This window comes from Homalodisca vitripennis, chromosome 2 (assembly GCF_021130785.1).
Source record: "Homalodisca vitripennis isolate AUS2020 chromosome 2, UT_GWSS_2.1, whole genome shotgun sequence".
Lineage (NCBI taxonomy): Eukaryota > Metazoa > Arthropoda > Insecta > Hemiptera > Cicadellidae > Homalodisca > Homalodisca vitripennis.
The window spans coordinates 26728276-26800364 of NC_060208.1; the positions used below are offsets into that span (position 1 = coordinate 26728276).

Sequence of the window (72089 nt, forward strand, 5' to 3'; positions counted from 1 at the left end):
GGCTTTTCTCGTCAGCATAAAAGGGAGAAAAATCCTTACAATCTCTAATACAAATCATGTGGAGTATTAACTAGTTTGAAATAAAATGGATTATCCAAATTAATCAATAACAACTCGTAACATAAGCTATGGTGAAAAGTCGATTCATTTTGTTTTCTCTAGTAACAAACAGATACTTATTTTAAATACCTAGATATATGAATTTTAAGAGGATTAAAATTTAGCTGGCTGTTTATAACAAGTGTGACTGAGGCAGACACGCAGTAGCTACTGGTTTGGACATGGTAAAATATGGTTCCTGTGATCCACCAGCATAGAATTCAGGCCTAAGTTAAAGAGTTAAACTAATGTTATAATTTAACACTAGCACGCACCATCCGAGGCGCCCCCACACATAATTTAAACGAGCATTGACTAGACCGACTTACTAAATTATTCCGACTGTCCCTAAAATTTGGTACCTGACTCAATTGCGGCAGGAAGTGTTGAAATCTAAGTATTGAAGATTAATTTAAAATGTAGCAAAATTGCAATATCTTATAAAAGGTTCATATACTAATTCAAAATATCAATCAATAAAAAAATTTAAAAACATAATGTCAAGGTGAATCCCCGTAGATGTGGATCACCTCATAATCAGTGGCAATTTTTATGTTATCAACCATGGCGCACACTGAAAGGGAAAAGTGTGGGGATGAACGGGAACCAGTTCCCCCCAAACAGAACCTTTTAATTTCAAAAAATCTATTGGGATAATAGTAAGTTTTCAGCTAAACAGAACAATTATGGTTAGAAAACTTTGAAAATCAGTCATAATAACAATTATACAAATCTCAAACTTTTATAGATATGTTTTAATTGTCTACAGCATATACATCTCTACACATATTGTTAATTCCAAATTATATTGTTCCAACCATTAAAAAATTTAGAATTTTATCATCACGACGCAAAACTAACTACGAAATTGAGGTAACACTTTTACTATTATCCTTGTGGTTTCTACCTGTACCTGGTATGCTTCAGTAAACGAAACACAAAATGTACTAGTAATGATTTCGAATCTATACGTAACAACGAAGTAGCATAATTCTAAAATGGTGTAGGTTACACATTCAAATTACGTGTTTACTGCTAAACCCAGGAACGACGTAAACCAAGCAATTTACTCGTACTTGTTTAGAATTCATATTGTAAAAGAGAACTCATAAAATTTTCCACCAGCTACTATTAAATGTTTAAACGACTCTGATTACCAGGAACGACAGTAAACATGTAAAGTATGCTGTAAATCATAAAAGTATTAGGCTGTTGATCTTGAATTTGATGAATTTAAATTTAGAATAATTTTCTGTACAATAAACCATATTAATGTTAATAATTAAATTTTCGTGGGTCTTTTTACGTTTTAAGTGGAGCAGCACTAGTACGAAACATACTATACCCTCAGCCTGACGAGTGCATTTAATAGGTTTTTTTTTGTTTTTTGTGTTATTAGTTCGTAGGGCAAATGTCACAGGTACTACTTCTAGTATAAAACACGTCTTATCTCACATCATTGATAAACGCGCCGGCCGCTTTATCTTTAGCCATATAAGGACACCAGCCGGTTTTAGTTTCTGTCTGAGTTTTGTGTTTTTGCAATAAAGCTTGGTAAGTTAGATCCTGGGGCTTGGACTTTGCAAGCTCGAGTTAATTTTTTTTTTCTAAAAGAGCAAAAACAGCGCAAAGGCGCCTGGCGTAGCGGGCAAGCATCTGCAGCTGAGTGAATTATGAATATGCAAGCTAGGGTCATTTGAGCCTGGTCCCTTCAACTAAAAAGACTCAATTTCTGTTTTAGTATAAATATACTTCATACAATAAACTAGTATTTGTTGTCTCAGAATATTTTAATTTATCCCTATGATAAATTATCCATGGTGAATTGGTCGTATAGAGTGGTTTTAAACAGTAAAACTATACACTCGGACTTGATCTCTTGTCCTCCTTTTATTAGTTCAGAAGTACTACAAAATAAAGACTTCTAGAACCTATATCTCACAAATTTTCATGACGGGGAAGATGGCCTATTGTATATCATGGGTTTTCTATGGCTCCCCAACTCCCCCCCCGTGTCCGGAGTACCAGGCAAAACTCTATAAATCCCACCCACACAGAAACCACCGCACCCCCCCCCTCAGACTCCCATCCTCCCACCCCTGCCCTAACCACACCAACGCACCCGCCTCACCCCACCCCACCCCGCCCCCTTCCCCACTCCGACCACCCCCCCCCCTAACCCCCCTCGCCCGCCCCACCCATCCCCCCCCCCCCGCCCCGCCCCACCACCCCCCCCCCACCCACATCTCGGCCCCCCCCCCCCCACCTAGCCATACGCGCGTCCTACCGCCCACCCCGCACCAATCGCCCCGCCACAAAACCCACCAAAAATGCCAACACTCACCCCCAAAGACAAACCTATATGTATCCCTACGAACACGAGAAACCCGGACCCCACCACACACCACCTAACTAGACAGCAGCAGACCGACCAAAAACACAACGAGCAACAAAAAACAACATCAAACCAAGACACAACAACAAAAATACAAACCCTTTCACCAACCACACAACGGTCTGGAAACAGCAACAAAATGAAACACTCCCCCCCAACGCCCACGAGAAGATGTTACGGTTGCTCTCACATGAATTTTTACACTAGAGCTGTGCGACAAATTTCATTGGGCGAGGCGAACGACCTAAGTTTAGAAATACGTGCTTAGGAGTGATTTATTTGACCATTATACGCGCGTCTTAGGGAATTTAATTAGGCCGATAAATTTTGTCAAATAAGCATATTCAAGAGCTCTCTGTTTTAGGGCCTATATGTATTCAGAATCGTTTTTGAAATTTTTAAGAAAGCGCCTTCAAAATTAGAACTGCAATGATTACGCACACAATATTAAATATTACCTAATAACTTCACGAGTCTGGACGACAAAGTGACGCTAATGCAGCGGTGGGATTCACATGAAATAGTAAAATCTGCGATAACCAATGCAAGTTGAAACGGTTCTAAGTAATGTGCTTAAGTATACTGTTATAACAGTATTTGTTGCGATAATAACACCGAGATATTTATTTGACAAACTCTCCTGTTCTGCGTTTGCAGAATGTCCAATAGGTATAATGATCTAATAAATATTACAAATTATGTTACTATACAATGACAAATGTGTTTAATGTTGCATAGCTTGATAACTCGAAAACCAAGAACTGTAAAGAAGTATCAATGACAAAACCACCAGAATTAATTTTGACATTCTGTATGTTTGAACTGGAGGTGTCAATGTGAAAGGGTATAATGACGCTATAATAAACAAATTATTTATAAACAAGACAAACTTTGTTAATATCGATATAAAATACAAACAGTCGTATCTAAAAAACTAGCAAAAACTGAAAAGAACATCTAACTGAAAAACCACCAGACTTTAGTTGGGACAGCTGTTTATTTTGCTACTAATCACTGCATTATAACACAAACTGGCGTTCCTTAGATGTGGTACAAGCAAACCTAACGTCCATAACCAGAAGGAGAATACAATAATTAAGGTCTTGGCCCTTGGTCCCCCAAATAGAAATGTACTATTTCGCCAAGTTTCCTCTTGTAGCGCTAAAGCATTGGTTGGTTAACGAGTACTACTATGGCCCCCAGGAAAAATATTTTTAAGTTTTTTTAGTTTTATATTACATATGTTCCGACCCCACAAGGTAGCATCGCCTATGTTTTATTGTCACATTGTTAGTGAAACTATATTATAATTTTTGAAATATAATAATGCCTGCATTATAGTAAAATCAAACTATACCAAGGTCATATTAGCTATAATAGTTAAGTTTTGTAACTGATTTCGTATATGTTTGAGTTAAATAAGGAGTTTTAATGACAAAGACATTTTGTAGTACTTCCGACATTAAATTATCACTCTACGCTAATACTCCTATGGTGGGAGAGCGTACAAAGCTGTGCATGAAGCGTACACATCGAAGCTATAATACGAGGACAGTATCAATGCAAGACCTGGGTTGTTGGTGCGTTTGTTTGCCGCGTAAAGGGAGAATAGACTAGTGATGGGAAAATCGGAATCTAGAATCCAAAAAATCGAACGATCGTTACTGCTTATCTTTACTTCTCAACCTATCTTCCAATGAACCTTTACCTACACGGTTTTAATTACATTTAACACGTGCTTACACAACGACAAGAATGTCAGCGAAAAATAAATAAAGAAAAAAATTGCCAACAAACATGAATTGTTAAATAAATATAAATAATAATCCAAACACCGAATAAAACAACCAGAATTTAAACAATCGGATCGAAGCGCAAGACACTCGTCGCGTCATGCTGAGAATTGAGAAACAGCTGATATGGCAAATGTTGGCCAAGGGGGGGGGAAAGTGGGTGCCACAACACAGCCCATCGAGAAGGCCCAGACTTGTAATGATGTGTGCCTTACTAAAGTTCAGATTTGTTCTAACAGGCACCCCTACCGATATACGCCAAGCATGTAGGGAAGTTTACTCAATAGCACGGAGTTATTATTAATAGCCTTCCTGCTTAGTTATGGCTACAGATGCTTTTGACTTATCAGCTTGTTTGATGTTTATCGCGCTTATAAAGCTACGGGAAAACGGTGGTGCTCTATTTTTGGTACTCGTGTCCCCACCATGTAATTTTTGATATTTATGTTAAGCAATTTTTGTCAAGTCCTGTGATTTATAACAATTTTTTTGTTAGGTCAGCGGTGTTGGTATAATGGATAGATGATTGTATTAAAATTCAAATCTATATATAATAACAAGTGATTAAACCTCTGTCCCATTACGACGACAGCTATGCACATATTATTTTTGACCTATTTTTTCTTTCAATTCCCTCCAACACTACTTTATCTTGCAGATTCTGAAGCAGTGGATTAACACACCTTAAAAATTGTGTTTGTTGTTCAATTAACAGCTGATTTAAAACAGACTGCTTAGTGGTGATTTAAAGGTCCACATTTGAATAATTAATGTAAAAGATTTACCATATTCACAAAACAAAAGCAAATCAATAAAATTTATCTGAAACATCTCAACTTCTCGATAAAGAAATTGACTTTAAAAGACAATATATTACTTCTCTTAGTTTACATAACAAATTTTGAACAATAACGTTTTTTATATTTAATTTAATTGGTCACACATCCGTTCATCAGGTAGTTAAAATTTTTTATTGTATTAAAAAAAATTTCCAAAGATGTACAGCCTACTATACACTAAGAAAAACATATTTTTTACTTCTAATATACAGAGGAAGCAGAAATTCAATAATTTTGGACCAATGTAAAAAGACAATTTTTTGAGTAATAGGGATAGTCCTGAAGTTTTAATTAGTTACACATGTATTTTCTTGTGTCCTTGTATTGCATTGTAAAAGTGATCTAAAACAGCAAAAATTACTTCTGTTTAAAAAAACGTATTTAAACACATTTAATGAGTAATATTTTGGAAGCATATTGGAAATCCAGTCCCTACCAAAAATGGACTGAAAAATAAGGATTATTTAGTTATATACATGTAGCTATATTAACAATGGGAATGATTTTTCATAAATGTAAAAATGAAGTTTACTACGTGGGAACATTGGTACCTTTATGGGATATTTTTGACTTATTATATTTCCACATACCAATCACTTTCGTGAACAGGAAATATACGTGAATTCCATATTTTAAAATAAAAAACCGTCACTGTAAACTCATTTTCATCCCTATTATAAAGTACAATAACTCAATGTCTATACATGATATTTTTTCTGTATAACCTTTCTTAAAATTGTATAACCAATTTTCAAAATTAATGTGTATTTAACAACCCTAGCAAAAAAATTATTATATACCTCTATTCCATGCAGCAAATAAAACTTTGTAAAAAATTTTTTAACAGGTTATACCCATTAGGATCGGTTTTTCAAAGACAACTAATAAATAATATATATTGCATTAGTTGTGATCAGTATTGAGTTAATAATGTAAAGAACATAACTGGATTGTTAAAACAGTTGCGTCGCAAAAATAAATAATGTCGGGAGCGGTAAGCAACTATTCAACTTGAACGTTCAACAATTTGACAAATTTTGTCCTGAATCTCCAAAAAAGGAGAACTGGACACCTTATCAAAAGAAGACAGCTCACAATATAAAATGGTGAACAATGGTGTGCAGACAAAATAGAACAAGAAAGAAAGTACATAAAAAACTGTTTTAGAAGTTCCCAAAACAAGACGAATAGAATGCCATAATTTTATGTAAAAAGATATTAAATACCGATTTCAATAGCTAATTTGGAGTGCCATTAAGAGGCCCAGTGTCCTCCCCTCCTTAATAGCCCTGGCCACTTTAGTTAAGCGGAATGATTACTACTTTGGTTGGGTAATTATAGTTCGAAGACAAACCAGTGCACCACACCAAATAATAACTCACTCCTTACCGTTTTGTTTTACTCCGATTTCCTTTATAACTCACACTTTGTAGCTAATGCCACAGCCAACGTATCTAATGACGTAAAAAAAATTCTGTAGACCATAATAGAAGAATTGTTTCAATACAATAAAGAAGTCCATAAAAAAGTACATCGGGCGAAAGTAGGCTAATTACTACTGACCAAAAATGTACTAAAACGGTGAAATTTACTCTGTATTTGTATTTTTTAAGATAATCACTTTTTATACAGATTCGTACAAAAAAGTTATACCTGATGTGCCCAACAGCTCGCTTCCTCCAACCTAATAACATCACATTACGTCTCTTTTGTGCCATTTTAAAGTAGTAATGCCCCAATTTCCCCCAATACTGAAAATTTATTCTCTTCAAATGGGATGAACCACCACCTCAAAAAACACTATCTTCAATGTGAGCAAAACCTACCAAAGCAACAAAGAAAACAAAAATTATGATCACAACTGTTCAACAATAGATAACATTTTTTCAACAATGAAAAAATTCAAACTTACAAACGCGTTTGTAAGATTTAAATCAACTAAGGTGACCTATACATTTGTTACCATTATCATCTTTTATTAAGAGACCTTAAAAATGAAACACGATAGGGGTAAAAATGTTGTTATAAATCTTTTACTCCACTCTTACAAACGCCTAATTGTAAGAAAGTTGTTACTCATTACCCAATTCCCAAATTTTGCTGTTGTTATTTGTGTTCAGTGACAGTTTTAAGTTAACCTCTCTGAAGTATTTCTTGTAAGGGAATAAGGTGATATTTGTGATCTTTGGAATAACATTTCTTTCAAATTGAGTGATTTGTTATAATATTAGCCTAACCTTACACGCTTTACACTGCACTACAGAACTTCAAATATTTGGCAGCTACCTGTAAATAACAGAGAGCCTTTGAACACAGCGCCACTCCGCTTATTGTCATAAACAAAGCTTCCTCGAAGACTAATCCAGAAAACATCACAACCGTTTTGTAAGGATCATTGACGAGTTAGTGAGTTTAGTGACGATTGAGATTTATCCTTTCTCTTCCCAAGCGAAGGATGACCATTATCATAACGAGTTCCAAAGTGGGACCATATTAAATATCACGGTTTCTCTGCGGGAAGGTTGACCAGACAAAAACCCACATTTTGGCAGCAGATTTACCAGAACGGCCAAAGAAGGTGGTGGAAAACGTATAATAAGAATGAAGCTCAAAACTGAACTGTTTACATGGTTTCGAACATCTGAGACACCCTAGACTACAGAAATATTGTGGTGTTCTAGGTGAAGAGGGTATTCTCACTTGTCTCATAAATCATATGCATAATTGAGTGCACTACAACTGGTTTTGACACGAGTCTCTAAGCACGTGCTTAGAAGTGATCTCTAAACAAATTCTTTTTGTTTTGTTTGTTATTTTAGGCAATCAATGGGACACTGTTTAATAGTGTCAAAACTGACACAACTATAAAACTCCAACTATGTGTAGGAATCGAACAATTAATTAAAGATTAAGATTTGATTAAACTTTAGTTACTCGCTACTTTTCACACAGCACATGGTATATTTTGAGGAATCAATCAAATGCAAAAAAAAAAATTCAGGAGTATAACACATTATGTACATTGTTTGCAGATGAAACATAACACAATATCACGGAGGCTCAAGTCACGCAAATTCTACTGTCAACGCCACAACAAGTCACAGTCGAAGAGTACGTTTCCCTACGTGGAGGAGGCTAGAAGACGTACATGTTATTCCTGTCCGTCTTCGCACAACTTATTTTCATACTGGGTTTTATCGGGAAACGGAACCCCTGATCCATCATCCCTTCTTACGACACCGGAAATATGGAGGAATGTGCCCAATACCTACTATCTTCTCCTCTGGCTCTTGGAGATCTTCTTGTTGATCGTCAGTTGTGTTCCCCTTCATCTCGATCATGCTACACCTTCGGAGTCGTGGCCTTGGGGCGATTACATCAGCAAGGATGTCCGGAGACGACGAGAAGGACATTTCCCATGCGAGTCTCCGTGTTCACCCTAACAGCCCTGAGCGTGAGAACGGAATTTTGCGATCGTCCCCATCCCGATGTCCCAGGCACATGTCCAACTAAACCCTTTAGCCAATCGTGGGACGGCCACTGCCATTTGGGGTGGTTTTCCATTCCGCATTCGCGATTCCCGTCGCAAACCGTATGCTCCCACTGTGCGGTAGAGTTCCTCAAAGAAAAGAATGAATCAACTTTTTGTCTGCACGACCCTTTTCCCCACCAAGGGAGCACGGGAGGTTCATGGTTACTTTTCAGTTCAGGATTTACTACTTCATACCGATCACATAATCGGCAATCTTCTACTCTTTGAGGGCCAGGCACCTGGATTGTTTGTCCACCCGTTTGCCTCCATCCCCGGCGAACACGGGCAGGGTCAGTCGACCCAGATTCAAGCCCGGAAAAAAGTCGCAGTTATGGTCCTGGCTTTCGTGATCATCTTCATCATATGTTTCTTCCCCTTGCGGATCTTCATGCTGTGGGTCTATTACAACGAAGATTGGCAAAACGATTACAACTACTTCTGGCATTACTTCCGCATCATTGGTTTCTGCCTGGCTTTCTTCAACTCTTGCGTGAACCCCATAGCTTTCTACTTTATCAGCAAGGCTTTCCGGAAGTATTTCAACTACTATCTGGTCTGCTGCCCTTATGAGACCTTAGAAGAGTCCACGATCGCAGCCACGAATAGTTCTATCAGCAGGAGACAGAACTCCGTCATGATGACGAGCCTCAAGGACAGTCACGAGAAAACCTAACTGGTCAGCACTGCTGATGTATCTGTTGACTTATTAAGTTACAATGCTAACAATTTTAAGTGGACCTTGATTGCTCTGCTACCACCGTATCAATGGTGAACTTATAATATTCAATACGCTTTTCCTCCTTTTGTAATTTTAGTTCACTTTTCTGCCTTCACTGTAAAGTCAGTTCACAACTTTGTGCCATACACACATTTAATCAAAGATCACCTGGTTTTTAGTGAGTTGGTCTGTTTGTGCTTGATCATTGAATCGATTCAAACGGAGTGCTCTCAATTAGAGAATGATAATGTTCAGCCATATATTTTTTATTGTGAAACAAGAACGTAGCCAGGAGGAAATTAGGAGGGATCCAGACAACTGATATTTTCCTGTAATGGAGAGAGAGTAAGACCCCATTTTGTTCCTTAAAAAGTTCTTGGACGGTTTCTTTGTTGAGAACGATCTTTCAGCAGTACATGTCATTAATGCTGAATTATTTAAATAATAATACTCGTTTACTAAAAAAATTAATAGAAAAATTAAAAATTTGGGGGTATCCGGACCCCTTAACCCCCTCGCTGGGTACGTCTTTGTCGTGAAGTAGATATATTGAGAGGGATTGAAGATACCAGACAGAGTAAACCAAGTGAACACAAAATAAAGAGCATTGCATCATTTTGTATTCGTCTCTTTGATATTTTTTAATTATATAAGTAAATTCACTACCATTAGTTTTAAGGTCTGGAATTCCGTTAATTCACTACCAATGATGTTTGTACTTAAATTAGATTAAATTTTGGTTTTCTTTAGCCAATTGTGTTAGTTAATAATAGTAAATACCTGGAATGAAGTGATTTAACGGAAAAGAACCAACTCGTCTTATCTTATCAGTGATAAACGCGCGCCGCTTATCTTTTGCCTGTAATGAAACCTGCGTTAGTTCTGTCTGAGTTTTGTGAGTTGATCTGGGCTTGGACTTTGCAAGCTCGAGTTAATTTTTTTTTTTAAAGAGCAAGCAGCGCAAAGCGCTGCGCAGCGGGCAAGAATCGCGTGGTAGTGAATTAACGGAAAAGAACCTAAATTTAAAATGTTTCCATTAATTTTTAAAACGTTAACACTAATTATAGCTAATTATTATTCTTAGCTTACAATACACACACATAAATTTTGTAACGGTTTAATACTAACAAAATATGTGATTGCTGTTTTCTAAACTTTGAGAACAACATACACAATATTGTCTTTGTTTCTCTTTTTTTTAAGTTGGAAAAGCTAACTTTATTGAATGGGCCCCTCGAACTACGTTGTACGTCGAAGTACACAAAGCAACGTCGTAAACACATTCTGCATTAATTTGTTGTAAAATACCATGTTCACATGGATGAAGATTTGAACGTTTGTAACAGTTGTAACGTTGCTACCGAAGATAAGAAAAGAATCTGGATAATGCAAGGGATGCAGGGAACCTATCGAAAATAAACAAGGCTGTTCCTGGAAAATTGAAGTAACGCATCAACGTCTATCACGCATTGTAAGATTTTAGTACTTATACAACACCACTATGCTTTGGAACTAATAATAATATTCATATTACCACTCAAAAGTATTATTATTACTTAACTTTAATTTTAATGTTAATATTAAAGGTAATACCTAATCTCTAGGTTTTCTTATAACAAGTGCCATTTTTCATTGGGAAACCATACTAAGTAAAGACAATTAAACTATTGTTTATATTATTTATGTAGCCTTTTAGTAAATACTATTATTATATTCTATTTCTAACAATAAATTACTTAAACTTACTCTGTTGTCGTTTTCAAGACTCTTACCGGTACGTTTCTGACGGTCGGTTTTGAGTTTGTCGAGCTAACAAACAATATGCTCTAAAAAAACTATCATTTTATATTTTTAACTGTTTTGGTATCCTTCCATTTTGAAAAGTGTTATGAGTGCGTTAATTTTTTAAATTATTTAGTAATATTAATAAATTTAAACATAGCTATTGTTAACACACTATATAAAAGGCTTTCAAAGAGTTAATTGCTATTTTTCGTCAAGATAAGGTAGTATCTTGCCCTGGCGTAGTTCAACACGGCGACAGATTATTGTATAACAATAATCGATTATTGTATTTTGTTTTAATCGAAATCTCTAATACTGTTATTGATGTTGTCTCTGCAGTACCCAGTCCCTTCAGTGATGGTGAACCTCATGCTACTTAACTTCAAAATTTTTTCATGCTTTTGTGCCCATATCACCGTTGAAGCAGCATCACAATAAAACAAAATCTTCTCAACTTAAAAAGTCTGTTTTACTAAGCTGCATTGATGGCTGGTCATTTCTACAGAATAAAGCGGCAATAACGAAAAGCAACAGCTTGGATGACAAGATTATGGTTCTTTAATAGGCCACGGCCACGGCCCCTGCCCCACATCTGTTTTCAGTATTTTATTTGCCTGTTAATAACGGCCTGGGGCAGTGCCCTTTTAGCCATATGTGAGCATCAGTCTATTATCCCTTTGATAAACTGATAATTTTGCCATTTAGTTACTCCAGCCAATAATTTCCTCATTCAATTACAAATCATACGTTTTGAGATTACGCATGCAATTGTTATGTCGCTCTTTCTACATCAAAGGTGGCAGAAAGTACTGTAATGTTCAAAATCCCGATTTTTTAAGCTTTTTGGAATATTTATGTTGGGCAACCAAGCAAAACAATGGGAATTCTGAATTTACATATAATTAAATATACTCAGGGACGGATCCGGAAGGTAACTAATTTGGATGAGGTGGGTTGTACCGACGGGGGTGTGAGTTCGGAGAGGTGGAATACTCCTTCGGGTTAGTAAAGAATAGCTTGATAATTAATTAATTTTTGTATGGGGTTCGGGGCTACAGACATATTCTCAAAACAGCTGAAGCTCTGATGTGGTGTTCTTGTATTTTATTAGAGAGAGTTCCCATCCAAATGACAGTAAATTACTCCAACCATTGAAATGTTGTGCACTTAAATAAAAGTATGCTACAGAAAAGTAACTAAACATAATTTCGTTAACTGCTCTGTATGCATGTTTCCTTAAAATAAATTACTAATAGTTACCTATGGTCGTATTAAACTAGAACACACACACACACACACACACACACACACACACACACACACACACACACACACACACACACACACACACACACACACACACACACACACACACACACATTATAATATTTTTACTTTTTTGATTTGTGTACATTATTTATCCAAATTTTGTTTTCCGACAGACTCTAGGATAGATTTAAATTTAAATGACGTTATATATAACTATTGAGGACTTTACCAATTGTATAATAACACTTTTTGTCAAACTTTTAGTCTGTTTATGCTTAATTTAAGTATAATTAGGTGTACTATTTAAAATTTGTATCAAGTGTATGTATTTAGAAAAAATAAAAATCTGTTAAGTCTGTAAGTTAGAGATTTTATTAATTTCTTAAAATTTTGTTTTAGAATAATGGTATTTTATATTTATGTAAAAATTATTCCAAATTTATATATGGAATACGTGCTTACCCATACATATACAAGCACGGGTAACTGTTAGACCAATATTAGCTTCTGTGTATGCGAGCATTCCCCAATCCAACAGCCAGAATCCGATATTAATACAAAAGCCACAGCTTACACACTCAGCAAATTCAAGTCATAGTCTTCTTTTTAAATCTGTAATTATGTATAGCCTATCAGTATTATGAAATCTTGTAATATTTATAAAAATTACGCATACCTATTTAGATTTGGTATGGCAAAGTTACTACAACATTTTGTGTGTTTCTGTCAATGTGGGTTTTATTGATTTGTGTATTGTTATTTTTATTATTTTATTTAAATAAATATTTTTTGACATACATGTTCAGCTTTATTTATTAAAAATAATCGTTGATTTGTGCAATGCATAGCATCGTCTCCTCCTATACTGTTAACACAATATAACAGTATATCTGATTTAATAAACATCCCACATTTTACGAATATCCAGTAATGCTGTCAGTGTAAACAGGATTTTGGTTGGATTATTTACACTTTTGTATCCCTTAAGTGACTCACATTGGTAAGAACCATACCAGTATCTTGTTGAAACCTCTTTTAAAAACGGATGAAAAATTAATCCTTTACAGGTTTGTGCTCTATTTTATAAACTCATTACTTAAAAATTGTATAACTGTAAGCCAAGGAATAAACAACTATTATTTTTCTTATTACAGTACATATTTGTAAGCGTTTATAACATCGTACTCAAATTATTTAAACAAAATGCTTTTTGTTTTCTTATAAACACACGGAAAGAAATACATTAATTTGAATAGCTTAAATTAATAATAAATATATTTTATTGAAATCTTATATATATATATATATATATATATATATATATTCAATAAACATACAAGAAATGGTATGATGAATATTGTATATGTAACTTCTTGTCTATTTAAGCCATCTTACATCACATAACGGTACGTTATTTGTCCATAATACTGTATTATGAAATTTGATTAAAACAGTGTATACAATTAAAATTAATTGCTAATCGGTTGAATAATTTATTTAGCTAATAACGTAACACATTCTCCCAAGCAATATTTGAAAAGTAAAAGTGTGATTGCGTGGGAACCAAGCCTCAGCCTACACGCTCAAGAACTCTCCAATAATGGAAAAAGAATTGGCAAAATCCATTATGTAATGGTAAATAATGTGTGCTATAGCTTGGCAAAATTGAATATCCTTAATTTATCAATTGGCATCGGTGAGTCTCTGTGAAACCCTGCGATTATTCTCAGATTCTCATTAGTGTCACAATAAAATTAAATACTCGAACCTCCTCTTGCGGCTGTTTACAATAAGTATAAATTTTGAAGTATAATGTGTACTGGGGAAAACCTTATAGTTCACTAGACACATTAATCTCTTGACAGTAACTACATCTATATATTTCTAAACTGTCATCCCCTGTCGGTGACCTAAATATTCAAGTTCTTACATAATTTTGCTGGTTTTATTCGCACAGAAAGTAGGAAAGTATGAATTATTGATGTGAGATGAGAAAACGGTATAATTATACTTATAATTAAGCATGTTTTTAAGGTATCATCATTTTTGTGGCATTTTTGATCGTGAGTGAGTAAAACTTCACTGGAAATCTGCAATGTGATCTCTTTCTCAGCTGAATCTCTTCCTGAGTTGTCTGTGATAGGTTATTGTGACTGACCAGATATATGAAACCTGTTAAAATTTATACTAAATTAGTGTTAGTCATATCGTGTTCATCTTTTATTGATCATCAACATTTTGTTGATATATTCATTTTAAAAGTGTGCTTCTTAGAAATGATACGGCTATTAAATAACCCAAAAATGTATTAATACGAAACAAATTGCAGAGTATTATGCAGTATTATTAAAAGAATAAAATGAATTATCGAATAGCTGGAGGATGTGCCTAGACCTATCAGATTTGGAACATTTCTTGCGCAAACAAAAATTAAAACCTGTAAAAGATAATGTTCATGGCGTAAATCATACGCTACCATATCACAGTTTTGAGACATACCATATCACAAAAAAGTGGAAGAGGTAAAATGTTTTATCATACTCAACTTAAATGACCAGCAAAATATAATTATTATGTTAAATTCCATTGTTAGCCCCCAAAACCCGAACTTTTCTAGAAAGTTATGCGTAGTTATAGTTCATAATCAGACTGACATCACATAAAAAGGATACGTTTGTTCTCTGTGGTGATAGATATTGGTATTATCTCCAGAGATAGTTTTCATTTGTCGCATAGAGATACGGGGGCTGCTTTAGCCCCACTGATAACAGGAGGAGATAATGCTAGCCGCTACAACTGTAAATAGATAAGACACAATTTGGAAAAAAGAAACGTTATCTTATCTTGTTCAATCAGCTTTAAAGACTGTTTTTCTGGGTTGGCATGACTATTTAATTAATTAAGCATAGAAACAAATTACTTTTTGAGACAGCAACGGAATTCACCTAATATAACGTATTGTAAGTATAATGTTTTGATCCACTTCAACCACTTTTAAGTGCTTTTACTAAGTTGTAGTACACACGCAGCTTCAAACAGACTAGAGTACTATACGTAAAGGTATATTTTATTATAAATAGTTGTAAAATTTTTAATAAAAAAGTCTGTGATTATTTTTTGCAATATTTGACATATTTGCATTTTGTACAAATAATTAATAAACTATATTTTAATATACCAAAATATTCTATAAAATATAAATAAATAATTTTTACAATACAAAAAATGTATTTGACTATGTGAGTGCTTTAAAATGTACGATGAACGTTATCTGGCAATTCTAGTCGAACAAAACTGTACATTCTGTGGAACAATTTACAAAAATAATAACAAACTGTACTAATTATTTTAAAACTTGTATGATTTATAACACGTAAATAAATTTATAAAACTTGTTTCTCATAGGTAAATTTAGTAATTAATAATGCTAGTCTCCACATTTATATTTCGACGCGCCTTCAGCGCGGTAAATACTAACTGTTATTTCATGCAAAACGCTTCCTTAGATTGAAGGCGCTAAAAGTTTGCCAAACAATTAGGGAATTAGTATTTTGTTAATTGCATACAATCCTCTCGCCAAAAAGACTTATTTATATCTTATTATTTACTTAAAATTATTATCTGATTGTTATTTCAAATATAATTATTATTTATTTATTTTTAGATAAATTGCTAAAACATATCTGCAAATCTTGCCTTGTCAATGTCCTGTATGGTTTTAACTATTTTTTACTTCTTAAAAAATCGTTATTGATATTGAATTAGTGTTACTTTTTTAAGTGTTGACTTAATTGCTTCTTATACCAAGATTGTTTAGTATAATAGTTTTCCAATAAAAATCCAACCTTGAAATAATTGTTTCCCTAATTTTAGTTGCAGTCTTGCGGGATGTTTTTTGCGTAATAAATATATGAGGTCGTAAGCACAGATCAGATTTTGTGGTTTAAGTATTTATGGTTGTTTTAATTTGAGTTTTAAGTATAATACAATTAAGTTATATATATTTTATTAAATAAACAATACTAATCTCTGAAAAAAGAAAGAACACTTAGGTGCGTACAAGAAGTATGTTTTAAAAGAGATATTTTGTGTGAAATAATTCCAAGACTAAGTAAGGAGGTAACTTGGTATTATTGTTTCTTTAAAAAATCTAAGCAGTTTCACTAAAAATACTTGGTACAATCAAAGGTATCATAAAATGTTTAAGGGGATACGTTTAAGACATTACTTTTGATTTATAGTTATCAATAATCAATCAATGATTTTATTTGTATTAACAAACAGACGATTCTCGGAAAAAAACAACAGTAAAAATATAAACTCATCCAATTGTTTAGTTGCAAAGTAGCGCTTTTAATTTACACTGAGTAAAGTAGTTGTTCTCGTTACTTCTGAAAAATATTTTCAACCCAACGCTACTATATTTTGGGTCTATATTAGTGTTATTAAAGGGTTGTAAGAATACTAATCGTCTCTGATAAACATTCTGATTGGAGTAACACAGTTTCAATCCAAAGCTGAACAAATCTTAGGGAAAGGTTGGTTTAAATTAATTTCACTTTAAATATCTATAAAAACATTTATTTTCTATATTTTATTAAAAATAGTCAACAATTCATGTCTTATTTCTAGCAACTTTTCAAAGTTGTTAACCTAGTTTTATTAGTAAAAATACAAATATTTACATGTTGTTATATTAAAATATTAAATAAGATCACAGCTCTTGATTAGTTCATCTCCAGCCTTTGAATGGCCAAACAGAGAATAACTTGGAATATATTCACTAAATTATTATAATGTAGTCGCACAATAATGTAGCTACCTACTTCGATGTACTCTAGTCAACAATAGCACTACAACAATAGCACCAACGATCTTTGTCAGACTTGATAATCAATTCTAATAATATTATTTCTAATATAAAATCCAGTCTTTAAAACTCTCTCAGGTTTTGTCGTGGTCCTTCAATAAATGATAAAGAATTAAAATTTAACGATACTCTTAAAATTGTGATTTGTTTATAAAATTGTCTTGGATTTAAAGGCTTTTGAAGACGTAGATTTGGAAAAGAGTCTTTGCAGGAGTTTGTCTTGGGATTCAAAGAACGTTTGACTGGATGAATCCTGTTGACATTTCCTAGTGAGTCCAATATTGTTTTGACTAGTAAACCTTCATCAAGGATCTGTCCTGGAGTTCTCTTGCAACATGTTTCTACTGAACTAAACACCGTTAATCACAATCTTCACAGAGTTCTTTTCCTGGATCAGCTTCAGCTCCTCTGGAGCTGGAGCAGGGGCAGGTAGGAAGCGTCTCATGCAGGGTGTGATGAGGCGTGGATCGAGCAATTCCAGAGGCTGAGATTGAGTGAGACAGGTGACAGTCAGGCCTACCAACAACCCCACTAGAGCTCCCAGGCCGGAGAAGTACATATAGGACAGTTGGTAAAGCGGAGGTACACCTTCAGCTATCACTGGAGAACCGATGCCAGCGTAAGAGGACGCAACTGTGGTACTGCAACAAGTACAAAGGAGATTTTGAGATGGAGCAACCACACTGATTGACAATTACAGACCTATTTCACTTTTCTAAAGATTTTGAAAAATCGTATAAAACATTATTAGAACAGGGATTTCAATTTTATAGAATCAAAATGTTCTTACTTTAGAGGCTTGGTAATTTGTTGATACTTACTTCAAGACATTGCTGCCAACTAAACATTGGTCAACACTAAGGATCTTGCTGGGAAATTGTAGCTGTCCAGCCACCATGTAGTATTGGGATCCTGCCACGACCCAGGTCATAGACACCAGACTAGCCACTGCTCCCCACAGTGCACCCTGTTAACATTAAATGCATATTTTATTGTATATCAGAATATAAATATAAAACTTTTCGCTTCTATGTCTAAGGCTGTTATACTCTTTCTTTTATTACTTCTTCGATGTTAAAAGTAAGAAGTGTAACGTCTTTACTAAAAATATAGTGAAATTATTTTTGTTATTTCTTTTTGTTTCTGAAATTGACTTTGCTCTATAAGAAGTGTTTATGTTGTTTAAGAATGATTGGAAATTCTTTTACTTTAAGAGAAAGAGTTATTTAGAAAAAATAAAGAACAGAACCACCAATAATAATTAATTTATTTTGTAACATATATCGGTTGTAAACTTTATGAGTGATTAAGTTTATTTTATGATTTGTAAGACTATGTTTTGAAATGGCTTACTGAGAAATTTTGGCTCACCTTTGAATTCACCCATGGGAAGAAGATTCCGACCGAGAAGATGTAGATCATGGCGCCGTGGGTGATACTAGTCACACTGATCGCCATCTGTACAAATTAAAGTTGTTAAGCCAACGATTATAAGGTAGTCTATTTTAAGTATATTTCTGGATGTGCTTACAAATTATAACCTGACCGGTGAATGTTTATAGTTTGACTCACAAAAAAGGTGGATTGGTCAAATTGGATTGAGAATTCAATTTCAATTTCTAATGATTATCTCACTACGTAACACACCTGCATGATGCCTCCTAACTTTTCAACGATGAAGATGAGCAGCACGCAGCAGGTGCCAACGACCAGAACGATGGCCTTCATGACTAAAGAGGCGGTAGCGTCGCTCTTGGGCGATTTCTTGTAGAAGGGGGCGACGAAGTCTTCGTAGAGGGTTCCGGCTACAGTGTTCAGACTTGCGGACATCGTGCTGGACAAAACACATTAGACAGTGAGCTTTAGTCGTAAACAGCTAACGTTCTGTTACGTAACAGAAAAGTAACAGGGATTACCTTAATCATGCTAAATTATGCCATTAATTTACAGAAATATAATCCGGATCAACGGTAGTGCTGCGTGCAAATACAGAGCACTCAATCCAAGGTATAAACGATTTTTGCACCATTATCGATATCTATGGATGGATTATGTATATCCAACAAAATCCATACATATGTAGACTTAATAATTGTGTAGGTAGATCAATGAAAGATCTGACATTGTAGGCTGAAATAATTTAAAGCACACAATTATTAAGATTATTTTATCGAGCTATTTATGGTTTATACATTACTGCAGTGGCCTGTCTATGGGGGGGGGGATAATGGAACCCCTGACCACAAAATTAAAAATATCTTATAACAGGGACTTAACTTGTTGAGATACATCAGTTAAATGTTTTAATTTGAATTTGGCCTATCTAGTGTGTACAAATTTATTCATATTTACTTCATACACACCTGATGTGTGCGTGTTTTTCAATCAGATCCATTCCTCTCTCCCTCCCACCACCCATGCCTTCCTAGTCAAAGCACTGCAATACATTCATATTTTCTCTTCCATCTACATGTTTTCCTCTATTTTTTTGACTAATATACCAACCTCTATATCCATCTTACAAACAATCACATTCATTTCGACCTTTTATTCTGTCTCAATAAAATCATAGTTACATTAATTAATTTTAATTAAGTTTGAAGTTATTACACAGAGAGTCCGATTGATTTTAAGCCATGAAAATAAATTATGTGAACTGTCCACGTTGATAGTTTATTGTGCCAGTTGTGCTTTGCAATGTTTATTAATATGCTTTTACAAAGAAAGTAGTTTAGGACCTTCAAAAATGTAAAAGAGCCTCTTGTCAACTAATTTGTATTCTCTGGAGTAAGTACATAACACTATCTGAATAAATGAGAGAACATATCAATAAATAACTAAAAAGAGGAGTTCATTTAAACAAAAACATCTTAAAGCGTCTTTTTGGATTACAGTTTAAACAACTTTTTCGTTATTTATGTGACAGATTTCCAAAATTAAAATTTTAATTTCATTAAAATTGATTTTCAATTAAACAGGGTTTTTCAATTTTCAATCACGAAAGAGGGAGTGGGAAAACTGCATTCCAAGCGGTTGTGGTCTGGATTGTTTCCAATGGATTTATGTAAACATTAAATTACGCAACTGCGGAAAATATTCAAGAGCTCTAATTAATTACGTGGTTTACAATGGAATCTACAATCCATTGATAAGTTGATCAACAAGTTCTTAAAATAAATGTAATCTAAACAGGTTTATTTTGTAATGGGAAGAGGGTTTTACCATCATTTGTATGTAGGTATACCTGTTTGTTGTTAAGTTATAGCTGCATATTTTAAAATATAGGTCCCATGACAACTATGATTTGACAACAGTGTCGCTGAGCGAATATCGAAGAGAACAATACATTTTAATCGTGTATTAACTAAGGAACAAAATGATGGAACATTTTAATTTAATAAGCTTTTAAACTTTAAAAAAAGGTTATGTACAAACTTTATGTGGCAGAACAAAAAATCATTATATATCACGATTTGCTGCATTCCTCTACACTCCACAATGCTATTTAACATATAATTTAGTTTTTCTGTATTCTTTATCTATTGTTCTTTAGTGTTTATGCATCAATTGTTTCCTGTTGATTTAGTTATATCCATGAATGCTCTTCTTAGCTTCAAATCTACATACAATTATAAAATGTATACTTGAATTTAAAATAAACCCATACACCAAAGTATCGAAGGAGCTCTCTGACAGAAATAAAAATCTTACCAACAAACTAACAAAAAAACCTGCATTATGTGTGTTGACTACTTACTGAAAATATCATATAATTTTTTATGCGAAAATACGATTTTTTGTATTCTTATAACTTGCTAATTTAAAAGACGCAATCTATCAAAGCTACTGTTTATACAAATTTAACAACCCTAAGAATAAGGCATCCTTGCAAATTTCGTGAAGAATTAATTAATATACAGATTTATCACACCTTTAAATATTATAAATAATTAGTAAACCAATAACCGTACAATTAATTATTAATAACTTATAAAAATAAAAAATATTTATTTATCATATACTGTATTTATTATATGGTGAACTTGTAGGCATTTATTTATTACTTGTAGGCACATAATACGAAAATTGTTTGCACTGAGCATTAATCAATCGAGTTTATTATCTGAAAACAGTTTCTGTTGTAGTCTAATGTAGTTATAATGTTCATTATTTGTCACACTGTCATTATTCGAAAGCCAATGTCGTAAGATTATTGATTTTATAAATTGAAATTAACTCCAGTAAAAATTGAGCATATCTTTAAAGTATTATAAATAATGTACGACAATTAATAGACCATTCTGTAAAGTCGTATATGATGAGGGAAATTTTAATCTGGTTTATTACCTGCTAAGAACGTGTTGTATAAGTTATGTATGGTATTTAAGGTATTTACAAACATGTGGAGCGGTTATGTGATAACAGGCAAGTGCCACCTTCTATAAACAATGTTTTTCAAGTTGACCTTGAAGAGATTTTTTTGTCCACTCCTTGAGAAAATGAGCGCTCTACACGTACTATAAGCAATTTCCCTTCCTCATATCCATCATTATCATGTCATGTACTGAATTAATCATCGGGTCTCGTAATAAAACATCTGTTATATAATGATCCGGCATTGTTACTCAATGATCATTTTTTCTTCCGCTGGGATCATACCATTATGACTATTACATAACAAATTAGTTTTGGTAACATTGGCACGGTTGCAATTAAATGATTCAATATATGAAGCTTTAATTAATTTTATTATAGCTTTATGTCAAATATTCCGTTTTGTGAATTTGTTACGTTGCTCAAGGGCTTCAAGAAGTTTGCAATGATTAGTTTCTAAAACTTCATTACTATTTAAACGTAAGGTCGTCATTGCATCATTGCACAACATATCTTAAAAATTTTCTTTGCTTTGACACGTATATGTACTTAAATGATTTCGGAATAGGCTATAAAGTGTCCAGAAGTTTACTCTCATTACTATTTAGAGGCATGCTTCTCGTGTTATCATTGAACAACATAACCTTAAACTTTTCTTGCTTTGTCACGTATATGTACTTAAATGATTTAGGAATAGGCTATAAAGTGTCCAGAAGTTTACTCTCATTACTATTTAGAGGCATGCTTCTCGTGTTATCATTGAACAACATAACCTTAAAAATTTTTCTTGTTTTGACACGTATATGTACTTAAATGATTTCGGAATGGGCTATAAAGTGTCCAGAAGTTTACTCTCATTACTATTTAGAGGCATGCTTCTCGTGTTATCATTGAACAACATAACCTTAAAATTTTCTTGTTTTGACACGTATATGTACTTAAATGATTTCGGAATAGGCTATAAAGTGTCCAGAAGTTTACTCTCATTACTATTTAGAGGCATGCTTCTCGTGTTATCATTGAACAACATAACCTTAAAATACCTATTCTTACTTTGACACGTATATGTACTTAAATGATTTCGGAATAGGCTATAAAGTGTCCAGAAGTTTACTCTCATTACTATTTAGAGGCATGCTTCTCGTGTTATCATTGAACAACATAACCTTAAACTTTTCTTGTTTTGACACGTATATGTACTTAAATGATTTCGGAATGGGCTATAAAGTGTCCAGAAGTTTACTCTCATTACTATTTAGAGGCATGCTTCTCGTGTTATCATTGAACAACATAACCTTAAAATACCTATTCTTACTTTGACACGTATATGTTCTTAAATGATTTCGGAATGGGCTATAAAGTGTCTAGAATTGTAGTCTGTTTACTATTTAAGAAGCATCATTGCACAACATAACCCTACAATTTGCTTACTTTGACACGTATATGTTCTTAAATGATTTCGGAATGGGCTATAAAGTGTCTAGAATTGTACTCTGTTTACTATTTAAGAAGCATCATTGCACAACATAACCCTACAATTTGCTTGCTTTGACACGTATATGTACTTAAATGATTTCGGAATGGGCTATAAAGTGTCTAGAATTGTACTCTCATTACTATTTAAGAAGCATCATTGCACAACATAACCTTAAAATTTGCTTGCTTTGACACGTATATGTTCTTAAATGATTTCGGAATGGGCTATAAAGTGTCCAGAATTGTACTCTCATTACTATTTAAGAAGCATCATTGCACAACATAACCCTAAAATTTGCTTGCTTTGACACGTATATGTACTTAAATGATTTCGGAATAGGCTATAAAGTGTCCAGAAGTTTACTCTCATTACTATTTAGAGGCATGCTTCTCGTGTTATCATTGAACAACATAACCTTAAAATACCTATTCTTACTTTGACACGTATATGTTCTTAAATTATTTCGGAATGGGCTATAAAGTGTATAGAATTGTACTCTGTTTACTATTTAAGAAGCATCATTGCACAACATAATCCTACAATTTGCTTGCTTTGACACGTACCGGTATATGTTCTTAAATGATTTAGGGACAGGCTATCAAGTGTTCAAAATTTAGTCTCACACTTAGCAACATTAAATAACTATCAGATTTACATAGGCCTGATAACATACTGACTTCTTGAAAACTTGATAAGTGTAAAAATTATTTCTGCATTACTCTTGTACTATCTTTTACTAATTAGTTTACATTTTTTCAGTACTGATATAAAATTACGTGAAACTTACCTCAAGGCGGCGCTGACCACCCCAGAAATGAACAGACCAGAAAGCCCGGGAACGTTTTTGGCGACCTCCATGACGTAGTATGGCAACATCTGGCCTGATTTCTCGATAACCTGAAATAAATAAATAATGTTATTCTATATCATAATACTCTAATCTTAATTTTAAACCAAAAGTAATTTGTTAACGAGGTAATAAAGGAAGGTGTGTACGTGTCTGATAATTCACCATAATGGTTAGACTGCTGCCACTAGACAATAAACGTTATCTCAGACGGTTTTCTTAAAATTTCCCAAGAATAAATCATTCCCAATAATCTTGTTGTATTTCCCTGCACACTTTGGTAATATTTCGTTCTTTTCCTCCTTTCTTAGAATACAAAGTTTTGGTGACAATATATCCTTCCCTTGCTGAATAAAGTCTAGATTTTAGAATTAAACTCCTGGTTTCCAGAGGGTGATACTGTACCACTCGTATATACTGTATTATAATGTTCAGTACATATATCCTATGGGATTACCGGACTTTCTTATCGTATATACTGTATTATAATGTTCATAATATATATCCCATAAGATTACCAGACTTTCTTATCGTATATACTGTATTATAATGTTCAGTACATATATCCTATGGGATTACCGGACTTTCTTATCGTATATACTGTATTATAATGTTCATAATATATATCCCATAAGATTACCAGACTTTCTTATCGTATATACTGTATTATAATGTTCAGTACATATATCCCAAGGGATTACCAGACTTTCTAATCGTAATTGCTCGTATATACTGTATTATAATGTTCAGTAGTACATATATCCTATGGGATTACCGGACTTTCTTATCGTATATACTGTATTATAATGTTCATAATATATATCCCATAAGATTACCAGACTTTCTTATCGTATATACTGTATTATAATGTTCAGTACATATATCCTATGGGATTACCGGACTTTCTTATCGTATATACTGTATTATAATGTTCATAATATATATCCCATAAGATTACCAGACTTTCTTATCGTATATACTGTATTATAATGTTCAGTACATATATCCCAAGGGATTACCAGACTTTCTAATCGTAATTGCTCGTATATCTATATATATAAAAATGAAACTGTTCGTGTGTAACAGCATCACTCACAAACGGCTGGACGGATTCGCCTAATTTTTTTTTTAATTTGTTCGTCTTGATCTGTAGAAGGTTATAGGATACTTTTTATCCCTTTCCCGATTCAGGATTCCGCCCCACTGGTTACAGAAATACCCGTAAGAAATGCATTGCAGCAAACATATGTTATTAAGTGAAAGAGTCTTTTCAAATTTTTAATCAGCTGTTCTTTGTAAACATATATAATGCGACAAAAAATATATTTATATATAAATTTCTTTACACTTATAGTTTTAAAGCATAGAGTAAGCTTAAGAGAAACGACAAATTTTGTTTAAACTGTTTCTGCAATCATAATATATAAAAATGAATGTTTGTGTGTTTGTCCTTTATAGACTCAGAAACTATTGGACCGATCACTATGAAAATTTGTATTTTTCTATGTAGAAGGTTTATACGCAATGCCCATTGATGTAACTAACCACCAGGCTGTACTGCAAGATATAAAAGTTATCAAAGCGCCTGCACATTATAAACTGCAATTACAACACAGTAGTTACGTATATTAAAATATCCAAACACTATTTGAAGGCAAAGAAATATACGGGCAAAGCTTAAGAGACGCGTGCGAAGCCGCGGGAAACAGCTAGTACTGTATTATAATGTTCAGAACATATATCCAATGGGATTACCAGACTTTTTTATTGAATATAATGTATCATAATGTTTAGTACACATATCCCATGGGGTTACTAAACTTTCTCATCGTAATTGCATGTACTTAAACATGATCTGAGTACAGATAAAAGAAAGAGAATGTCTTGGACTTTCTAATGTACCTTGGAAATACATATATCCCATGGGATTACCAGACTTTCTCATCGTAATTGCATGTACTTAAACATGATCTGAGTACAGATAAAAGAAAGAATGTGTCTTGAACTTTCTAATGTACCTTGGAAGTGATGGGATCGCAATCGTGGTACTTAGCGTACATCAGAAGGCCAATGAAAGAGGTCAAGCTCGTGACGCCAATAATGCAGACACAGGTGATCATCATGACTCTGGAATATTACAAAGTACCGTTATATATTTTCAAGAAATATGGAACAAAATGGGTTTAGATTTAAAATTCATGAAGAAATCATGAAGGACTAAATGCTGAAGTTGCCTTAACGCCTGTCTAAGACCAAACTATACTCGTATTGTTCAACTTCTAAAGGTTTTATCAGATAGACCTAATAGAGGTTACTTACATCTTGGCGCCTCTAAGGGTAGGTACACAGATGAACTTCTGGGTGGCACCGGGGTTGACGGCAAAGTTCGAGAGCCAAAAGAAGTGAGTGCCAGCGAAGACGGTCCAGAAGGTGTTGCGAGCAAGAGGGTCGGGGTTGAAGCTGAAATAGACGAATGAAATTAATGACCCTTTATCAAAAACTTATTATCTCTTCTTACACAGAGACTGTAACAATTATAATAAATAATGTCTTCTGTAGAGATTAGAATTTAAATTGATACAACAAATGTAGTATTTTAGTCGAATTTGTGATACTAATAGCGGTAATGAAGTTGATTATTTTGTACATATTCATCATATTCAGGAACTTTGCCAAAGTAGAATGTGCTTGAAAGAATACTCAAGAGAGCACTATCTACTTGTGTCTTAAATTATATGCTGAAATTTAAATTATATAATGGGTAGCCTGATTTTGTGATGCAAATGAATGGCACTTCAAAAAGAATGAAGGTTTCTGAAGGTTGAGGAAAAAAGCAGAATCTCCCTTAGAGCTGAGATGGATTTTCATATACCTAACAAGCGGTAGTACAGTTGTCGATCTTCACTTACTTGAACAGCTCCAACCTGTGGCCTGCTTCTGCAATTCTGAAGACCTCATTGAAGCCGCCAACGTCCCGGACGCCGAGGATGGTGACAGAGATTATGGACACCGCAATGAAGACACTCTGAAGAGCATCTGTCCATACAACCGCTTTAAGGCCTCCCTGCAGAAACAGAGAATGAATTATAAAGGGCATTATGAAATAGAGAGATAACATTGTTTGGAAAAACTCTGAAAACTGTATACTTAAAAGTCTAAATATAATATTGTAAAGTTGAATTACGAGTCCAAGACAACTTATAAAATAAGTTCACGGATTGTGGGATCTGTGAATCTGATTCCTGTCTTTGGTTTGTGTGTAGCTTTTGGAATGATTTAGCACCTTTTGTTCACTTAGAACGCTGAAGAAACTCCTCACTGCACCCTAAAAGTACCTCTGCGCTTGCTTGAATGATAGGATTTTCAGAATGGGTAAGGTTGGTGGTAGGAGTCGAATCCTGTCAAAATCCCATGAGGATTGATTTATATCTCAGTGATGTCACCTTGGAAGAAGGAGAGGCAAACTCTGTTACATGCCCTTCCAGTCAAAGCGGATAGGGGACTCACATGTTTAGACTAGCAAAAGCCTTTAATACTGAGGGAGTTCCACACGAACAATCACCCTCCACTCTAGATTAGACCTATAGATTCACCCTTTTGCTCCAATATCTGTAGGTACATTTTTATTTATTTAGAGTTAGTGATGTTCCGCTCCTGGATATCGATGGCGTTTTTGCACCCAGTGTAGGTTAACTGGAATGTATAAGCAAACGAACCCTCCTGCTAGATTTAGCACTTTTTTTGTTCTCTTAGAACAAGAAGCTTAGAAAATTGCACCTAGTCCTATAAGGACCTTTGCTCTGCTTCCTGAGTCATAGGATATTCTGGATGGGTAAGGTTGAGGGTAGGAGCCACAACCTATCGATTCACGAGGACAAATTTATGTAACTAATCTCAAGTCATGTCCTCTCTGAAGAAGGGAAAGCCAGCTCTGAACCAGCCTCCCTAGTCAAAGCAAGCAGGGGGTGGCTCTTAGGGAACGAACCCTACCAACTCCAAAAGTCATCTTCCGCAGTAGACCTATCGAATTTCACTTGTGCCCCGGATTCTCGACATTTGCGGCTAGTGATGTGCCACTCCTGGATGTCCATAAGGTTGCCCAGATTTAAGTGACACATTGATTTTTGCTGTGCCCAGTGTGAGTTCAAATGGAAGGTATACACCAGCCGGAAGTAAACCCTATTGGGGATTTATCACTTACACCTATTTCTAAACTAATGAAACTTACCAGAGTTGTATAGAAAATGCAGACGATACAAATGATGGGGGCTATCACGTGGACCGAGGCTCCAGTAACTGGAAAAAGAAAAGAAGTAAGAATAAAATACCTGTTCAGTTCAGAAACTCTATATCTTAGATTATTTTGTGCGGCAGTGATTGTTTTTGTAAACCAAGTTTGCTAAGAAAGCTTTTGGCACGAAAGCATTTCCGGGAATACAAAGTTTGGTGATATGAAGTTTCAACCAATCACCTTATTACACTTTGCTTCGGAATTAAAATTGACTACATAAATTTACAATAAAACTAGTAATACTTTATAATAGAAAAAGTCACAAACATTTATATCAATTTTACAAAAACCTGTTAAATTACTACTGATAACACATACCTTGGTTAAACGCTAGGGATGGAACGTAAATCACTATTGGTATGTAGACAATCTGGAACAAAAAAGAAAGTGTAAATTTAATCGTCAAATAATAAGTAATATTAATTGTATTCAAACATAAATATAGGACACAAAGGATTAGATCAAATAAAATCCAATAAAGACAGAATTTACCATTTATTAATTAATGTTGTGACATTAATGCGAAATTAAAATTACATTGTTTATTTTAATGATGTACGCTTTGTGATTTATATCCAGATTTTCATTGCAGGAACGGAAATGGCTGATGGTAGGGATATGAATTGCTGAATGACCAGTTGGCCTTGGACTCTCAAGTTTTATAGGCCATTAAATGTCTAAAATTTGCATTTATAACTCTTTTATTTCTTTATACAGCATCAACAATAAAAGGCAGGTTTGACAATATTGGTATGGGTTAAAATACCCGTGAGGTGAGTATCCGATGGCCGGACCTAGTACTACCATTGTTAGGACATTATGCATCATCAGGGTAATCGGTTGGCTTACTAATTTAAGTTTGCGATTGGGACGTATAAGTTCAGATTGACCAATTCTCAGTCTGTTTAAGGTGAAAAAGCGTTGTACCTCTAATATAAAATATTTGTTTTTTGTGTGTAAATAGACTGAATCCTATTATGATGTTTACCATGTTAAACGAAATAAATATTCTTTAATTAATGCTATAAATTGAAACATTTCAAAATTTTGTGTTCCGGCAAAATTATGAATTTTGGTGTGAACTCAAAATTTACGTTTTTAAATGACGCCTTGTTTTCAAGAGCTCTCTCTAAAAGACAATGTTGGAAGCTAACAAAAATGGTGGCAATTAAAAAATGACGCCTATACACCATTAAATCATTTGCTCTTTTCGTATTTATCATATTTAGTTTCATTTGTTTGTCTCTCGATAGTCAATAAATGGGTTAGATTAATGAAAATCGATTTCTCATATGGACACTAATGCGTAGTTTTATCTCGAGTAACTTTGGTGTTACGGTATTTCCTATCTTGTTATTGCAGCTAGACCCTAGTTTACACTAGATAACCGTGCAATACTAAGGTCGTTCACTACAAATAACTGCGTGTCAGTGTCTTACTAGAGAAATATTTATTCATTGATTAAACCAAAGTTTCAACTCTCTACCACAAACACTAGGAACGTGAGGTCTAAGAAGAAATAAGTGGCGTAAAGGATTTTAAATTTAGATTAGCCACCGTTCCTTACAAGAGAAGACTAACTATTTTTAATAATAGTCACAGTTTGTGTTTGTTTTTAAATTTATTAAAATAAGGGACTAAAAAAGAGAGTTGTGTTAGATTTCAAACAAAACTTTTCATTTTTTAAATAGTTCAAAATGTTTGAAAACGATTATACTTTATCTTACTAGCATACCACTGGAAAAGGATACTTGCAAAACCTATACGAAGGATCGGACTTTATTAATATCCTGTAGTAAAAGTGAATTTATAAAGTTCGATCCAAGTAAAGTTCATGAATTTCTCGTTTTGGTGGTCGACTGAACCTCAGAGTCAATAAAGTCAAATTCACTTCTAAGCTAATTTTCATAAAAATTTTAATAGAGTACTTGCTTACCAAGGATACGGCGAATATGAAGGACCCCAGTGTGCGGACTTTGGAGTTAAACCTCATTTCTAGGTACTGCAATACGAACAATTGGATCAGTTTAAGGCAGACATGATCTTTACACTAGCTTAACCTTAAAAATAATCAGTGCATTTAATATTGGCCATAACAGCCCTTCGTGACTAAAAAAAAAAAAAAAAAAAACTAGTGAGATACTTTTGCTACAGTTTATAGTTTCATAATTATCATGTTAAGCTTGAATATATGTTTGATAAACAATAGCATACTTTCCAAAGCAAATAAAAATACACAGACAAATTGTAATAAAAAGCTATGAATTCAATTTACCTGAAAGGCAGAATTGAGTTGCAGCGGATGAAATACTGGGAGGTAGCAATAGATTATCATAAAGGTGACTCCTATTATGCTGAAGGCTATGACGTAATACTGGGTGCCAAAGAGGTATATCTCGGCAGGAACTCCTAGCAAAGTGATTCCTGATACATGGCTGAAACATGAGAGAATATCGTGATAAAACATGGGGAATTTTAACATTATGTTCTTAAATGTTTTTGGAACATCTCAATTTATCGTAATCAAAGTTGAAGACACTTACCTTGCGACGTTTGACAAGGCGACTGGTATGATCCCCATCTTCTTGCCTCCCAGGAGGTAGTCTGAGACCGTGTTCTGCCGCTGGAAGCAGCCGATGTACAGACCGATGAGGGCGGAGAGGGCCAGCAGGCTGGCGAAAATGGAGTACTCGACCAGACCGAAGTGGGAGTGACCTGAGGTCAGGGTCGAAACTGTGGAGTTGATGACATCCATCTGAAACAGCCCAAGGGAAAATCAGAATGCCTCGGGAGTAGAGAGTATTTAACACTTATTGGGAATGTGGAAATGGAATGCCATTGAAAAATGTGATGATAAAAATTTTGTAAAAATTTATGTAAAAACATTTGAATGAGAGTAAATTTTAGAAGATAATCATAAAATTTCGAGGAATAAAACAATATAGTGCAAGATATGAAACGGTACGGTGTGTAAATTTAGAAATGGGCTCACAACAGAGGGAATTTGGGGAATTTGCTTAGTGACAATATGAATTTTATAACTTACTAGTTCAATGTAAAAGTCGCCCTTCGAATGGGAGTGAGTAGCCCTTCAGTAACCAGAAAAGTAGTAAATAAATAAAAATTATCACATCAACATTCTTGGAAAATTATGTTAAATCAGCGCTTTATTAAAAAGAAGGGTCCAGTAACTCCCATAAAACAGCTAAGGACAATTAATTATAAATGTCTTTGGCATAGGGTTTTACCAATAGCTATAGTATTTCAGAATACTGTGCATTTCACGCATGTTCAGCTATTACAAACAAAACAAAAATATTGATGTAGGAGTAAAAGAATACAAATTATTTACTCTGCAAATACCGGGCCGAAAACCTCTGATATATACAGGAGGACCTGTACGGGTATTCGTAATATTTTCAACGACGAAAAAACGGGATACATTAGACGCATGCATTTAAATATTTGCCCAGAATTCCCTTTCTTTTTATTAAAATATAAATTCGGTAAATCAATTTATTTTTCTATGGAAATTGATTTTAGTTCGTAAACATAAAAAATAATTGTCTTAAAGATGTGTCTTCACCGTATACAAACATGTGTTTTGCCAGTCTACCAGTTTTAATACTAAGCTAAATCAAAATTAAGTAGAAATTCTTGTAGTACTATAAAGAGGAGTTATCATACGACAGTTAGTTAATTAATCTGCTGCCGAGTTACTCAATTAAATGTTAATTGATTTTTTAATCAGTAGAGGGATCATTGGTATCCCTACCAATACGAAATCCGTGTTGGTTTTTAGATCAGAGTATAAAACATTAGACAACATTAGGAAACACTCCTGCCCGCTTCGCTTTCCGTTCACTTGTTACTTTAACGCTTACATTATTTTTAAGCGTGCAACAATTAAGAAAAGGATGTTCATTAAAATTCGAGGAATAAATTTATATGTTTGCAACAAAATCATTTGAATCCAAAACTGCTTAGCTGTTATAAACAAAGTTTGCATTAAAAGTATCGAAATAATTAGAAATTACAAAATGTTGAAATTCTTAAAGAATCAAAACATTAATAATCATTGGTTTTATGGATTTTCAATTTCATTACGAGTATTTTAAAGCTTAGTTTAATATACAGACATTAAATGGTCTCAATTTTATTACCTTAAATTTATGGCACTTGTCTATTTTTGTGGGGTTTTCAGTTAGTGCTCAGCAACAGAGTTATTATTATCTTTCGGGGATGCGGCGCATCGGAATACCACGTGGATTAATATTACCTCAGAAAAGTTGCTGAGAACTGTAAAATTATGGACATTGTTATGATTCACCTACATCGTGAAAAGCCTTTTACGTTAATGGAAACAAGTCATCGGCAATAAAAAAATCCAGGACTGGGTAAACCCAACACAGTCAGAGAAATACAGGTGTTTGATGCCGTATAATTAACATAACTTTCGAATAGAGACCGCGAGAAGTGCACGGATTTGTGATTGTGGTGGGGGGGGGGGGACTCGGGGAATCCCGCGCGTTCATTTCTCCTCCATACAGGTATAATTGAGTACATAACCTCATCTGACCAAACCAGTAAACAATAATTATGTTAGGTTGTTATTTGCGAACCGGTTTAAACCAGTATAATCCGATTCTTTGGGATTTAAAGGGGGATTTTTTTGTAACGGTAAAGAAATGTTCTGTAATATTTAAAAAAGTTTTAGAAGACAGTTCGTATGAATTCTTGTTTATCTTTCCCACGTTCAAATTGTTGATATTGTCTTCAATATTCTAACGGAATAAAACATGCTCGTTAACTAAGTGACATTACAGTAAATTCAATTAATCATCGCTACATGTCGCATTTAATGGCGTAAGTAGAGCTGGAATTAAAGTTTCCACCGTATTTTTAAAACCTAAAGTAATTAGTTTTTTTTTACTTATAAAACAGACGTTTTCGTTACGATTTATTAAAGAGAATAAAATGTAAAGACCAACAGTCCTAATATGGACGTTATAGAATTCAAGTTTACCAATTTAGTATTCAATCTAAATTCCTTTTAAGGTACCCTATAGAGAGAAAATGAAAATCTAAAACGGTTATGGTTGCTCTACTTTAGAAGAGTGTAAGAAATGTTTCAAACAAAAACAAATCCCAATAGTGAAGTTTTTTTAATAACCCCTATAAACCCATACAAACTAAAAGTCGGATTTGGCCAGCTAATGAATGACCTGTTAATTATTCAAGATAATTCAAAAATAAAATATTCACCAAAGATGAAAAAATTGCTTGAAAGTTGTGGTGTCTAGAAATGTTTCTTTCAGGCACTAGTATAAAATTTATATTACAAGAAATCGCTGAACGTTTGTTCAGAGGTTATGATCGGTACTTATTTTATCTCCCCGGGCTTAGCTATTACTGCAAGGGTTCAATTCCATATGGGGTATAATGGTAAAAAATGTATATAACCATTTTTCTATAATGTATCTTCTACTTACCAAAAGGATGAACGAAACGTATTATTTGTTAAAAGTGAAGCAACACAAACACTTATTTTAAAAATAATCCATGATAATCTGTGCCTCAATCTAAATTTAAAAAATGTTACATAAAACATTAATAGTTTTGGATTACAAAAATTTTAATTAAATTTCTTAAAAAGTTTCTTTGCTGTTTTTATTTAGTTAAACCCCTATATGTTTTCCATTTTATAGTAGCATTTAATCTCACAAAACTAAGATCTTAATTGACTTTGGATTCGAAAATAGTCAAAGTAGATTATAACTATAAAATATTAATGACATGACTGCAGAAGCTATCTGTTTGGTACACATTTTCAATATAGTTGTTTGTTTACGAATTTTGCTACCGTAGGAAGTTCAAAACATTTAATTTCAATATAGACAAATATTATTAACCATAACAATTGAGATATATTTGATGCGCTAAATTAACCAGTTGAGAACAATACAATATAACTAAGTTGGTAGGACTGTTAAAACGATACTTCACTAACCTCTTCAGCGAGATCCGGTACGTTGGCAGCAGACAACACTAACACTAAACCCCGAAGAGCACAGACGTCGAATGACCACGAAGGGGTCGGACGCTCGATTATATCCCGCGGGGGGACATACTCTGACGTCAAGAAGCGAGTACGCACGGTGGGATTGCGGGAGTCGGGGGATTTCGCAAAGACCTGCTCAGCGTTCGATGCAGCGGCCGCCACGCCAGGTGCCGCTGCCTCGTTATTGCCAGCCCAGACGAGGAGAGGAGGAAACTGGCGGTTGATCGTTTAATGATTGTATTTGAGCTGTTATGTGTGCTTATTCACTCTCTTACCATCTAGGTGGCTTGGAGATTAGGCTGGTGTAAATTGTAGTACATTTCGTCGATTATCTCAGCCTCATTTCCCTTCAGAAAGTTTAGATTTCACGATCGGAATTTGCGTATATCCCTGAGATCTTTGCTTTGTTTGTATGGCTGAGCGTTAGCGAAGCCCATTATTTGAGGGGCTGGAAAAAGCTCATTGCTGTCTTTCTGACTGTCCGGACGATATATATAAACGAACTGACCTATGTCAATTGTTATATCGAACTCCATTTCTAGGTAGACAAGAATGAGTTCAACGATGGTGCATGTCTATCCATGGAATTTGGGTGAGCATCGTTGAAGCAATAAAACACCTCGACCAGATCAGCAAGAGCAAGACATTCTTCCAAAACCCTCTATGAAGACAAACTTATCTGTAATCCTTCCTCGCGGCAAGTAAACTGTAGTGGCTTTTGAAGCAAAAGAGAACAGAAGCAACTAAGGCTAGTTGTGGGCTGTCTTGTTATCAATAAGATATGCAAGCTGGTACTATGATCAATAATAGCAATACTACCAATGAGGGAGCAGTCACACATACCTTATATAATATGAGCTAATTTCTCCCACATATGGAATGACATGTTACCGTCCTACGGAGCCAGTACCTCGTTTAACTACTGAGGATCCCTCATAACTACTCCAGGCTAACATATAAGAAGTGCTGTTATATATAACATAGTGATATGAATTACGGCGTGTATAACTCAGAGCTAGATCATTTTACCGATCATTTGGAATGCTGCATATAAATAAATGCCTGAAGGGAACTTTCTCGTTTGAAACGACAATTATAACGATGCAGTTATTGCCGCGGGAGCTCTCTAACGACTCGCTGCAGGTGATCAATCCAGCTCAGAGAGCTATAATTTAGAAATCGCAGTGGAGAATGCACCAATTCCTACTATGCAAAGTAATGATATCGTCATCCAGAGGGCTCATAGCCGGGAAGATAGGGAGACTAAGCTTATATAATAACTCAGCGTAAAGTTTGACACCAAGCTCACATTTTGGGGAAAAAAACTTCTGAAGGGGCAAAAAAGGTGTAGGAATCACAGCATTTTTTAAGTATCCTGATCTAAAACAACCTGTGGCAACTCGTGGTGTTACGATCTACATAAGCTGTAAGATTTGGGCAGCAAATATGCTAAATAGGGAATAGAGTGGGAATATGGCGAGGTTCCTAAAAGGTCTTGTAATTTAATGAATATACGTTTTCATGGACGTATTCATTGACCCGAAATACCTTGAGGACTTGGAGTAGCACGACCCAAACAACAAGCAGGACTCTTTCCCTGTAATAAACAGGGGGAAACACAGACTTCGAGATAGCTAGTCCCCAAATATCGTCGTGCTCTATCGTTTGGAAAATGGGCCTTGTTCATCAAGCGAGAGATCAGTGTGTTTGGAAATGTAGGGGAAGCGTGAAAGATAAACGTTATACTACACGTTTATCTTACAGTATTACATAGCTCTGTTGCAAAAGGATCAAAAAGTCCATTTATGTAACTTGGATCACTGAAGAGATTACGAGGCATGTATTAAGTTGCGGAAAGTTACGAGGGCCGCTACATATATTGCATTGATTTATAACAAACTCTTCGTCCACTTTCTTATGATACCAATATTTTATTTTGGGTTCATTCAATATAACATTGTGAGAGGGGCCATTAAAAGCATTCAAAAATACACTGCAAATTTCTAAAAAGCGTCTATTTTATAGCTTTGGAGTAGCCCCACCAAATGCAAACCACTCTAATGTGCAATTACGTCATGGAAATGAGCGCTAAACTCAGTATTGAAACTGTGATGCAGATGCTTGGACGACAGTCAGGACCACTTAAGAAGCTGAGAGGCTGCACTGCCGAGACGAGGTACTGTGGGGAGCTTAGGAGAGAATGAGCCAGTGGGCAAAGGGAGAAGGCCGACCTGATTCATTGCCTCGATGATTGATTGCACTAGTCATTAAAAACGCAAAGCCCAACTCAGTTAGTTATTTACTCGAATTAGTTATGTTTTTAGGAATGTGATTATGGCAGATAATTCGTCAAGGTGTCGCCTACCAAAACCAAAATGCGACGAATATGTCTTGTTCCTAACTCCTGACCTCGCCATAGTAATTTCCCCCTCCCCCCACCACCCTTCATGACAATCTGCTTCAATTCTCAATAAAAGGATGAAAATCGGTTGAAGGAATCCCTCCCACACCAAATTGATGAAGATAAATGGCTGTTAAAAGATATTATAATACACGTTTCACAAGAGTGAGTATACCACATAGTAACGGAGGCACTGTAATTGTGCTTTAATCCAAAATAAAATTGACATGATTACTAAACAAATATACACATTTATAACCGCTAGATATAGTGTATTTTATGATTATGAGAGAGGTCGTAATATTTATACTCTATGCATTCAGTCTCTTTGCATCAGGTACGTGTTTTTTTAAGGAACGTCACAAAACTATTGCCACCCTAAAAATCAGACACTTTTAAATGCTCTAAGATCTGTGATTTGTATGTGTATATTAATTGAACATGATTGGTCTTTCTTGTTTATTTTGCACCCTTTGGTATCTTGAACTGATTTTCCATACATTATAAAAAATATTGTATTATAAAACAATAAAAAGTGCCTTCACACTGTAATTAAACGGGTTTTTAGATTTACTCCATACATAAAATTACATAACATTACTCCAAGATACAGATACATAAAATATACTTATTTTTCGTAAAGTTCTCATAGATGTGTAATTTTAAAGCTATAATACATATACAGATTATTTGGAGTTTTTTGACAGTGTTGTTTTTGATTCATTTTGTAGATTTTTACACTAGTTAAATAAAAACAATAATAATTTTTGATTTCTCTGAATAACCAATACAATTATTGAAATAAATCTTGAGAGTGGCTTGATACGCATTATTTATATCTTTAAGATAAGAAATCTTCCTGTATCCTACATGCAAAAAAGTCATAAAGATGTTTGAAGTTCAACATGGTTTTTTAGGACACAATCAAGATTATCGATCGCTAATACCCTATTGGCATTAAACTGTGATGCATTAAGACATAACGTATAGCTGATTTGCATCGAAATGGCGTTGTTTACCTTTTTCCTGCATATAATTTATATGGTTGCGATGTATCGAATTTTCATCAAAGGATATTTTGAATATATGTTGAAATGAAATAGCTATGACTTATGAATACTACAGCCAGTGAGATATTATTTTACAACCATTTAAAAAACATAATATGCAACGTGAATTCAATCTGTTTTCTTTGTATTATAAATTACAATTTGATTAGTTTAAAATTAACTGAAACATACACTTACTATTTGCAGGGGCACGTGTTCGTGAGTACGGTAATAGTTGTGTTTTCCGTTTAACCAAATTCAAGCAAGTCCAAGTAATCGTCCTACTCTTTGGAACTATTGTAATTAATTAAGAACACTTGCTGGTGAAATTAGTCCAATGTTTCCTCGGACCAATTAATAAAATACAAAATACAAATACTGACTTGTGATTTCAATATTATATGGTTTTAATGGAACATATTTAAGCGAGTTATAAGTAAGGCATATAACAGTAAAAACATTACAATATCACATTTTTTACACGAAATGAATAATAAACATAAAAAGCAGAGGTAAATAGATAACCATTTCACAGCTATAGGACGAGTAGTCTGAAAACAATGTAATTTTAATATTATCATAACGATAAGATATATAAATATATATTGATAAGGTATTGTATAAATATGTGTATATAGTGACAAAATATTGTTTACGACTCTTTCTGCATTAATTTAAATTTCAATTAATGTTTTCCAAACTGTATTTCACCCTCAATATTTATAATCTATCACTACAGACCAATTAGTTTATTCACGGATGTTTCCAAAGGTCTTGAAATACAGTAACCTGTTGCGATCAAATAACTAAATTTGTTCGATATTATGGAACGATCATCAATTAAAACCTACATTCCTGTAGCATAGTAATACCAATATTACCATACTTTGAACAACAGAGGACATACGACTTCCATAAATTGTAAGCAGTTTGCTATTTGAAGTTTATTATAGTTTCGAAAGAGTGCTAAAACACAACTTGCTAATGTATAAATTAGAAAATTTGTAATTTCATTTAGTTATTTCATCTGTATAGAATTTCAGTTCTGAGAAAGACAATATTGAGTATTTATAGACAAAACATTCATCGAATTGGAGAGGTGAAAAATATGGACTGCCACAAAGTGTTATACTTGGCCCACTGCTGTTTATATTTCTCCCAGCCATAAACAGCTGACTGAAATGTAAATAATAAACATAAAAATACAACTGGCATGAAAACATAACTTAGTGCAGTGTGGAGTGAGTATTATTCTTCAGCGCTGTGCAATTAAATCTGTTGTGTGTTTTCTGTTAATTGTATTTGTTTTAGTTTGTTGGTATATTTGGCATGTGTATAGTAAATTCCACTGTTATACTGAAAGTCTGCGCAACTGATTCAGTTTGTGGCAGCCCACGGAGGCACTTATCTTTTAGCACATGTTAACGATCTCCTCTAATGGTGATTAGGCAAACCGGTTCCGTTGGCAGATAATCTGAATATTACAGTGATTATAAAAAATTGGCCATTCAAACTTATTTGGTTATGTTTTATATTGGAGCCAATTTTGCAGCCTTGTAAAAGTGATATGTATTTAGGTTATTATATTAAAATATTTTGTTTTGGATTCTTAAGTAAAATGAAGTACTAGATGGTGTCAACTTAGTCAATATAAATAAAAGTATTTCATCCATTTTGTACTGTCGGTCTAACAATAAAAATTTTAGACTAATCTTTTTGATACATGCAATAAAACTTGTTTCGCGAATATAGAGAGAAATTTCAACAACAGTGTAGCAAACTCACAAGCTAAAATCTTTAAATTGTTGTTTTCTTGTAATAATTAAACACGGAGTTACCTGTTTCATACTTCTTTTTATAATGATCCTACTTCAATAATCTAAGATAAAAAACCGACATAAGCAACAAAGGCTCTAAATAGATTAGTAGGATTAATTTGAGTTAGGTTAGATGAAATAGAGTTAAAACAGCTTTAGTTAATCGGAGGCAGCTTTAATAACACAAGTTTGGAATCATGTCTGTGGTACTTTGCTTGAACCAAAAACCAACTATTGTACTTGAAAGGTTAGCGACTCAGCTTACCATCTCAGGAGTCCGGGTTAAAATCTTAGTTTAAGCGTGGAATTTCCACGCGCAAAAAATTAATTACCAGAGTCTATCCTGAAGTAATATGGTCAAACGATTACAGACGGGAGCTTTATATCCTAATAAAAATAATAAATACAAAGAAGAAAGGTATGGTTCAACAGACGTTTTCCAATAACAAAGTACACATTCGACATTTGATAATGCATATCAATTGTTTAAATTATTTATTTAAACTTTTAACAAACGCTCAACATTAAAGCACCAGTGTATGTTTACAATGTATGCTCTCATACCCCACTCATTCCTGCCAACATTCCCACTTTTAGCGCAGCTTGTCAGACTACTGATTGTGCGGTATTACAGTCATATGCGATAAACTCTTCAGAACTGTCAAATGCTTGTGAAGATAAAAAGCTCTTCAGCCGAGTTTTAAAGCCTTGTACATTGTGGCATTCTTTATTGAATTTGGCATCTTGTTGATAAAACGAATTCTTACCAGTGAAGGTTGACTTCGTTAAATTCCCGTCCTGTGTCTCTCAGTTCGGTAGGTGTCTCTGCCTCTAGTCTCATATCCATGTATGTCTCAGCCCCTTGTTACGGCACATTCAGGCGGACAAAATACTGTTGGTTCCAAAATGTACAGACTAAGCAGAGTTAATTATTGTAACTTGAAGGCTTTCTTGCAATTTTCTCTGAACTTCAACTGTGCAATTACCCGAATGGCTTGCTTTTGCTTCAGCACTGCTCTTTGTTGTGTGCTTGAGTTTGTTTTTGTGCTTACAAGTGAGTGGTGCTATGAATCGTTAAGGTATATGAAAAATGAAACTTCTAATCAAGAAGTACGTCCAGTGCTTTGGGACTCCCCTAGAACTGAGTACTACTGAATAGTGACCATACAAACAAGCTGCGATATCATCGAAAAAATTGTAGCTGTGTGGAATGGCCAGACGCTAGGCAAGCATAACACTCATTCAGCAACGCTAGCCAAGTGCAGTGTGGAGTGGTCTTTATACGCATAGTCGTCCGGAAGTGGAAGTAACAATGAGCAACACCTAAATATATTTTTCATATCTTTTTTAGGGTTTTCATAAACACTTTGTTTCCAGTGAATATTTTGGTTTCTATTAGTATTTTTAATGTTTTAAATAACTATTCTCTTATTATGAACTTACAAAGTAATGTTTATACTCATGTCATCTCTCCTCTCATATAGATAAGTTGTTTTGTTGCTATTTATAACTGGTTGAGGAGAAAAAGCAGTAAATGGTTTTAACTTCAACAGTCAAAAGGAAACCCTACTTCGAAAAATTAATCGTGATAATAGTTATAAATTGTGCAACAATTTATACCTAAAGTTTGTGTGTTCGTCTTTCAAACTATTCATATTTTTTGTCATTTCAAGGGATTTGATAAAATTTAAGGGTTAAGTAAGGAAGCATTATTGTGGTGTTGTATAACTTTAAATGTAATTTAAAACAATACACTTTAATAATTAATTACATTTTAATGATCCTATCAAGTACATAATTTTAAAAGTTATTAAGAACCAATATTTCCGCATTTAATATTTGAACAGGTTTGTTTTAATCTATAAATCTCCATTTCTCTCTTATCACCTTTACCTTATAGAATGAAATGAAAATTTACAACAAACAAGTAATAAATTGTTTAAATGTAATCTGTTTATTTTCTTATTGCTTTAAAGTGACGTACTGTACAAATAAAGCGTTTTTATCTGAATTTACTGGTTTAATTTATTTCAATTACTCTATAGTTTTGAAATGTTTTGTTTGGAATATTACAACTCTTTTAAGAGGAAACTGTAGTTAGCTGCTAGTCACGCATCTAAGTTTCAGCTTTTAACATGAGGATAACGTTAAAAATTTAATTATAAAATGGAACTCTTCTCAAATCTATAAATGATTCGCTTTACACACTTATTTATCAGGGTTTCAATGTAAATAGATGGCTATAAATACGATTATTGGTTAATACTAATGGTTTTTTATTCATATTCACCATAGAGTTTCCCATAAAATAGCAAAATAGATAAATTTGTAAACAAACTCCATAAACCCATAGAGACACGTGACTTATTAACACATGTAGCCTAACTATACCAACACAAACAACATCATTTTATAGTGACTTGGCATATAGCATTTTACTATTTAAATACTGATATAAAACACAATTTATTGAACAAATAGAATGTGATTGTATCATATGACTAGATATGTCGAGATATGACAAAATTATGCATGAAACGTCATTTGTACTAGAACGAGTTCTAGATGTCATTACTTTAATTTTTGTATGAAACTCCATTTCTAAATAGACAAGAATGAGTTCAATGATGTTGCAGGTCTATCCATGGAATTTTGCTAAGCATCATTCAAACTATTACTCAGTCAGTAGACTAGCATAATTCCTCTACTGTCTGCAGGAACTAGATTTGGGGTAACTCTGAGCATTATCGAAGCTATATCACTCGACAGGGCTGGAAGCACATTATTTTTGTCTGTTTATCTGTTTGTCCACACGATAGCCCCAAACTCCGCTAATACTCTTTCAATAGCTATCCAGAAGTATCCAGACAGCGAAACACGACTCAAAATTAATTGTGTTTTCGTGCTATCAAAACCAATTAAAATAGCACACCTAGCAATCAACATACGCCACTTTATATAAGTCGTGACAGATTCTGTAACTTGTTTTCTTGGAATAAACACGTAACAACAGCGTGATCATTATCTATTGGTAATAAATTACTGTAAGTACAATCCTATTTAGTACATACTGTCATTAACGTATTTAGAACTGCGTGTGGGGGGATGTTTATTCGCTGACCTTCAGCGAAGCTTAGTACTCAAAGGCCTGGAAAAATTTCATTTCTGTCTGTCTGTCTATCTGTTTGTCAACATGATATCTTGAAAACGAAGAGCCCTGTACAGTTGGAATGTTGAGTTAAGTCTCTATAAGCCGCGTTTACACCGGAGTTAAAAACACGAGTTGCAAACAGAAATTGCAAACATCTCTAAAAACGCGCATTTTTAGACGAAACATTTCGCTGTTGCAAACAGTTTTTCAGTGTTTGCAATTGAAATTTTTGTTTCCACCTGAAGTAGGTAAAGATCAAAAGGAGTTTGCAACACTGGTTTCGGTCACTGTGCCGTTTGAAACATGAAACAGAAACATTTCCCCGCCATCCCCTACGCTGCCTCCACTCTTATTCACGTAATCATTCGCATCACCTTGTCTCGACTCAAGTGTCATTTCCTCGCACACCTCAGGTACAAACAAAGATATGGTTGATTTTGATATCTTGAATAGGTAATTTAAGCTTGTGTACGAATCTCCGACACACGCCGCTGCGGCTAAAATGACATCCTCGACACTTGACATCCTGGGAAGGACTGATTCCAGTAACCAGAACATAGGCGAGTCATAATCAAGGTCGAAAGTGTTTCAAACATTTTCATGAAACATGGAAATAAAACCATGAAATAAAAATTGCAAACTTTTATTCGAAACTTCTGTTTGCAACTGTTGTTTGCAATAAAAGTTTTGCAATTCTTTGTTTGAAACTTCGGTGTAAACGCGGCTTAGACTGGTTCCTATATAGGCAACGAGTTCGGGTGGTGTATGTTACTCTATGAGATTTGGCTGAGAGTTAGCAAACATTTTAAAATCGGCCTAAAGAATAAGCTTGATAGCATATTATGTTACATAGTAAGACATGTAGGATTACTAAGATATCTCAAGAAGGATTTAATCTGTCAACTTTAGATTTTGCATGAAAATTTATTTCTTCATAAGCAAGAATGAGTTCTATGATGATACATGTCTATCCATGGAATTTGGCATTGTACACTTGCGCTCGTTCTCTTTTGTCTGCCAGTGGATGTTAAATTAATGTTAAAACACAAACGAGTTCCTGCACGCGCTCGTTTTAGTGGTGCATGGGATCTATATTGTTAAAATTGCATGTTTACTGAATAAAGATTTTGAAAAAAAATTTCCTTTCTGTATGTGTCTGTTTGTCCGCACGATATCTCAACAATTAAATGATCTATAGGCTTGAAATTTCGCATACAACTTCAGCAAAGCTTGTTATGCGACATTTAATGTAACGTATTCTCCTTGTCATATAAGTATCTAACAACCAGTTATACCCTTGTGGTTGTCATTTTACAATGAGATGGACACAGGGTGATGGATGATCAAAACATTTAATGTAACGTATTCTCCTTGTCATATAAGTATCTAACAACCAGTTATACCCTTGTGTTGTCATTTTACAATGAGATGGACACAGGGTGATGGATGATCAAAACATTTAATGTAACGTATTCTCCTTGTGATATAAGTATCTAACAACCAATTATACCCTTGTGTTGTCATTTTACAATGAGATGGACACAGGGTGATGGATGATCAAAACATTTAATGTAACGTATTCTCCTTGAGATATAAGTATCTAACAACCAATTATACCCTTGTGTTGTCATTTTACAATGAGATGGACACAGGGTGATGGATGATCAAAACATTTAATGTAACGTATTCTCCTTGAAATATAAGTATCTAACAACCAATTATACCCTTGTGTTGTCATTTTACAATGAGATGGACACAGGGTGATGGATGATCAAAACATTTAATGTAACGTATTCTCCTTGAGATATAAGTATCTAACAACCAATTATACCCTTGTGTTGTCATTTTACAATGAGATGGACACAGGGTGATGGATGATCAAAACATTTAATGTAACGTATTCTCCTTGTGATATAAGTATCTAACAACCAATTATACCCTTGTGTTGTCATTTTTACAATGAGATGGACACAGGGTGATGGATGATCAAAACATTTAATGTAACGTATTCTCCTTGAGATATAAGTATCTAACAACCAATTATACCCTTGTGTTGTCATTTTACAATGAGATGGACACAGGGTGATGGATGATCAAAACATTTAATGGGTGCTCATCATAATTGGTGTCGGTTAACATGTATTTTTATATGTTTTACAACTTATATATGTTTGACGGAAGGAATGCATAGACTACAATGTAGTCTATGATGAAATGTATCCAAGAGTGGCATTGTTGATATTTATAAAAAAAACAATTTCTTCGAATAAGATTTTATAAAAAAATCAACAATTTGAAATCATAAGTAACATCACTGAAAGTATTTTACTCTATCCATTCATAGGCGATGCACGTACTGCAAATTCACATTTTTATCTTTAGCCGTTCTATTATCCTGGATACATAATCGTCCAAAATGTTCTAATTTCTTATACAATAATTTACATGTATTTAAGTTAAATATTTGTCTCAGTTTTTATTTACCACTCTCACTAATTGGTGGTTTTTACTCTTGTTATTCGTTTATACTTTAGTTTTCATTGTTATTTATTTTTATATAGTTTATTTGTCCTGTTATTATTTATCTTTTATATCTATTCATATAATGTCACATCTTATACAGTAATGTATTTAAGTTAAATATTGTTCTAATTTATTATGTACTACTATCACTAATATTTATTATAATTGATACATTTCTTATTTATTGTTAGTTATGCCTACGATTTAATTTAGAGTCCAGTTGCATGTTTGGTTTGGCTCTTTTCTTTTAAGTATTATTTAATCATCTTATCATATTAAGTTTATAAATGTAAATTGGTTTTTGACCGTTGAAAGGAAATAAATAAATAATTTAAATGTCTATAGTACTTTTTAGGGTGATGAATTTAGTTATTTTATGGTCGTAACTGTAAAATTAACCACAAACAAACTCCATCCCCTTAAGGAAGGCTTATTGGAAGAATGTGGTCATTAGAAGGAAAGTTTCACTATTGTTTTAACATCTCTATTAATTTAACTATTGTATTAACACTAAATGGACCTAATGAGACTACCTCTTCATCTAGACCAAACCGGATAGCTGCTGTGTAACCAGATTGAACTTCTTTGAAGCCTGGCTGTCTTTGAAGTTGAAACGATACAAGAAGTTAATTATGAACGTCTTCGTCGCTGAATTTTTATCAATATCTTCACACAGATGTACGAGTAGACTGCAAATTCCAGGAGTCAATCTATACCAGTGTCAAATTTCAGACGCTCCATTAAGCTGAAGGTGAAATAGAGCTTAACTGAATATTCGCACACCAAAATGTATTCAGTTTGATCAAATGTAATATTATAAAATTTTAAATAATGTAATTTGGCAGTCACCATTCTCGTAGTTGCACACGTACTACATATAGCCTACAAGACAACTGGGGGAAAAGCAAAAGTAAAGTAAAGATGTTTTATTTTACCATGCAAAGTTAGGAGCTAAGAAGTCCTATCTAACACTTAACCTGGGGACCAATGGCTTAAAGGTGACTTCCGAACCACCACCAATGGCCGGGCAGGCGGGCTGCTTGCAAGGACAGGATCGCTCAGCGGTCACCCATCCAAGCAGCAGCCACGCTCAACGTTGCTTGATCTGGTTATCTTGCGATAAACGCTGTGCCCGCTACACTGCGCCGTTGGCCGGTGTGGCCTGCACTTAACCCGGCGGGTGCACAGTTTTGCTAAAGTTTCTCCAAAATTCTACTAAAACAATTGAAACAATACTTGAGTTTAATTTTGCACAAAATCGACTATTTCACTACGTTAAAAAACGTATTGTGTTTCTAAAAATGACTGTAAAGTAGATATTTTAGAGGATGATTTTAATATATCATAAGGTCAGAATAAAGACACTTTATAAATAGAAGTCAAGAAAACATTCAGTGACTAAACTTCATAATTCAGACATTTCATACAATATTCATCATAGTGACATATCTTAAACCAGGATCAAAACTGTGCACAAAACTGAATGTAATTGAAAACTGTCCGATAAAGAAAACATTGGTTTCTTCGGTACGTATTCGCTGAAGTATTCCAATCTAAATTTTCTTATAATTCCGTTGTGAAGAATTATAGTTGCGAAAATGTTAATTTTTCTCTTAAAACTCTATAAAAAATTTTAGCCACAATCACATTAATGTATGTTAATTTTCTAAAGGAGGGAGGGTAGTATATTGTAACTTCTACAAAAGAAAAACTCAGTGTTCTCAATTTATAGTGGATTAGTTATCGAAATACATTATAAGACTAAAGTATGATACCTCTCTATATTATACGTTGTCAACCAATGTTTTGTCGTGTGTGTATTTCGATTCAGTTTACTTATTGGAACTGATATAAAAATTCGAACGATAAAACAACAATTTACCCCCTCCCCCGCCGCCGCCACGACTATGTACGCCCCTGCCGTGAAGTTGAGCGATTGAGTGCGGTATCTCTTAAAGCGACAGCTGTCGCCCCCAGCTACTCTCGATTCTGATATATCAGCTGTGGACAGGATAATAACACATTAGAAGAGTCGGCCTCGCCTTTTAGTCGAGAGAGTTATTGAATAATTATGTCCGCTGAGATTTACTACTGACAAGAGCGTAACAACTCTGCTAATTAAAATAGAATACTATTTACTTTAAGTAGTCACAGCATATCTCCCATTTTCAGGTTATAATGTCATAAATTGCAGGTTAAGGTACTTGCTACAGAATAAATCCCACAAAGGTTTGTAGAGAGTACTCGGGATCAACTACATGCTTCATTTTAGGCTATTCAACTTTAAAATATTGAAAACTTAGGTAAAATCTTAAAACCATTTTTAAGAAAAGGGACCGCGAAGGGAAGGAATGGTGCAGAAAGACAGCTGTTTATCTGGAATTCAACTACGATAACTGGTTACAATAGGGGTAGAACAGCTGGAAATTTATTTCTATAACCTTGTGATTGGATAGTCGGAGGCCAATCAAGGGCGTCGGTGATTAGGTAGTTTTGGTTAGGGAAGGGGTCGGTATAAAAAATCCAATTCGCGAATCATGGGGTTTTTTAGCGTTCGGCGTATTATTTTAGTGGTGCACCCATTCTTTCATTTTTCCAAATTCATTCTGCAAGGGATTATACGTAAGTAGAAATTTTGTATTCGAATTACGGTTTCCGTAAGTGAAATATGTTTTCAACAAATGTTAGCTCTCGTATTCACAAGTAATACTGTATTATATTGATACGAATGTGATAAAAAAGTATTGGATCATACTAAACTTTTACCGCATCATTGAGAGATAGTACAAGTTATTGCAAATAAAGTTCGAGTAAAGTTAGCAACTTTAATTTTAATTGTTGGCAATAGAAATTTACTATTCAACAGTCAGAATAAATGTAATACATCAAGATTTCAACTTCGTAGTCAATCATTTTTGAAGGAATATAGTTTAATTACAGTTTTTACTTTGAATATGTGCCAACTGTAACAGAAAGTAATACAAGTGATAGGAAGAACTGTTCAAGGAAGTTTTAATAAAGTTATATTTAGCTTCACTTATGATAGAGAAAAATACATTTTATTGTGAATTAAATTAATAAAACTTTATTTTATATGAATTTTATAAGAATGTTTAATGTTTCGTTAGATTTTAATTTTTAGTTAAGAAGTTAACTTTAATTTAATTTATTTATGACAAGTGGTACTGTAAGCAATTGTAGATTAAATCTAAATATTTGGAATATTATAAAGATTTCTTTATTGAATGCCAATTTTAATTTTGAAGTTTTGATGAACGGTTGTTTAATAAACTATTTTCAGAAAAATCGGGAAATTATTCTCTTGTTCATCTAACCAGTAATCATTATACCAATAACTAATGAATCATTTTATATTTGAAAACATAAGTGCATATAAACTAATCAAAAAATTATGTAAAGAGTTTGTGCGTTTTGCGGATGTCTCTACATTGAACTGCGCAATTCTGCTTGTTTATACTGCGACTTTATTGTCTGGAGGAAAAAGAATTTTAAATAATGAATATAAGGTGTACTGGAGAATATAATTATATTTTGCAGTGTGCGGATTTAATTATGGCAACTGTAGTATCCAGATATGTAACTGTAGTAGTTGCTCGATATACTGCATGTAACTTATTTCAAAATTAAGTAAAAATATTTTAAAATTGAATCCCGAGGTATTTGTAAATAAATATAAATTCCAACAAAAATGGCTTCAAAAGTAGACCTGCTATTGAAGGAGGAACTGTTGTATGGATTATTGTTGAAAAATCAAATGAGGACAAGGTTATTGATTAAAGAAGAACTTTGAGGTAAGTGTAGGGTCTTGACGTCAATAATAAAATTTTGTCAAGTTGTTCAATAAATTAGACTGTAAAATGAATTGTTAATAGCTACAAACATATTATTGCTTCCAGGAATAAATATTAGAACCTTCATTAATTTTATAATATACTGTAGAACGTTCAGTTTGAATCCACTTCATTAACACTTGGACATTAACAATGATGAAAAGAATACCATCATTTCCATTTGAATGACTACGCAGAAAGATCTTGAAGGCCAATAAAGTTAGATTGAATTAATTTAGGGATGGAACTTCGGAATCGTGTCTCGAGAGAGGAATTGATGCAGGCGTGACTTCATGCGCGTGATTTAGTTCCCCATTAAAACAACGCTATTACGAGGATTTAACTAATAGTGTAATATGACCAGCGTAAAGTCACAAACAGACGATTAACCTTGACGTATCACACGTGGAACTATTACAATGAACGTGTATGATTATCTACCGTAATGTAATACCATAGTTATCAATAGACACGTTTATGTTTTATATATTCATGTATCTGGATGGTTGGTTGGCAAAACCTTAAACTGAGTGTACCACGTGTAATATTGTTTGTTACTAAAACCTAATGTTTCCTCGCAAGACGTTAAAGTTCTGTTACAGACAGGAGTGTTCGTCGAAAAGATGCAACTTTAAAGCTACTGGTATTGAAATAAAAATAGATAATTTTAGCTTAGTCACCTTCTTAGACAATTTGCATTCAGTACGCACATCTCAGGTAATAATAAATAATAAAAGTTGTTTATTCTTGGAAGAAGCTGTTACCAAGTTAAATCTCTCGAGCATATTATTAAACCACCTTATAATAGTAGAAGATATTATTTAACTCAATAAAATTCTTATGAAATTGTTTACTTTCTTTTATTTAGTACCTTATCAACCTTGTTAATGTTTAGTTTATATGCTGTTCACCTTCCTCTTAGTACATCGTCTGAAATCTGACGCTGTCACAGACTGGACTCCTAGAATCTGGAGTAGTTTTCGTCTGAAGAGATAAAAAAAACAGTCGGCGGCGAAAAACCTGAAAACGAACTTTTTGCATCGCCTTGACATCATTGACATGTAGACTACAAAATATAGTATAATCTAGGTGAAGTATTCTTTTTGTATCATCAGATGCACAATTTAGTGCACTACATTCTCGACACGATCCAAAAGCGCAACGAGTTTTCAGCACATATCGTAGCTATGGTGGGAAAAGTTGATCAGTGTGAATATTGAACTGTCAAAGACTCATAGATGTAATATATATGTAATACAATAATAATAAATAATAGATTTCCGTCGCTGAACCAAGAAGAAGGTGAATTGGAGCTTACAATTCATATTTAACCAATTTTAAGTTATAACTCCTCTTAAATCTGATTTGTCTTTAGTGATTATGCCTTCATATTCTAGCAATAACAAAGTTTCAATTTTTTCCATGGTAATCTCTTGTTTTAACTTTAATTTTTGTAGTTAATCTTGAAAAACTTTAAGATGCAGTTTTGAACAAAAAAAAATAATTATTTACAAGTATAGATGTTCGAGTGTTGCATAATTAATAACTCTCAGTATATCTTATGGAACCGCGCAAAGAAATTTTCTACTTCTTTTTCAATTCGAGCATATTCTTTTGTTACAACTCAACGAATAACCTGGAGCGGGACATTTTTTTTCATTTCATCTTTTGCATTGAGATAAAACTATAAGTACATCACCATTTTTTTGTTTTGAGCTGCACAAGTATAACGCTAACTCTTTATCTTCATTGTAATAGCATGACATTTTTGGTTATGAGTTTTCAGTAAACACTATCCATAAACATATATTTGCATACTGAAAACAATATGATAAGCCATACAAGATTTTATGTATTGTTTGAATCGTTAATTTTAAAATTTTCAAAAATATTTTTCCCTGGCCCCAGTCACGTATTATATGACGAAAACTACAATGTACCTACAAGAAAATTCCACAACTTTTTGCGATATATTTGGCAATAATATTATAGCATCTGTAAGTATATTAATATTAATTTAATACCCGCAAATAGCTCTCAGTACTAAAAATAAGTTTGACGAATACATGGATAACACGTTCATCAATTAATCCATGGAAAAAGTTGCTATAATATTACAGTAATAGTGACAAAAGTTTTTAATATTGAAAATAATATTTTGCGCCGTATAATGAACCAGTATTGAATTTTATTGATTGGAAACTAATAAAAACAAAACGCGTTCAACGAAAGAAAGCGCATAGAACCCACAAATGTCAATCCTTCTCACTTACCTCAAACGTAGCGCTTTTGCTCATCACCACTGCAAAGTGCTGACAGTGCAATGAATGCTGATTTCGTCATTTTGTAATTTAAACGTTACATTTATGGTAAACTAACGCTTCAACGAGGCATGAATAGCTGATAAACCATGCAAGTAAGTGATTTCATCGTCTTAATAGCTGTTGACTTTTAGATAACGGTTTTGAGATGTGTCATCACTATTTCTTGCAGTTGGTATTTGGTTTCCAGCTAGTTCCACATTTAATTACGGAGGGTTTGAAAGAATGCGGTTTGGCAACAAAAGGTGTAGCCAGAAATCAAAATATGCAATCCTCCTCCTTCGACATTTATAGTGATTTATTTTAGTTGAAAAACAAACTAGACGTGTGCTAGGCTGTTCTGGACCTGTAATGGTTACACACTCGGAACTAGTTCCAGACGTTCCGTTCCGACTGGTTCTTACCTACATTATTCCTGGTTGATTTCGTTCCGAAACGATACAGTACATGCTACGTTTCTGAACGCTTTTATAATTATATTTGAGATATAATATATTCCAGTACATAAATGCATTAATGATATTTGTGTATCATAAACACAACGTCTGCCTACTCAATTGGTTTTCGCCCATTATAAATGTCTATGCTGATGTACAGTACCGTGACAGCAATTAAAAATTCATCTCCTCAAAAAATTATTGACAATTTTGGTAATAAAAGTAAACCAAACAATTTAATTTAACAAATATTTGACATCGCAACAAGCACGATATACTGCTATATTCTGAAATACTGTAAATTCTTAGGCTATGCACAATACAATATCAGAATCTAAACCACAATTACATATTGAGAAATAAAACTAAAAATAGTAAAATAAACTGTTATTTTTAAGGATTTTTATTACTTTAAAACAAAAGCTTCGAAGGATTAACAACCATTATCAATTCCAATTCACAGTACCTCTAAAATACCTCTACGTAATCCAATAGCACGATAGGTTGCAACTTAAAATGTTACCATTACCTGTAAACTAGATCGGAATGCAACACTTATCAACTTAGTCGTTCCGCTTAACAGGGCCAGAATGTTTGGAACTTCGGTAATACACTACTAATCGTTTATTTAACGATTCTTGCTGAAAAATATCAAATAAGGCAGGGTCGATTAATCTTCTATTTTTCTTATTTAGGATTTTCTTCGGTTCGTTGTTAAAAATGCCCACTGAATTGAATGAAAAGCACGTTTAGTAAAGAACATAGAACGTACAAATGTCAATTAATTGTTTTAGCTTACCTGAAACATAGCGCTTTTGCTCATCACCACTTCAAAGTGGTGACAGTGCAATGAATGGTGATTTCGTCATTTTGTAATTTCAACGTTTATAAAACGTTTACATTTATGGTAAACCAACGCTTCAACGAGACATGAATAGCTTACAAACCATGCAAGTAAGTGATTCTATCATCATAACTGATGTTGACTTTCTGATAACAGATTTCAGATGTTATTGTTGAAATCGATAAAGGAATTTTCCTACGACAGAAATCGATTATCCACTGCACTAGTTTTGATGGAGGTCGAAATAGGAGGGCATTAAAAAATAGATACAATGAACAATCTTTTCTATTAGATTATATTTTTAAGCTTGACAAACAACCATCAGATACGCAAATAAACGATAAAACAGCGTTAGCTAATTTGTATATACATTGGCGACTATCACTCTCTTTATCTATTTGTGCGATAAATCTTATCTATGCATCCGACTGTTGTTTTTAACCGTATCAAGTAAGGAAACTTATATCCGAGAAAACATTTTCGCTTCACATCATTAACCATAACATTTCGACCTCCACCAAAATTAACATGGATAACAATCGATTTCTTTCGTAGGGAAATTCCTCCACGGATACTAGAACACGGTAGGGGTCACGCGCAGCTCTGCCGCGACTGATGACGTCAGCCGTTCACCAGCTGCCACTGCCGGCCTATGTAAGCTGCTGTTGCTCGATAATAACCTTTTCTTTTAATTGGACTTTATATTACTATTTGTATTTGTTCAAATGGTGGATATGTTAGTTTTATGCTATAGGCATAAATCTTCGTCTGAATAATAAGCTTTCCTTTGTTTAAAATGTTTGGTTTGTATATCTAGGCCGGTGGAATGTTAGTACAAAGCCTCCGAAGAAACGTCAACCTCTTCCACCATCTCGGAGGTCACTACTTTTTTTCATGGGAAAGAGGATCCCACAGGCTTAGGCCTAATAGACCTGTGGTACGGAGAAAACCCCGATAATCTGATTGGTTTTATTCTATAAACTTGATTAATCACATTTCTCAAATCCGTTTTCTCTATTTACCTTTTTCACAAATCATACATTTGATTCGCGTATCTACTTAGACAATTTTCTTCATTTTTTTGGTGTTTTTTCTTTCGTTACTTTCAGTACGTTTGTGTCTTGTAATAGATTGAATGGTTCTACGTTTATTAAGTGATTTAATTCTAATAAACGTTCGTGTTCCTACAAAACACATTACTACAAAATCATCTATTTCGGGGTTAATTCATCTTGATTTTATCTTTCAGAGTTGTGAAAACTCTAATGTCCTTATTTACAGAACCTCCATGGAACCTTATAAATTCTTCCTCCATCTTTAACACATATTGCATACATTTTTCTGTCGGCTTCATTAGCGATCCTCTTGATAAAGCATAAAGCCAATTTTTTCGCGCTTTGATTTCTACAGAAACTAGCGTCTGAGCTCTTAGACTATAAACTCAAGGTCAATTTACAACATATGGTTCTTAATGTAATATGCTTTCTCAGATCATTGTTGAAGAATCGAGTTCTATCTAGTTCCAGATTAAACCGGATTGTACTCAACCGCCATTTATAGTCCAGGCCGTTTATTTGCCATCGCTTCAAGAAGACTCATTATCGAGGTGCCCGGACAACGTCCAATAATTATAATGTCCATATAAAGCAATTTGATTGCATCGATACTGATCGCTTTGTAATCAAAACACCGAGATAATAGTAAATAAGTAAATATAGTTATTATCGGCAATAAGTTATTCATGACAGTGTGAGAACATCTTTTACCAATGATGAAATGTATTTAATATTTTCAACTTTTTATCAGGTTATCCATCAACGTACTATTATTATAAAGTGTATGGTATTGTTTTATTTTAAAAGTTACGGCTCGATTGCTTTTCATTACAAGTTTTGAAAAAGACAAATTTTTGCCATCCTTATTCTTGGATGCTCGATCTATTGTTACTACAAATAAAAAAAATAAAACATTTAAAAGAATAACCTATTTTCAGCAAAATAAATAAGTGCTTTGAAAGTTGTACAAACTAAAACCTACCTAAAGTTTTTTAAGTAAAAACCTCCTAAAAAACAACGATTAATCCTATATGGCAAAAGAATGCTTTTTATGGTGAAAATAGTACTTATCTACCAGTAAACACAATTTAGATTAAAAGTATCAAATAAATAAATGAGAACTACAAAAATAAGACAATTCTGGTCTGCCCTTTGGGGTCCATAAAACAAGGCGTTAGTTAGTTGCCTTGTAGAGAGTGGAAACTTGGCAACTCGCGTAGGTTGGCGACTTGACCGGTATGCGTGGTTTACCCGGTCTACGTGCGTCACTACGCAGTCAATGCTCTGTCGTTCGCCGGGCCGCCATCATGTCCACCTTGGCCCAGAAGCATTTTTGTAAGGCCTTGTTCTTGACCGTTAGTAAGGAGCCATGACCCATAGGAAAACCGCAACTATTATTAAAATCTCTTTTGTTACTAACGTAACTATTTTTCTGATTTTGCAACGAGGATTAGAAGGAGTCTGAAGCAAAATTTATGGCAATTTTATCACCAGGTCCAAAGAATATTTATTGGCGACAGTTATATGATATTCTTACATCATATATGTGAAGGATGTCTAGAGGAAATGTTTTTATTTTTAAAAGATTAATTTCACTGAGAAACATTTTATTACAAAAACGTGTCATTCTTAACAACTGTATTTTATGTAACAAGTTGAAATTTTCCATAACAACCATAAATTCCATAAATATCCAACATCTCTTTTCCTGTAGCTATACCTTATTAAAAATTGAGCACACTTTAAAAATTACATTTTTTTAACTTCAGTTGTTTTTATTAAGACCTAATTATGAAATTACTAACGTATCCTACATTAAATAAGTCTAATCCCTCATGGAGTGTTCAAAAATTCATTAAACGTTCTGTTTAAAAGAAAGTTATATTTAAAATTAAAAAATATCTCAACCAAAAATGTAATGAACCACCTTAATATTACTGTGTTAACCATATGAATGTATTTTCAATATTTTGTCTTCAATACTGCTATCCTTAATAGCTAATGTAGCATGAACAATTACATTAATCTATTATTTAGACCTACTTTTAAAAATTGTTGTCTAATTCGTAAGTGATTGCACTGCAAGAAGTATTCGTTCGGCACCGAAATCATAGAGGACTCTCTTCATTGTAAACTGTTGCCTACACTTTAGATAGAAATATGCACTTTTTAACAAATTAAATTTTTTAGTTCAAACTTCAATTTTTTTATATTCTTTCCGCGTTGACAGAATTTCTATTGAAAACTGCTCATATTTTTCTTAAAGAATTTAACACGAATTTTAATTCATAACGTGTAAAATACATTTAATGAACTGATCTCATTTAAACATATTTTTGGCAAAGAAAAGTGAACTTAATTTTGTGTCAATTAGAAAATTTGTCATATGTAGACTTTTATTTATTTACTGCCATAGAACCCAACTTAATGAACAAAAAGAAAGGTTTCATCTGTAGCCTTTAAGTTTTGCATTAAAATTTAATTTTATATAGACAAGGATAATATTCTATGTTGGCACATGTCCAAACCTGGGATTTGGCTGTGCGTCATCGAAGCCAATCTGTCACTCAGTAGGCTGGCACAATTTCTCTTTTGTCTGCTGGAGGAGGGGGCGTAAAAGATTCTATCATCATCAAGTTTAGTTGTATTCACGGATATGAGGAGGTTTTAAAAAGATAATACAGTTAATTATTTGCTACAGTAATAAGTAGGGGAACCGATGCTGGTGGGGAGTTGCTTCCACCCCCTCCAGCGCACGCGACGATCGCCTAATAGTCATTTTTACGTGTAAGTGGGAACTTTAACTTCAATAATAATAATATATTTATTTATAAATTCAAACATTATAAATATTTTAATCTACAAAATACACGGCATGGCACCATTAGGTAAGTCCTGTGCAATCTGGCGGTTTGTGCTTTTTTTCGAACAAATGCCGGCCGCGCTACATTAAAGCTTAATTAAATCTGTGTTGAAAATTCAACGTTTTAAATAATAATGGACAAAATTGCAAGCCCAATATAATGACTTTAAAAGGTCCATAACGACCAATGCCAAATTCTTTAGACCACTTGCTAAAAATTACAATTTGTGATTGTACATTAATGACAACTCTTTTACATAATTCTAAAATTTCAAAATTACACACAATTATAGTTCATTTTACCTATCTTGTATCAAAATTTGTTTTGAATAAAAAAATCTTATCATAAGTTTCCGAGTTATGATTGTTTAAAGTTGTAAAGCGTCAAAGTCTGTATCCTTTTTCGTTTTTACAGATTAAAACACTGGAAGTTATTTGAAGTTAAATGATTAGTTTTGTATTTTTTTTAAACCTGAAATTAAACAAGCTAAACTTTAATGTATTTCCTGTTATTGTATTTACTGTATCCTCCATTCGTTAGTTAGTCAACTTTCTAACTCGGATATTTACACTATCCTAGAGTAGACATTAGCATTTAGCTTTAATCTTGATTTATGCCTTAAACTTAACTATTTAATTCAATATTCTTTTAATTAATGATAACCTTTGGTGTAATTTAAAAACATCTAATCTAATACTATTATAAATGTAAGAGTGCCTTTGTTTGTATTGTTTTCACGCGTAAGTACTAAACCAACTGCACTGACATTTTACATGGACATTTTTGCGGTTCCTACGATGAATACAGGCTTATTATTATTTCGGAAATCCCTCAGGACTTCTCCTTGCTGTCCTTTATTGTAACGAAAAATCCCATCTTGATCTCTAAAGTTGTGTAATATTACTTGAATGAGCCTGTCAAATGTAATCAACTGTTCTGTGTAAACATTGTTTATTATTTTTCGATTTGTTTACATTTATAATGAGTAAATTTTATAATAAGTAACCACAATTTTTAACGCGATTAACATTCAGTGATAGGTAAGTAAGTACTAATCTATTTTATAAAATGTCCTAAAACCTAAGAAGGTCAGAATTTTATTCCGCCTTTCAAGCAGCCGAAAAGACCTATGCTAGATACAATTTCGCTGGATTGTTTTTTTGAACTAATGTACCAATTCCAACTATAATGGTCTAAAATATATATACAACTTTTACATATTCTTGGTAGTACCACTGGTAGCATATGTTATAGGGTCAAACGATATCAATGGCCAGAAATACATTTAGTAAAACGAAATCCTAAAACAGATTTTGTAAATTAACAATCACAAATTCTTTTTTTTTTAGTCAGACTTTACCAATCAACGATTTTATTCCAAATAATTAACAATAAAAAACTAATAAAATAATCGGAATTAGTTCATCTATTCTCTGAGCGTTAGCAAAGCCACTCCTGAAGGTGGAAAATTCATTTCTATCTGTCAGTCTATCTGATCTCAATTTTGAATCGGCTGATTATTAGCAAAACTTCAGCGAAGCCTATCGCTCTGGATGGAAACATTTACTGTCTGTCTGTCTAACCGCACGATATCTAGAAAAAGAACTGACATAGAGACTTGAAATTTTGCTTGAAGCTTCATTTTTATACGAGGAACTCTGAGTTAGATTATGGTGGGATTTGGCTGAGCGTTAGCGAATATGTTTAAATTGGTGTTGTGGAAATATATGATGGCAGAGAAAATAGCAGAATAAATAAATTAGTAAACAATACTTGTGAGAGATTTTTAAATTTGATATATTAATACATCTACCCTAATTATTCTAATACATCCAAAATCACTCTATGGTGAATTGTGGTGTGTAGGATTTTTATTATACAGGGTTATGAAACCCAAAATAATGAACAAAACTGTGAACATTATCATGTAACAGGACATACTGGGAAAGATTACATTTTGTAGACTTGATACTTTGCATGATGCTTCATTTCTAAATAGCCAAGAATGAGTTATGTGATGTTAAATATCCTGCCATGCGTCGTTAGATCACTCAGAAGACTAACACAATTTTTCTTTTGTTTGCCGATGGATATACAAAATTATATGCCGTTTATTGTCTGTTTTATCTGTCAATAATAGAATCAACTGTAGACTATAAATTTTTCATTAGACCCCAGCGAATCCTGCTACACGACAAGTGGTATGGCATGCACTTACCTTCTTGTAAATGAAAATGACTATCACATATGACCATAAACCCATATCTAGGCTCTACGTCTTAAGAAACATGTATTATAACTTATCGATCTTCCATGCTTGTTTAGTTTATAAAAACATTTTTTTCCGGTAGTAGTTTAAAGCATTAAACGTAACAAATGCATGAGTTAGATAGGAGAGAACAAAAGAATACAATCAATATAGAAACTGCTCTATGGCTTTACATCACTTACAAATTAGGATCTAACAAAGATTTAGTTTCATTTTATACTTATGAATTTCTTTTTAAATTTTTATGAATTATATTTTTAAAACCAGCTTAATAAATTTGAAACCTTTATATTCTTTCAATATACACGAGAACATTATTATTCTATTGGTTTAAAGTTAAATTACCATTGTTTAATAGGATTTAGTGTTATTGATTTTTTATCATGTTAATTATAGATTAACTGGAGTTAACTGAAAGTCGGTGCAGCTACATTTAATTAGTTTTTTTTTCATGTGAAGCAAATATTAATTTAGTTACGATTTCACAATATTTGGTATATCAAATTTTTGTTTAGCCAGAGCTCTTAACGTGGTTGATAATATATATTTTAAGTTAGAAACACTTGGTTTTGTATGGGTTAAAATTTAATAGCGGTCAACAGATATAAAGAGGTAAACGTCAGAAACTAAACTCTTAACAACGGAACTTCGAAAGTAGGCGCAATTAGTACCTGTACGTAATATGCCTATTATCCAAGAGTGTCCACGCACTACTGACGTCAAACTGTTCTAAATGATTTTCAGTATTTTAAGAAAACAAGTGGGTTCTCCAATATTCTAATTGGCCTCAGAAATGCCAACGTCCTCTGTTTACCCAGCGGTTATCAGTTGACTCAACCAAGAGTTAGAGGCAGACATAACCTGTCCTTTTCTCGGAATCAGTCTGCTACTCACCGAGTAGGCTGACCTTGAACTTGGCTGCCTGCTGGAGTGGACTGAAGTGAATAATGCACTGCTTGTAGTAGATAGTGGCTCTACAATTTTTTCTACACTCGCGAGGGAAACCCAAGACCGGTTTTTGTTGACGTGGAACTTCCGCAAACTGGAATGTCTAAAAATAACTCACTTGGATTTTGTGTGATGCACAAACCGTCATATTGATTGTTGCTTGACTAAACTTGAATGTTGAAAATATTGAGATGTTAAAAGGTGTTGTTCTTAACATCAAAAACAAGGTGAAAACAATCAGAATTAACCTATATTCAATTCAATTCAATGTTTTATTGCATAAAAGACAATATAAATTGCATCGCAATCGTTATAAAATTTTGCATTCTTCATTACAGTGGCCCACATTTAGACTTACAGTTTCTTATTCACTCAAATTGTCAATTATTACATCATTTTCCCACTCTGATCACATGGTCAGTCAGTCAATTATGTGGGTCTCCAATCGTTTGCCATGAATTTGTCTGTACTATAAAACGTTCCATAGATCAATCCGGTTTTCATACGAGTTTTAAATGTCTTAGACATTGTGGCATTTTTTTTATCGAATTTAGCAAATCGTTGACGAACTGAACTCCTGCCTGCGAAGGCAATCGTTGATAAGCCACCGTCCTGTGTTTTCCAGTGCGGTAGTTATTCCTGCCTTTAGTGCCATATATGTATAAATAAATCAATGTGTGTGTGTGTGTGTGTGTGTGTGTGTGTGTGTGTGTGTGTCTTCGTTTAAGTAATATAATTCATATACATTCCAAGTTGATGAATGTATGAATGTATTGATTTTGAATTTTTTCGTATAAAGAAACAAATGCATAGACGTAAGGAAGACGCAACCTAACTTAACGTGTTGATTATCTCTGGGGTATCACATGTCAACAGTGCCGTTTTATTTAAAGTATTCATTGACGTATTTATATACGTAGATCATGTATATAAAATAAATATGCTAGTTAGATCATATCATCATCACTACGTTGTATAGGGATATAATTTCACGCATGTTCCTACGATGACATACAATAAATGATAAAACTGTTTTGTTTAACAAAATCCATTTTCCTTCTCATTCCCCAAACATGCTGGATACACATAACGTAGCTATGGTAGGAACTGTTGATTCAATTGAATTTTGAGTATAGCTCCAGTTCACCTTCCGTTATTTGCAGCGTCTGGTACCTGACGCTGTCTCAGACTTGACTCCTAAAATCTCGATTTGTGTTCGTCTGAAGAGATACAAAGAAAATAGACGACAAAGAAGCTCAAAACGAAACATTTAAATTGTTTTGACATCAGAGACACCTATAAATAGGTGAAGTGGTAGTCTCATTGTCTCATTTGGTACACAATTGTACCTGTATTTGCTCTATATTTAACCACATATTATTAAATAAAAATATTGATTGCCTCCACACTCTCCCCATAAAGAAATAAAGTTTGTAGATGCCAATGAATTCATGTAATCCATTCCAAATAATTCCATCACAATTTATGTTCAGGTTGTATCTACTGGAGATTTTTTTTTTTCGACCCTCAACAATTTCAGATGTAAACTAGTGTAATTTGTTTTAAAGCTTTTGTAAAAAAGACCAGCCTGGTGAAAATTTGTTTGAAATATACGTAACCATTTAAAAACAGACAAATGTTACGGTTAAAAAGAGGCACTTACTATGTTCTACTGTATCAATAAAATCACAAAAGTATCAACATTTACTTTGCAATGAGTGTTACTAACTGGAAATTTTCCGTATCTTTTAAAAACCGCTAAAGTCATTCAAATCTTCAAAAAGGACGATCCCTGCTTAAAAAGCAACTACCGTCCTATTTAAATCCTTTCAGTGTTTCAACAAAATCTTTTAAAAGGATTTCTATGAAAGAATCGTAAGCTTTCTAGAAGACAACGAAATTCTGAACCATGAACAATTTGGATTTAGAAAAAAACAAATCCACAATTGATGCAGTAAATAATCTTGTAGAAAATGTTATCGATGGTTTGGAGAGACGAGAGTACGTGCTTAGCGTATTTCTCGACCTTTCCAAAGCTTTTGACTGCGTACACCATGAGACACTGTTATACCAGTTAGATATATGTGGCGTCCGGGGCCTCCCGCACTTATGGCTCACTTCTTACCTCAAGGATCGAGACCAGTGCGATCCTTTCAAATGTTGTTTCTGAAAAAATCAAAATGGCTCATGGTGTCCCTCAGGGTTCAATCCTTGGGCCTCTTTTATTTCTGATATACGTCGGCAGATTGAATTCAATAATATGCTGGGAAATTTAGAAATCAGGAAATAAACGCCGGATCTGATGTCAGAATGGATGAGTCTGTATGAATTTATAAAATGTATGACTGACTGATACGTCTGACGTTTACATGGTCTTTTTACAAAAAAATATTAAAATTGACAATTGCGATACAATGTCAGAAATTATTTAAATGCAGTAAAGAGATTATTATTATTACTTCACAAGAACAATTTATAATATCAAACACTTTATTAAGCCCATTAAACCTCTTTAAATATTTCTTCTGTAGTGTACACGTTTTGAATACTAAAAAAATGTCAATCAAACTTTTTTTCTTCATACCTACTAAAATTCTAAAAAAACTAAATACCTCTATTAGATACTATAGGATATCCTAAAATTGTTCAACTAAAAAGTTGTAAAATTTTTGAAGAATTTATATTGTTGTTATAGGTTAAACCAAGAAATATTAATTTGTTCGCGCTTCATTCCCGCCAATAGTTAGATAATGAGATCACAATTCGTTTCCGCGGATCGGCAGAAACCGCGGGAATCGCCTATTTCCAGGAAATCGACGCGTATTGTCTGTGAAACCCGTTCTTTGTCGTATTACCGCAAACCTATGTTCGGCACGCGCGTCCCACGTGCAATCGCGTGGCAAAAATGAAAAAAAGGCACCACCTTACACTGTCTGAATAAGTTAGCCTACCGCTGTGGAATCTCCAACCAACCTACGCAGATGTTTTTCTCGGAATCGGGTATAATGAATTTGCTCTTCCTGTGTTGAAATTGATTTAACACCTTACTCGTTCAAGCGTTGAAAGTGAGGAAACTGTCTTATTGGATAATTGTTACTTTGAAATAGTTACATCGAAGAGGCGCTCACTTCTTACAGATGGAAAATACAAAAGGAAGTTGGTTTCTTTGAAATAAATACAGTTTATGTTGAAATACTTTTAAAGAATCAGTACCCTACTGCGATTATACTTCTGGCTATTAATATGATGGACATACACATTAATATGATAGTTTTTCCAATTGGTAAATATATTATAAATTTTTAAATTATTTAATAATTACACAGAAAACTTAAGTCTTGAAATTACGCGAAATTCGTTACTACATTGAATTCGTCATAACAAGGATTGAATATATCTTACTGTATATTAAAGATAGAATAATTTGCAGATACCATATTATAGTTTACTTTTGCATAGTAAAATTTTGATAGTCCAGATAGAATGTTTTACTTAAATTACAAAACAATACTAAAGCATAATGTCTTGACTCCAACTGAAATAAAACAGTTCGTTAACCAAAGCTATTGCACCAATAGTATCAAGGTGTGCGTGTGTTTCGTGAAGCCAAACTGACAAGCAGATAGAATATAATGTTTTGAAATAAAATCACGGTCTCCTGAACAAAATGATTTTCAAATATTTGTAATATCAAAGGTTTAATTGATATCAAAATGTAAGAATTTGAGTCGGATGCAGGGTTACCTTTAGCGATTAGGACCGTTTTAGTGGTATTAATCTTCAATGAAACTTGAAAATAAGCTTTATGAACCTACTCTGTGGCTATTATAAGTATTATATTTAAAATGAATTAAATTAATAATTTGAATAAGAAAATAGACACTTAAAACACAATAATAAATCATATATATTTATTTATTTACTTTACTTATATAAGTACCGGCGGAGCAAGTACGTTTTGTGATTCAATGTTTATTGAAAAAATAAACATTGAAACATTCGTATGTTTTGCACCTCTACGAGCACTCTTGATTAAAGTAGATGATATTTTCGACGCCTTTATACAAATTTGATTGATGTAAATAAAAGTCGTTTGACAGGTATTTCGTCTTCCGATCATATGTTAGTTTGGTTATTTAAACGCATATAAATGTGAGAGATACGGCCAAATACAAAATAATTGAATCATAAAAGTAAGGGCCTCTGTGGTGTAATGGTAGCACATACAGCCGGCAAGTGAGAGATCCGGGTTCGTGTCCCGGTGGAGCAAGTACTTCTTGTAATTCAATGTTTATTGAAAAAATTAAATTAGGCTATTGCCATTTATACAAATTTGATTTATGTAAATAAAATGTCGGTTGACAGGTATTTGGTCTTCCGATATTTGGTGTTCATATATATACCTATCATATTTCTAAAGTTGGCACTTTTAACTGCTTGATGCTTGAATTGTACGATTATTAAATACTAATCAAATACTTTTGTAGTAGATTAAACGTGATTGTTTTTTTAGGAATTAGCTTTTTCGGTACAATAACGGTAATTTAATTCATGACAATAGTTAGCGTAACGCTCCGAGACCTGTAAACAATTACTAAGGTTAAGTCAACTAACTTATCACAGTCCTTGTACGAGATTTTCATTATTTGTTACAGTTTTCATCTGTATAGTTTCTGTTGTAACTGTGCACTTTAAAGCTTTACCAAAAATAATATAATTGTATTACATGTGTCTAATTAGCTACAACACTAAAATATTTAGTAATTTCGACAACCAAGCGTGTCGAATGAGCAAGACCATTTCTAGAAAAATTGTTATGTTTAACCAAATTTAGAAATCGGTTTTATTTTTCTCGAAAAGTTAGTACCGTACTCAGTTCTTAATACTAAGTGTATTTCATTAACCGAGTGGATTTTAGTGGATTTCATTAATGGATATTCCATTAATACTAAGTGGATTTTAGTACTTTCTGTCGTTACGTTAAGCCAATGCTCGTACATATCCATTCTAACATCACATTATGCCTTAACGAAGCATGGCTGATTATATTGAAATTTATTGCATGGCCATAAATCAGTTTCGACGCGATGAAATGAAAATCCAATCTCTATTAAATACTTGTTGTGGCCACATATTAATTATACAATTAATTCAAGACAGGTTGCAAATTATTTGCCTTATAAATTTATTCAAAATTGATAAATTAGAATATATAAACCATGTTTTATCACCAAGATGTTAATTCTTTTAGAATTAAATGCATGAAGTATGATACATCAGGTATACTTTTCACTAAGAGTAAAGCATTATTAAAAAAATTAAAATAATCATTTGTAACGAAAAACTTAGTATTATTTTGTGGATATATTAAGTACAAACCATAGAAGTGTTTCTACTGTACACTTTCTCTGACTGATCTATGACGTAAGTTTTTGTCAATAAATATTCAGTATGCTCACAGGGTTCATGGTGTTGTTTGTGTAAGTGCAAAATATTAAAGTCAATACAATAAGCACGTTTAACACATATTATTGTGTGTGTTTACCGTATGTGGATTACGTATATGTAATCCTAAGCTAGGATTTTATGTAAACTAGCAGTTACCCGCGGCTTCAATTGTAATTTCGTATGTTTTTCACCTCTACGAGCACTCTTGATTAGAGTAGATTATATTTTCGACGCCTTCTTCTCACGACCAAGAAAATGTGTGAAAAAGTATACATTTATGGTCGGATTAATTTACTCCGGTCTTAATATTTTTTGTTCCAAAACTGACTTTGCGTGTCTCCCGATCAAGAAAATATACATACATTCACAGTGCTAAGAAGCCTGCTTTTGTCAAAACACAACTTAGATAAGTTTTATAACAGTCTTTAAATGTAGCCTATAGTAAAAGTTAAAGTATATCGTCTGTTATACCTGTACTGCTGGCCGCGCAATTCTTTGCAAGGAATTTAGTAGGTGTTGCGTTTTAGAACATTTAGAGCTGGAATTGGTAGATTAGTTTAAAAGAACGGTCCAGGGAAATTTCATCTAGCATAGTTCTTATCAACTGCTTCAAAGGGAGTCTTCGGAGTCAAATTCTGAACTTTCTGAAGTTTTAGGACATTTTGTAATATAGAATATTACTTACCTAATCGATGAAACCTAAAACGGTGCTGCTATCAATTATGGTGACTTATTAAACAGTTTTACTCACAATTGAAAATAATAAACAATTGTTTACGCAGAACAGCTGATACATGAAAATAACAGCTGTACAGTATTACAGTTGTGTAATACTGTTATGATGAGTATGTATTAAATTTGACAGGTTCATTCAATTACTATTTCCACAACTTTATAGACCAATGATAGGAACCTTAAGAATGTCCATGTAAGTTTTCAGTACAATCGGTTGAGTAATTTACGAGTGAAAACAAAACAAAGGCACTTTCACATTTGCAATACTCGTATTATTAGGATTACTAACTCAAATTCGAGTAAATAGTAAGAAAACTTCCTGTTACTGCATGCCAAGGTAGAAAGGAAAGACTTAGTTATTTAGTGCTAACAGTAACAATTGGTTTTATTTTCCCTAACAGGTTCTAGGTTAAAATTGTTAGGCATTTTTCGTGTGCATTGTAGTCAAAAAATGGAAAATAAATAATTAAAAACTATCCAGAATGAAGGTTTCAATGAGACGACACGCAGAGCATAGTCTACTATATGCTGGATTGCCCCCTGTATCCATAACTTTTGTAAACCTATGTTAGGTTGGTCCCTTATATAGTACAGAAACTTATATTTAAATTGGGTTTTGCGTTTCGAGAAAATATATTCGCCAAACAATGGTAAAGGTCGTGACTTGAAAATGTGGCCCCAGGGATTTGTTCTGAGTGCAAGAATTTCCTGGTAAAATGAATACTGCTGACCTAACATGTGTATCGCTCTCCAGTATACTTTAAAAAAAAGAAGATAATAAATAAGTAAATAAAGTATACTCAAAATAAATAATATCAATAATCAAATTAGTTTTTAATGTTAAGAATTATATGTGAACACTTAACAAATATGATCGTTGTTTATGCAGTGTATGATATTTTATTAAACGTATACGTACGTATTCGTCTCAAAGAAAAACTACTCATTTTGCTAAAAAATATTTAGTATAGAGAGAGTTGTTACGTCATATGCTATCTTATCTTATGTTATCTATATCTTATGTCATACGAACTTTATGACACTACTGTGATAGACCTTAAAAAATTGGTTTATAATTGCCATGATTATGATGGAACATTCATGTTAAAATATTGGGAGCTCATGTTTTTAATTGTGTTAAAACTTACTTTATCTTATACGAATATAAATTTTCAACAATATGTATAAAAGTTTTACTAAAAAGCGTAGTCAAACTTATTAAAAGATTGAAGAGAAATAAAAGAAAACAAACCTTGAGTGGGTCGCTATAACGCGTTTGCTACTCACTTTGAACAACAAAGTTAAATACTACAGGTCAACTAATGAAGCAGATATTTTTGAACGCGTTCGCCTATTTTGAGGAACACTCCAATTAATATGATTAATGATTCAATAATTGGCTCAGCCTAATTATAAAAATATTCTTGTGGTCTTTCATCCATTAGGACATTATCAAAACATTATCTTAATTTGATTTTAGAGAACCATTTACTTGTAAACTAATGAATGGGACGAGACAAATAATAAAACGTCGTTCAAATCCACTATCGGTACTACAACACTCCATTCATTGAATCCCATTCCAGTGTCACAAATACAAACGCATTTGTTGAACTCATTACCATAATAGTGTGAACAATTATCATGACCTTTCTAATCATTACTATAAATCAATAGATTATGTTTCCCAGTATCGAATACTACAATTTTAAACTGTGTCATTTTATCTTTTGAATTCAATACCATCGTCAAAACACTTATTAACTCATTTAATTAACTACTATTATCAAAAAACACAGTTTCGTCTGATAAATTCCCTACCAGGTTGATGCAGCACCGCCTTATCAGGCGAATTCACGTCCATCTTCACAAAACAAATAATACTTTGAAATAGGCCTAAAATTAACTATATGAAAGAACATAACTATGAATATAAAACAATTAAAACCACTCCATAAAATTATAATTAGGTTAGTTCGCACACTGAAATGTTAACCGCTATCAGAAAAATGGTTGAATAATATATAACATTTTTGTGAAAAAAGCAACATAATAATAATGAGACAAAATAATTTACAGTACTATACAGATTTATTTAATATACGGGAATATAAAAACCAAAAAATATCTATCAGTTGTCTATCTAAAAAATCTGTTGTAGAAGTTCTGGAAGGAAATTACAGAAAATTAATATCGATGGTTGGTTGCTAATAGGTTCAATGCAATTAAAATCAAATCATTTTTATTAATAAAATAAAATTTAAATAAATCTAGATATGAACAAAATTAATATATTTTAAATTTTTGTTTTGTTTAACTAATTTTTGACCGAACTAAAATACTTTGAATAAAATTAGTATTCGCGTCCTCAGAAAAACTAACTACTGACAACCGACCAATGGCCAATAGCTGATGGTGATTGTCAGGACAGAAATATAATGGTGGTAAATCAGGAAACGCGGTAGACCCTTCTTTGGTTTATTCTATATGATTTCTTAAGACCATACTATGACCCCGCAGTCAGTTTATATAGATCTAATGGAGCATATCAACATCACAGTATTATTATATGAGTGAAAAATGTAAAACGTTTCATTCCACTTAGAAATTATAAGCATTTACTCGTAAAGTAAATTTTGAAATTAAGTCCATGAAAATAGATTGGAGATGGGAATACAAAGCTAATACACCATTTATATGAAACTGGAAAGAATATTTTATAAAGTGCGAGTACGGATACTCTCTCTTAAGTTTTTGAAGGATAAAGATGGAGGGATGGAAATCGGGATACCTTCAAGGAAATAGAAGTGAACTTTTTAGTCACTGTTACAACTTTGCCCATTCCCCCACAATGGGATTTGGAGGGCGGGCGCGGCTCAAAATGTTTAAATGTAAAGGCCCATTAAGTGACACCTTATTTGAAAGGTTTTGATAAAAGGAGAAGAAGAGTGGAAAGTAGAGCCCTCTATCTCAACCCAGTATATGAATAACTTATGATTTTCTTTAGTTTTTAAAACATGTCATTTCCTCGAGTTGAAGAATTGCAATTATCGCTTCTCGGCCTTTTGGCTAAGATGTGATTATATAGATTTCATACTAGTATAGTTCATACTGAACTATACTATATAAATTCATCTCCTTATGATAAAAAGGTTTTACTCCATATATATAATACATAACTCCAAGAAATATTTTTATGTGAGTAACCTATAATTTCCTTCAGTAATATTCAAAACATGCCATTTCCTGGAAGTGAAGAATTAGAATGATCATGTAGATCAGAGGTTCCCAGGGACGCACCGACACTGGTGACCGTGCCGAGTAAATGATCTGTATCGTAAAAGTACTTGTAATAGTAACCCGTACCAGGTACTGAAATAACGGGTACAGTCAGGCATACACGTATAGTGCACAGTTGCAGTAGTCCTTGCGTGAACAGTTATCACAGTAGTGAGCGAGTTTCCGAGTTCTGACCAGTACTGTTCTGTTCGTTTGCCTTCTGTTGGTACCACGAGGCAACACCGCCCTGTGTAGTCTGGCGTGCAAACGAGCAGTGTCCGGCTGCGGTAAATTAGCAAAACCTGCTCACTTTAAACTGTGTTGAAAATTAAACGTTTTAAATATTAATTAAGTTACACGCTCGAGATAATGAGCTCGTTGATATCAAGAGCTTCATAACGAGACCAATGCCGAATTATTTAGGCTACACGATCATGACTAAAAGTTGTGATAATAATTTAATGACAACTTGTTTTTCTAAATTTACATACTCAACTACAGTACATTTTTACCTATCGTGTAAAAAATCTGATATTGTACGTGTAAAAAATCGAATTACAAGTTTCTGAGTTATGAATGTTTGAAGGTTTGGTTGAAAAGCGTCAAAAGCGGTTTCCTTTTTCGTTGTTATCGATTTAAAAATTGGAAGTTATTGTTGGTAAATTATTTGTTTTATGTGTAGAAACGCTGAAATAAACAATCTAAACTGTAATGTAACTCCCGTTATTGTACCTCTATTAGTTAGTTTGTGATGTATTTTCGAACTAGGGTATCTACAAGTTTTGATCCAAGAGTAGACATCAACATTTAGCCCAGATATTGTTTATGACTTAAACTTACCTATTTGATTCAGTATTCCGTTCATTACTGTTACGATTACATTTAGCTTTCGTTAAACAAATTTTATATTAACTGTATTTGTTACAGAAGATTTTATTCATCCCTGTACAAGTTGAGAAATACTGTAATAAAATAACGATTTTAGGACCCAAATTTTCAAAAGTTTTCCGGCTGAGGACCTCGAACTCTCTCCCCCACTGAACTGGAGTCATTCCGGACACCCCCAATGAGGATTCCTGGGTGTTCCACTGGTGGTTCCAAATTTGTGGTCCATGAAAGGTTAGATACGCTGTTTGGTATTTTTTGAAGTACGGTAACTAAAGCGAATGTAAAACACTTTTAGATAGTGGAATGTGAGAACACCTAAGAAAATTTAATTTGTTATAATTATTCTCGTTTTTCTAAGTAAATAAGTTTAAGTGTAGCGAGAAACAATGGGTGCATATTTATGTTATTTAAACATTCTTTAATATAACAGCGATATTTAATATTGGCTTCACAAATTCAGAGGATGAAGAAGATCCAAAATCTCATTATTTGTTTTGAGACATGGGGTCCAAAACTTCGTCGGCATCTGGAAACACCCAAATTGTAAAGTAAAGTCTATAGATAAAAACAATTAAATTGAGTGACTTGAAATAAAGATAAAGATAATGGTGTAAGTTTAGATGAAAATACAATTTTGGATTTATAATGAAATCTCTCAACTTTGGAGGTGCTACGCTAAGTCTGCTAACTCACACAATTGCTTAAGAGTTAATACCAGCAGCAGTATCAATTAACTTATGCGTACTATTCCGCTATCTAATAATAGACAAATAATTGCAGGTTTGGCATGTAATTTTGATAATAATTTATTTACAAACTGAGTGAGTAAATTTATTCACCCATGTGTGACATGTTCGCTTTGCGATTGGATGATTCCATAGACATTACGTTGATCTTCATCGTTTTATCTGAGAAAAGCAATTATGTGAATGAAGATTTTGCTGTTTAAATTGCTTCATATTAGACCCCACGTCATTTTTTACGGGTTTGGTAGACGAGTTTTAAAGAAGCACGCCATTATTTTGGGGAGATGTGTAAACACCTCTACAGATGTTATAGTAATAAAATAGTTACCAGTATCGATACAAAGTATATTATTTAACACATTCATTTCAAGCAAACTCCGGTCTGCTCAACCATGGCTGTTTTCTTTGTTGTGCAAAAATGGCTCATGACTATGACTAATTACTTCTTCACAGTCATGTCTTTTAACGTGAAATGGTATTCACCACATTTTAAAGATTAAGCATGTCTTAAGTAAGCCACATGTATTCTTTAGTGGCAGTAATATAATTTCTTTAATGACTTTTCTCAGCATTGTACAGCAGCCGACTTGGCAGATACATTTGGCAATTTGAATATTTTACATTAAAGTCTATAAGGAAACCATGTAGATCTATCTCGAATCCACGATGAATTAAGTGATGTGAAGAAAAAGTGCCATATGTAGGCAACCCGTATCGAGAAAGGATCTAATGCAAATTTTCTCACTTAGCGTTTTAGAAATTTAGCAATCTCCTTCAGACAGTTTTTTTAGAGTTAGACCCTGACTGTTACGGGACAGAAATCCTTTTATATGCAGTGAAATTGAAAATGCTTTACAGAAGATGGTAAATGAACTTGTACAGTAGGTTTCTCTAGCAATGGAACTATGAAAAAGCCTTAAATGATGAAAATATAATTAAATATTGTTTACCGTCTAATGATGATTACCAGGAGAAGAGCCAAAAAGCTCATACCATTTGTGAGCAAGTCTTTGTACTTTGTGCAATATGTAAAATAATTACAGAAACTGGGTTAATTTCAAGTCAGATTTTCATGTCAATAACATGTCAAGCTATGAACCCATCTTATCAGAA

The 72089-nt window shown here is 33.5% G+C and overlaps 2 protein-coding genes across 3 annotated transcripts; one reads left to right on the forward strand and one right to left on the reverse strand.

The window, feature by feature from the left end:
- Positions 1–8758: 8758 nt before the first annotated feature.
- LOC124355569 (neuropeptide CCHamide-1 receptor-like) lies at positions 8759–9749 on the forward strand. The gene has a single exon (XM_046806732.1). The coding sequence runs from the start codon at positions 8759–8761 to the stop codon at positions 9329–9331; it is 573 nt and encodes a 190-aa protein (XP_046662688.1). The 3' UTR covers positions 9332–9749.
- Positions 9750–16995: 7246 nt separating this feature from the next.
- On the reverse strand, positions 16996–51529 carry LOC124353716 (sodium-coupled monocarboxylate transporter 2-like). Of its 2 annotated transcripts, none has more exons than XM_046803686.1 (14): positions 51416–51529; positions 30833–31044; positions 30565–30724; positions 30226–30291; positions 28608–28659; positions 28227–28294; positions 26908–27062; positions 26318–26458; positions 26017–26125; positions 23939–24048; positions 18948–19134; positions 18672–18758; positions 18122–18267; positions 16996–17941 (listed from the first exon to the last, which is right to left on the reverse strand). In XM_046803686.1, exons 1-14 carry the CDS (start codon positions 51437–51439, stop codon positions 17650–17652), a joined length of 1809 nt encoding a protein of 602 aa, XP_046659642.1. In that variant the 5' UTR covers positions 51440–51529; the 3' UTR covers positions 16996–17649. The 2 variants fall into 2 exon arrangements, with proteins under 2 accessions (XP_046659642.1, XP_046659643.1); XM_046803687.1 differs by lacking the exon at positions 51416–51529 and adding an exon at positions 34300–34493.
- Between the last annotated feature and the right edge of the window lie 20560 nt (positions 51530–72089).

Coding starts and splice junctions, on each gene's coding strand:
- LOC124355569 (XM_046806732.1), top strand. CDS start 8,759: ATGAATCAACTTTTTGTCTGCACGACCCTTTTCCCCACCAAGGGAGCA.
- LOC124353716 (XM_046803686.1), bottom strand. CDS start 51,439: ATGAGCAAAAGCGCTACGTTTGAG. Junction 26,459..26,907: donor CACAGGTTGGAGCTGTTCAA/GTAAGTGAAGAT, acceptor CGTCTATTTCAG/CTTCAACCCCGACCCTCTTG. Junction 19,135..23,938: donor GTGGTCAGCGCCGCCTTGAG/GTAAGTTTCACG, acceptor TGTTTTGTCCAG/CACGATGTCCGCAAGTCTGA.